The sequence below is a fragment of the Adiantum capillus-veneris genome, chromosome 12 (assembly GCF_014529385.1).
Source record: "Adiantum capillus-veneris isolate H3 chromosome 12, ASM1452938v2, whole genome shotgun sequence".
NCBI lineage: Eukaryota > Viridiplantae > Streptophyta > Polypodiopsida > Polypodiales > Pteridaceae > Adiantum > Adiantum capillus-veneris.
Window position 1 is genome coordinate 127,075,953 of NC_140942.1, and position 72,089 is coordinate 127,148,041.

The 72,089-nt window shown below is 43.4% G+C and overlaps 1 protein-coding gene across 3 annotated transcripts; it reads left to right on the forward strand.

Moving 5' to 3' along the window:
• Positions 1 to 8,419: 8,419 nt before the first annotated feature.
• On the forward strand, positions 8,420 to 55,335 carry LOC147446488 (proline-rich receptor-like protein kinase PERK1). 3 transcript variants are annotated; one of them, XR_015189868.1, is made up of 9 exons: positions 8,420 to 8,706; positions 51,830 to 52,300; positions 52,449 to 52,535; positions 52,781 to 52,859; positions 52,934 to 53,014; positions 53,091 to 53,238; positions 53,315 to 53,476; positions 54,451 to 54,860; positions 55,131 to 55,335. XR_015189868.1 is itself a non-coding variant. In XM_086525693.1 (8 exons), exons 1-8 carry the CDS (start codon positions 8,532 to 8,534, stop codon positions 54,691 to 54,693), a joined length of 1,446 nt encoding a protein of 481 aa, XP_086381819.1. In that variant the 5' UTR covers positions 8,420 to 8,531; the 3' UTR covers positions 54,694 to 55,083. The 3 variants fall into 3 exon arrangements, 2 of the variants coding, with proteins under 2 accessions (XP_086381819.1, XP_086381820.1); XM_086525693.1 differs by lacking the exon at positions 55,131 to 55,335 and having other exon boundaries at positions 54,451 to 55,083; XM_086525694.1 differs by lacking the exon at positions 55,131 to 55,335 and having other exon boundaries at positions 8,422 to 8,706; positions 52,781 to 52,851; positions 52,938 to 53,014; positions 54,451 to 55,083.
• Positions 55,336 to 72,089: the final 16,754 nt, after the last annotated feature.

Below are 72,089 nucleotides of genomic sequence, written 5' to 3' on the forward strand. Positions count from 1 at the left end.
AGTACAAATAAAAAATCCTCCATAAAAACATCATCAATCTCAACTCTATTTTGGCATAAAGTGCAAGTGGAGTGGCTGCTAAGCCATGTATTGATGCACTTAAGGTGAGAGGCATGCTTGCATTTGGGAAGAAGATGAAGGATATTGTGGATGTCAAAGTGAGAGAGGTACACAATACACTGTGACACACACACACACACACACACACACACACACACATAGGGATAGAGAGTCATTAAATAAATAGGAGAGACAATTGTAATAGAGGAACGCCAACCAAGGGAGAGAATTGAAAGCCTTCCACAAGGCCTTCAACGGAGCAAAGGAGAGCGCATTTGCTAACACGTGCAATCCTCTCACTTTGCAATTATAGAATAGTAATGATATTAACTTTGTAGGAGATTAGGGCACTACAGAGATAGTTAGTTATGGTTAGTGGGTGCAATTGTTCTTGAACACTTGGAGGTGGACATTGGCCTAGGTGGCATCCTTGACTTCGATCCAAGGGTATATTTTGGTAGCACAAAGCACGGCACGATGAAGAAGGCATGGTGCATAATCTAATGTTGATATGGATGTAGCCGTCTAAAATGAGAGTAGAGGAGTGGGCTCATCTCATGATGCATGTCAGCCCAAGGAGATGTTGGGGCAGACACACATTTCTGCCAGGATCCAATAGCTCATAGATGACACACTTGATCAAAAAGCCTTTGTACATGTGTTAGAGAGAGAGAGAGAGAGACAGAGAGAGTTGAAAGCCTTCAACAGAGCGGAGCAGAGCGCATTTGTTAACATGTAGCGATCCTCTCAGTTTGCCATTCTAGAATAGTACAGACATAGATTGCTATGTGCTTTTCTTTCCACCACTAGAAAAGGCCCCTACAAGGAAAGGCCTATTGAAAGCTTGATTTTTACATAGTGTATTCAAGTGGAAGGGAGAAATCCAAAGGATAGGATCTAATATTGAGTGAAAATTTGAAATTGAAATACTAAACCCCCACCCCTTCAACTCTTCATCATTTCACCTTATGAGGAGAAAGATCATATCAAGACTCGCATGCCAAGTAAACGACCACTATCCTTATCAACCAACCAATCTTTGTTTAGCTTTTTGAAATACCAAAACTAGCAAAGAAGTTTATTAAACAAGGGAAAGTTTTTACGGTGGCCTCAAGAAGGCAATATTTTTAGTTGTAATAAATTGTGTATGTGTGTGTGTGTGACATCAAAGTTTGAGAAAAATCATTTTGAAAAACATACAAAATTCCTTTTGGGTAGATTCAAAGAAGAAATTTTACAAAATAATCGGTATTTTTTGGAATTTACTCTATTTTTATATAAAAAAATTCGAACATTGGTGTGTGCGCATGCGTGTGTGTGTGTGTGAGTGAATGTGTGTGTGTGTGTGTGTGAGAGAGAGAGAGAGAGAGAGAGAGAGAGAGAGAGAGAGAGAGAGGGGGGGGGGGGAGGTAGTATTGGAAACAAGTGAAAGGGTCACGACAACTTTCAAAAACAATAAGAAAGTGATAAAATTGTTAGGTTGAATTAAACTAGCGTCAGTGTTTGGAGAAGGATTGCCTTAGTTTAGTCTTGACCCGATTGAAAATTGAGACTAGCTAACTATAATCCATGGTAAATGGAAGAAAAACCGATAAAATATGTGAGAAAGTCGTCCAAAAATTTTGCAAATCTCAAAAATTTTGCTAGTATTTTTGGTTTTCTTCTTTTGTGTGGAGGAAACTAGATCAGTAGCCACTTAATAAAAGAGACTTTCTCGAACGTTAACACTGCCTGGAATCAAGCTATAAAATGCAAGAAATGTAAAACCATGTAGTTGTGAAATGGAAGGTGAAAAAAAAAGAACTAATCAAGATATGTGTGTGTATATAGAATTTATTAGAATTATGCAAAGTGAAGATTCACTTTAGTATTCTAAAACAATAGAATTAAAAAAAAAACATGTGTGTGTTTGTAAAATTTAATAAAATTATGCAAGGTGAAGCTTTAGCATTCTAAATAATAGAATTCAAAAAAAGTAAAGACATGTGAGATGTGAAATGAAAGGTAAGTCTCCATCATGCACTAAAAACAATGGAAGTCTCAGTAACCTAATAGAACACTAAGGGTTTCTTTTAGAAAGCCAAAAAATTGGGGTCCAATGTATTTTAATCGGCTAAAATTGTAAAATCTCAGTTATATTTTGAGCCTTGCTTTTAAAAAAATCGAGAAATTTACACAAGGTTTAGTGTTATTATCGGCAAAAGCTTCAAATTTTGACCTAAAAATCAAAAGAATTTCTAGTTTACCCTTATTTTCATCGGTTAGAGAGAGGGAGAGGATCTTCTTTATACATTTTTAATGCCTCACATTAACACCAATATAGAGACACATTTTAAAAACACTAAAATGAAGAAAAAATCATATTGTATATAATGAAATGGTGATGAAAAGACTAAAGTGCAAACAAAGGGTACATTACAATTAATGTGATGGTGAGGGATTTGCACGTTTTCTCTACCAACTCCTCTATATGGCCTTCTTATACCAAAAATAAAACGGCATGTCTTTCACATCAAGAAAACAAAAGAAAGTTATAAAAAGATTATAAACATAAAATAGAAGTCAATAACTTTGTTCTCTCTCTCTCTCTCTCTCTCTCTCACACACACACACACACACAAGGAATTACACAAAACGTGGCCCTTCCCTCACAATGTCACATAGACACACATGCACACGACAAAGAAGAGATGATTGATGACCACACGAGATTGAAGGAATAGTAATTTTCTAAAACACTTAACCTCAAAAGATCTTAAAAGAAATGCCTTTGTCGCTTTTGTTCAAAAGGTAACCAAATCATAATACCACCGTCTAAACCTTATCATTAATTTGAGCCAAAGAGATATTAATTGTAAAATCTTAAGAGATATTAATCGTAAAATCTAAAGTGCTTTTACATACCACGAGAGAGCACTCATACTCATATCAAAAGGATCATGATTTTGAGTTAAGAGAAAACCTGACATCACAAGCGTGGGAGCAATCGTGGACCGTTGGATAAAACTTGTCGACTAGTGCCATATGGCAAGTTGATGATGGCAAACTTTTGGGCCTAGATAAGTATTTAGTAAAGCATAAAATTCTTGCTAGCAATTGTGGCCTATTGGCTAAAGCTTGCCAATTAATGCCATGTAGTAAGTTAATGATGAAAATCATTTTTTCTTCTGAGACACTAACCAAGCAATGTCTTTTACTTATGTAGGCCGATGTGATGAATATTTGATATTTTTTCTCTTATTTCTATGAACAGGGATATCGAGAAGTGGTCACACACACCTTGTCTCATCCTCTTATGTAGGCCATTGTGACTTTTCACCCTTTTTCTTCTTTTGTCTTGTAAGAGAATCATTAACTAAGCATTGTAATTTGTATCATGTAGTGGAGAGAGAGAGAGAGAGAGAGAGAGAGAGAGAGTTGGCATTTTCTTTCATAGTTGGCCTACCAAAGGCCTTGATATCCATATGTGTGAAGGTCTTTCAATTCTAATTGTTAGACACGTATCCCTCAAAAGAGCTTTAAAGTTTTTCTCTCATGTCGTTTCAAATGCTATTTCCCAAAGTTGCATTTATTTGTTTGGAAATTGGCATGTTGAAAAAGAAAAAGACTTATAGAACAAAAGATTAAAGAGTGTATCATAGGAGTTTGATCCATGATGTGAAGTATTGAATCAATAATTTTTTAATATTCTGGTCTGTAAAGAATCCTTCTATTAAGGACTTAACAAGCTGACACTAACGCGCAAATGGCGGCACTGTCTGTTGTGTGTGTGTGTGTGTGTGTGTGTGTGTGTGTGAGAGAGAGAGAGAGAGAGAGAGAGAGAGATCTCTTGACTGCTTTGGCAATGCAGATGAAAAAGAGATAGAGATCACTATTTTTATTAGTAAACCTAAACAAATAAGCCTAAAACAATGCCTAAAAAACGTGTACACAATTTGATAGGCACCACACCTATATCACTACCTGCAAGCAGGCAACGCCAACAAAGACTCATTTCATTAAATTGTTTTATTAATTTTTATGCTTTTTAAATTTATCTTTGTAAACACATGAAAATTAAATTTATTTTTTTCATGAAGGCATTGAAATGTTCTTTTGTTTTAGTTTTTCAATGTATCTTTTTTTTTTTTCAAATGATAATGTGCATTGTGCAATCTACATAAGGAGTCTTTAGTAAAGGGTTGGTTTTTTTGTGCAATTGTGGACCATTGGATAAAGCTTGTTGATTAGTGCCACAAGGTAAAAAACTTTCTTTCTTAATATTTCTTATAGGTCTTTGCGAGAGGTGTTGACATTTGTGTACCTCGGTATTGACATTTGTGTACCTCTCTCTTTAAAGAGGCCATTGAATATTGGGTTCACATACAATCTTTCTAACCCTCTTGCACGTTTTTTTAGCTTTCTAAAAGAAGCCTAGGAGGAGAGTTCGGTTAGGCATGCTTTAAATGTTTCAGTGATGATTGAGACTTACCTTAAATGTTATTTTAGTTTTAAAACAGCAAATGTATCTTTTTATTTCACCTTTCATTTTACATGCCAACATGTCTTGACTTGTCTTGCATGCTATTGTTTTAGAATGTTAAAGTGAAGCTTCACGTTGCATAATTCTAGTAAATTCTATAGATACACACATAGACATATACACACATATTAATGAGTTCTATTTATTTCACTTTTCATTTCACTTTTCTTGCATTCTATAAATTAATTCTAGTCAATATTTGTGAAACTCTCTTTTATAAAGGTAGAATTTTCTCCTCACAAAGAAGCTAACTGAAAATACTAGCTTAAATTTGTAAAATTTTGAACTATTTTCTCACATATTTCATTGTTTTTCTTCCCTTTACAATGGTTTGCAACCTGCTAGTCTCGATTTTTAATCGGCTCAAGGCTAAGCTGAGACAATCCTTTTTCAAACACTAATTCCAGTTAAACTCAACTTAATGACTTTCTCACTTTCTTATATTTTTAGAAAGCCATCGTGACCCTTTCATTTGTTTTTCCAAGTGGTTTTTCAAACACTATCTTTTATGTGTTTAAAATATATTGTAGTCTAAATAGTTTATTGTTACATTTTTTCCAAGAAACATAATATTATTTAATTGTGATAACAAATGTTTTGAAATGTTTTTGGGAATATATTGTAGTCTAAATAGTTTATTGTTACACTTTTTTCAAGAGACGTAATATTTAATTGTGATAACAAATATTTTGAAAAAATTAATATCAATTTCTTGTTTCATCTCTCAAAGAAACTTTTTATTATTAAATTCTTTTCATAGCTTTAAAGAATTTCACCTTGTTATTTAAGTGGTGCCTCTTCTAATATATAAACCATTTGTGATTATGTATGCATAAAGAATAATATAATTAATGTTTTTATTTTAAAAAAATTTAAATTGTTTTCAAATGATAATGTGCAATGTGCACCTTTCACCTTATTATTTAAGTGGGGCCTTTTCTAATATATAAACCATGTATAATGGATAACATAATTTTATATTAAAGCACAATAACATCCATGTGATTGCAGGTACTCAATTAAGATTACTTCCATAAATCTCAACCTCCCCTTAACTTAGTAGGCCTTAGTGCCTACTCACCTTGTTTTATAAAGAGGGGTATTGAGGGGTATTTCTCATCCTCTTATGTAGATTGTTTTCACTTTTCACCTTGTTCCAAAAGTAATGTCATGTTCATTGGCCTCTTTCTCTCTTCCCTCTCTTTTCTTGTAGTCTATAAAGTAGACACGCTAATAACTATGAGACTCCTTTCACGTAGGCAAGAAGTAAAACTATATGATCCACACTCCTTGATATAACAAAGATTTAAGACATCTGCATACACAATTTTTGTCACCTTAATCATAGATCGATAAGGAAAGGGAATAATTGTCTATTTGTGGTTTGCGTACCCCTTCCATCTTTGATAATAAAAACTTATCTCTAACAATTCTCGTCTTAATTCATTGGACACTAATTTTCAAGATCAAAGTTTGGCATTATAGCTATCTGATTTTTGGTCTCTCTTGGGACAACACTAAAATGTTGTACAAGTCCATTTTAGAAAGCCAAAACATCAGGGTGTAACTTTCAGAAGTACACCCATGTGTAGGACTAGCTAGCCCTCCCAAACCCACCTACATGTCAACATATTTTTGACAAGTTTGTTATACTCAAGGAGCTCATTGGTATAAGTTCTCCAATCTCTCAACGTGTAAGATCCAAGGAAAAGGTACCAATGGTTGAGGAAAACTATTGCAAAATTCTTGATAGCACATACTAGCTATCATGCAAGGGATAAAGTGGAAGCTAGAGAAAAAGAGAGAAGTGCACATCAAAGGACATTAGTGTGTTAGTTGAGGACATTGCAACATAAAAGAGAAACGCTAGCGGACATATGGCACAATCAACTCAATGTCATCCATACCACACTATCCCTATCCTTCATTGCCATCATATAGAGGTTGCTTACATAGCTACAACTTTTCAAGTATAGATGGCAATACCCACTTTGTGGGCACTTAAAGAGAGACTCGATAGCTAGAGAAAGAGAGAGAGAGAGGGGAAGAAGTAACTAAACATTATTTTAATACAAAGAACATATTATTTTAACTAACCACCCCCATTGGTTGTCATGGCTACCTATTTGCTTATTGTGTGCAAAATGGCTTCACAAATTATGGAAACAGAAGAAGTTGTTGTAGAGGTTGAAGGTAGTCTTATATAATGACATGGAAGCAAATGTTCAAAGTTGACCTTGATACTTGAAATGCTTCTCAAAAGAGCTCCTTATCTAGCAAAAGAATCTTCCAAACAAGGTTGATGAATGCGTAAACTTATTCTTCATCACGCGACATGATAATTCTAGAAGTAAGGGGCCCATAGGCTATTGTGATTGCTATGTTGGTATAGACTTCCTCGACAAAAAAACTTTATAGAGATGGGCAATGGCATTGAAAAGTCTTTCCATAGAGCAACAAAGATATTCAATCTATAGTATCACAGTGGAAAGGACTCTTCCAAGATGCAGCTAAGACACACGATAAGAAATGAGCTCCCCATGGATGTCGTTATATTCAATGACATAAAACTAGAAGAGATAATGGAATATTCAAAGAGATAAAAATTAGCATATCATAGGCCTACATAAGCAGTTTGAGCGAATGAGGGCAATGACAATTTAGCCACAATAGTAAAAGCTTTCAATGAATGAAGATTCTCAAACTGTGTTCCTAAAGAACTTTTTTCTACACTAGAAGAGACAAGGTGAAGTATTTACAGAGGCCTTCAAAAGGCAAAAAGGTGACTATATGAGGGGTCATGAGAGTTAGAAATCCATTTTAAAAAGGTAAAAGCTCATAGTGATCTCCACCAAAGAGAGAGAGAGAGAGAGAGAGAGAGAGAGAGAGAGAGAGAGAGAGAGAGAGAGAGAGAGAGAGAGGAGGGAGGTCACTGTTTAAAAGAAACCTTTTATTTAGTTCTTAACGTAAAGTTGTGGAATTTAGTTTACTTCGTAAGCAGTGTTCGAAAAAACCCGGGGCTTAGTGTATTTTTAACCGGCTAGATTTGCAAAATCCTAGCTAGATTATTTGTTATGGCTCTTGACAAACACTTACAAGTTTTAATGTAAAAATTGACAAATCTGTAATATTTTGAGCTAAAAACCAGCAAACTTTCAAGTGGATGCTAAGGCCTTTAGAGGCCAATAATGGAACATTCAAAGAGATAAAAATTAGCATATCATAGGCCTACATAAGCAGTTTGAGCGAACGAGGGCAATGACAATTTAACCACAATAGTAAAAGCTTTCAATGAATGAAGATTCTGAACGAGTGTTCCTAAATAACATTTTCCGACACTAGAAGAGATAATGGAACATTCAAAGAGATAAAATTTAGCATATCATAGGCCTACATAGCGAACGAGGGCAATGACAATTCAACCACATTAATTAAAGCTTTCAATGAATGAAGATTCTCAACCAGACCAGCGTTCCTAAAGAACATTTTTCTACACAACTATAATAAATCTGTTTATTAAAATTTCCGTGTTTTTCCAACAATCTACAGGTTGTATTCTTAAAAATTATAGTTACATTATGGAAAATTTACAGTGTTTACAAAGTGACAATTTCATTTTAGAGGTAGAAAGCCAGCACCCTGCGTTGTAATTGATTACACATTTCCTACGACCATTGATCCTATACAACGGTAGCCGCGCATTACGGTGGGCAACAATAATTCTTTGTAGGATTGAATAGCCACTTGGTCCAACAGTTGCTCTGACCCAGGCACCAGCCACGAGTGCCTTTTTGCAGGCCAAAAGACAATGCATTAAAAGAGTTCAAGCAAAATGTTTGACCAATGCTGCTTTCCTTTTGCAGGATTCAGCTGCTTCAACTCGACAATGTTTAAAAAATTGAGACAGTGCCACTTGTGTTGTTTGCGGGGCTGAAGGTCGGGACTCGTCATGTCCTCTCCTCCAACGGCACCTCCTCCTCCTTCTTCTTCAATTCCCACCTTCGGACTCGTCGGCATTGCTGCTGCAGGCGTAGTCGCTGTCACTGTCGTCCTTACCTTGCTCATCTGCCTCTGCTGCTGTAGCGGCAAAAAGAAGCGCCGCCCCTCTCCTCCACGATACGCAGGCATGCCGTCCACTTCATTTGTCTATTTTTTTGTTTCGATCTTGCTGGTTGTGCTTGTCTGTTTGAAGATCGAGAACTTAGGATCTATTGCTGTATGGTATGAGTTCTAAAGGGAGCACTTGTGCATGAGTTTGCATGGGCAGTTTCAGAAGTGTATTCTTTGATTCAAAGAAGTCCAGGTGCCCTATACAATACATCCATACACTGTTTGCCTGTTCTGCAAGTGCACGTGTTTGTTTGACTTAAGAATAAATTATATAGCCTGGAAAGAAGACCATGTTGATTGCACATTCCATGAGCTTATGACCATAGTGTCTATGAGAGTTTTAATTTGGAGAAGTGCAAGGGGGACAACTAAGTTGGCACTGAAGCCAACTCATGGGGATTTTTTTACATCAGACATAGGTCATTATCAGTGACAATGCTATAGTTGTATGGATACTGATTTGTCTCGTGTACCCAAGAGGTTAAGGTTTCATAGAAAGGTTGCTTTGTGCATAAATAGAGAGATGCATATGCAGTTACTCAAGCACCTGAGGCATTCCATTTTCTTGCGAAGGGTTGCCAATTTCAGAGGAGATATTTGATGCATTAATGTTGATCTAATTTTCGAAAGAAATTTTAGATTTACTAGCTTTAAAGATGCATGATCATGTTGGCTTCCTGTTCATGCAACCAGATTGGGACTATAGGAGGTGCTCTCTTTGATAGTGTATGCCCTGTTAGCTACCTTCTTTAGTCTAATTTCTTTCTATTTAAGGCAGAGTGTGTCTAAGTCTACCTTGCACCGTGAGAGCCATGTCAAAAAATCAGTATACATACATATATACATATACCTTGTATTCATGTATGCTCATGTGATTTTGGGGATCGGAGGGGAGTGGGAGCATACATTTTTACCTAGTTCTATACTCAGTAATGGACACTGATGATGGTAATGGGGATGCTCCAATATTTAATTACACAATTGATGATGGAGCTCATGGTTACATTGTCTTGGATGAATACCCTTTAGTGTATAACTTGCACTTTCCCCTAAAGGTGGTTTTGGGGTAGTTCTAGGTTCATCTAGGTACAAGCTATGTGCATATAGGCATACTCATATGTAAATATTTACATCCAGATGTGTGTGTGTACATACATGTAGGTGTATAGTTTTTCTAGTTTTTGTCCTAAAACAAATAAGATGACGAGTATTTAGTCTCGCTATATCATCCTTTTCTTGTGTGCTTTTATTTTGTATTTTGTGCGAGTGTTCTAGCTAGTTTGTAAGTTTAGACGTTTTTGACCTTATGAAGGTGTATATTCATATAAGATGTCCCATAACATTGAGAAGAAAAAGAGAGGTAGAGGAAAGTCTGACGAGAGAAAAGCTTCAGAAGCTCTGAGATAGAAGAAGTTCAAAGGGGTACGTCCCTATATTTTGCCTTTTTCTCTGCATAATCTTTTAGAGGAGTCATGCATGGACACCCGGTAAACATCAAGTATTAAATCGACTCGAGGCTTCCTAGCTGGCGACTGCTTGGATGTTGTTTCCTTTGGTCGTAGTGGGCATTGTGGTAAAGTATAGCCAGTCTGGAAACTCCAAGACACCTTCCTCCGAATATTAAGATTTCTCGTTGTTGCGGTGTTAGTCGGCTTTGGACAAGTGCTTGGTTTCGGTCTTCCCTTGGAGTAGATTTTTCGATCCTCGCCATGTCTTAGGAGCATAAGGCTTGGCTGATAAGGCATTTCACTACTGCATAGCAAGGTCTTTGAGTAAATCTATAGCATGAGAATTCTTGGATTCTTTAGTGTAGCTGCCTAGGGAATATATCTTGTCAAATTGTTAAAGGAATTGAAGAGCCTTCTTTCTATCGAAAGAGAAAGAATTCGATTGTTAACCCTCCATCCTTGGAAGTCCTAAACCGAGTGGGGAGTGGGGGTTGTTGATAATCTGGATGATATATCCATAGTAGTTTTGCCAATACGAGAACTTTGATGGTTTTGAGGCGGGGGGGGGGGGTGTAGGAGGGAATGAAGGTGTGTACTAGTGAAGGAGGTACAAATGTAGATCTTGCTACCATTTTGTGAAAAACACCTCCAAGTGAAATAGAGGACTCCCTTGAATTATGAGTATAAATCGTGGAACTGCCCGGCGGGTTTTATGGCAGGATTGTGGGAGTGGCTTCACATGATTCAAAAACTGCCAAAAATTTTGTGAGTGTGGTAAATTGTCTTGCGGTTGCTTGGTAAGTAAGTCTTGGAACTCATTGACGAAATGATGCATATTCTCCAAAATCCATATTTGTCTAGTTGAGAGTTTGTGTTAGAAGAAGGATCGATTTGATTGCCTAAAAAGCAACAATTGAAACTGATAGCATTGTGTCGGCCGACACCACATGCCAAGGAGAGAATCACTGAAACAATCTTCTGAACAAGTGGAAAATAAATGAGAAAACTTCACACTCAAACTCTGAGACGACACGGAAGAGGCGCCCTTCAACTAGACGACCCTAGCTATATTTCTTAATCATATAAGTGAACTATTGTAGTTACAATTGTTGTGTGTGAGCCCACTCACATTATTTGAGTGCATATGGCACCCTGGCATGTCTTTATAGGCACTTCGCCTTGGAAGCACTCAAAATCACTCCGCTATTTACAACTATTTTCTGGAAGCACATAAAGCATTGGTATTTCAGTAATTGGTGCCCAAAAGCACCCCATTGTAAAAATATGCCATGTCAGCATGCGTCAAATCTGCCACACCAGCAGCCGGATGGAAGCCTTGTAATGCACCATGGAATCGAGGTCATACGGACGCCTTGTCACGAGACGGGCACCACGTGCCAACAGAAAAAGAACAGACTGAACAAACTATTAGCACTTCAATAACAATTGAACTGAAAGAGATGCACGACACACGAGACGGGGAGTGGCTGAGTTTACAAACTGGTGACATGGCTGTTGTACACACACTCCCGCCTTGGCTGAATTGCCGACTGCTGACATGTTGTAGTGCACCGTATGGACATGCCCGCGTTTTGTGGTGCAAATCACGGAATCCGTACAGCTGACGTGGCAGATTTGCGTACGGAACTGTTGGCAAATTTTTGGGGCTGCTTTTTGGCTACACAATTTGCTAGAGAGAGAGAGAGAGAGAGAGAGAGAGAGAGAGAGAGAGAGAGAGAGAGAGAGAGAGAGAGAGAGAGAGAGAGAGCCCTTTTGCTTTATTTTTAAAAAGGCTTTTCAGTTTTCAGCTTTTAGGGGCTCTGCTTTTGGCATCCCTTGTAATCTCTTTATAAGTGTGGGCAGGCTTCCTATTTCTCAGAGCATCTGGACGCATTCTTCTTCTTCTAAGAGTTCTTTTAGCTCCTCTGACTCTAGTGAAGAAGACAGAAAAGGCAAAAAGCGAAGCAAAAAGCAAAGCTTCAGAAAGGGCAAGAAAAAGGCAAAGAAGTCTAAATCTCGCCCAGTGGTTGACAATTCTACAAAGGACTCGTCTTCAGATAGTTCGGACTCTGACGACATCAGCTTTTATGCAAAGAAGAAGAATTTTTATAAAGCCAACCGGTATGACTTTCTCGAAGATGAAAGCAAGAAAGTCTGAGAGTTTAAGGAAGGTGAAGAGTCAATTAAATTTGACACGTTTTTTGGTTATAGAGATGTGTCACCAGCGTGTGACTACTATCTATCCTTTTTGTTGATTTCTTTCTTATTATCTATTTACTTTCACTTTTTGGAAACACCCCTCGGGAAATCTAACTGCCCTGCATTGCATAGCTAGTGTGGAACTGTCCAGAGGGAGTCTAGGCCTGAGGGCAAGAGAGCACTAAGGTTGGACAAGGACTATGGTTAGCCAAGTGGGGTCATTGACTAGCCAAAGTGGAATCCTTTGCTATAGAGGCTACATTTCAGTTCTGGATGTGGCCGCAATGTACAAAGAGGGTCGGATGACCTAGAAAGATACAATCGCAGCATCTCATAAAATTTAGGGAACTGCTATTTTGGGACCTGAAAATGTGTTGACGTCATTACCTCTGGAATGACAAAGGGAACATTTTCTTGCTCTGTTGCAAAGTCAACTGACGCACCAGTTGAGATATTTTTAGCCGGGAATGCCCAAAGTCGGAAAATGTGCCATGTGGCACTCTGTGAGCATTCTGCTACTCCTGGCCAGAGAGGGGGCGCCTAAAATGAAAGAGGAGGCTGATTTTCAGAATTAGTCACAGGTTAAGAGCTATGGAGTGCTTGCTTTCCCTCCTATGTACAGTGCGGTGCAAGGAGCGATGCCCTGCACGCTACGCACCGCTCTCTCTCCCCTTTGGCAGTATGTTATGCCCCACTAGTGGGCTCGTCATTTGACCAATGTACAGTTGTGTGGGTTCATGCGCGATTGCCGAGGCAAGAGCCTCTTGTATAGGTACTGGATTAGCTAGCCGCTAATCCCCCCGCAGGTACAGGTGAATTCGGAGAGGTTTCACGCCAGAAATCTCGTCCGATTCAAAGGGCAAGTAGCCCTACAGGTGCAGGAGCTCGAGGACTTGCTACGGATGCGACCGGCACGCGAAACGGAGCCCGAAACAGTGAATTACAGCCTACTGTGTATTTTTGCGGGTTTAGGGTTTTGGCCCTAAACGGACCCTAATACCCCCAGGAGGTTCGGGGACGCAAGGGGACCGCTGTACAGGCGATCTGGCGCATTTTCAGGGCTGAAAACAGAGAATTCAGCGTGCTGCAGATTCTCGCCAGGTTTTGCAAAGTGCCCGTATGCGTCGGGAAAGTCTTTTAATGCGTGGGAATACTGACCGTGAAGGGTTCTAGTACAGCTATGCTGCCGAAATCAGGCCAGAACAGTCAAAATTCAGCCAAGGTTGTGCGGGGCAGCTTGGAAAGAACCACATTGTTTATTCCCTCTTTTAAACAATAAAGAAATACCGAAAGGGGCGCCTAAGTTAGGAGCCAATCTGGTGTCGGTCTTCTCATACAGGTGCATTCTAGCATCTGTATCCCATTCCCCTCTCTTGTGTCACTATAGCGCAGGTATAATAGACGACTAATAATGGGTGAAAGCTAAATCAAGGTTTGAAGTAAAGTCTACCGCCCTTTTTGGATTGAACAGGCCGGTTTCATGGTTCCATCGACGGGATTAAATCACTTTTTCCCATAGAAGTGAGCCTTGGTCAGTTTTGGGCTTGAAGACACAGGGGATCATAGACCAGACACAGTGAATTGCAATTATGGCTGACAGACCAGATGATGTGACTGAAGAGGTTTCCTCTTCACAGGGTGAACAGACACATGAAGTGGGTGAGTCCTCAAGACCACCACAGATGGATGATGATATATTCAAGACCCAGTTGGCTACTGCTGTGGCTATGTTCACACAAGTAATGCAGAACCCGAGGTTTTTAGCCTTTCTGCAACCTCCTGTTCCGTCTCAGCAAGTTGGGTCACTGGATCATATTCAAAAGCCTGGTAAGGCTCGAGCACAGGTGATTCATACCGCACAGTCAATGGAAACACCTGTACACTTGACGGAGAACATGCAGTCTCCACAACCTGTGCCTAAGGTGCAAGAACAGGTGGCTGAGATGCCAGTCTTTCAGGCTGTACCAGTTCAGTCCGCCACCTTTCAGCAGCCTATAGCTGGTTCTAATGGGCAGGGAAGCAACCTACAGGCTATGCAACAAGTGTTCCCACCACCTTCAGTGCACCCTGGCTATTTTGGAGGTGGATCGGTATTCCAGAGCATGGTTGGTCATGCACCTGAAAATCAGTTTTACACGCCAGGAACAGTGTTCGGGGGTGCTCAAACAATGATGCCAAACCCCATGTATGGTGTCACGGGCATGCTACCAGGTTTTCAAAGCACTCAGGGCCAATTTGGGATGCCACAAGCAAATTTTGGTATGGCTGGAATTACAAATCAGCAGCCAAATATGGCATTTCCAGCTCAAGTTAATAGCGGCCAAGGAACACAAATGAACCCTAACAGTGTTCCCATGTTTCAATCACTTCCATATGACAATTTAACGCCGCTGGAGAGGCCAACTCCGTACAAAGAAGGTGGCAAAGGTGTGTCTTTCACGACCTTTACAGGGTTTGATGACAGGAAGAAGGCTCTCTCATTCCTCGAGCAGTTTGACAAGGCCTTTGCAGGGGGAAACTTTACAGAGGCTTCAAAGGTCCGCAAGGCAGCCACTTTCTTGACAGGGAATGCGGGACAATGGTGGACAACTTTATTGCTTCAAGGGCAAGCTCCGTCCACATGGATTTACTTCAAGCAGATTTTTGCAGCAGCATGGTTATCTGATGATTTTGAAGCAGATGTCATGACAGAATGGCACCAGCTTAATGGTGCTACTTGCAAGAATCTGGATGATTACAATCGGAAGTTTTGGAAAGCTCTACTTCCAGTAACTTCCTATAGGTTTGTGCCATTGACAGAACAGATTGAAAAATACTGTTGTGGCCTACCTAAAGGATTGAGAAAGTACTGTACGAAGACAAAAGTCACTACTTTGACGCAACTCATCGAGGTAGCAAACACTGGCAATGGTTTGCTCAAGGGAGAAGATTGTGAATTTAACAATGGCGTCAAGGCAGGATCAGGCAAGAAAAATTCAGCCAAGAAGCACGTTCCCAATGAGGCTCCTAAAGGGACTCAGGAGTCAGCCAACGCAGGAAAAGATAAAGCTACGGCTGAATCAGAAAAGGGACCAGCAAAGAAATGGAAGACGTTTTCCTCGCAAGTCAGAAGAGCAAAAGAAGGTCCTGAGGACAGAGAACAAATGCTTTATATGTGAGCAGCCTGGCCACATTGCTTACAACTGTCCTACAAAGAAAAGGCCAGCTGGTTCTGAAGACAAGGAGGACAGGAAAGGAAAGAAGCCCATGGCTGGTCTAGTGCCAGATATGGTGGACGACAAGCCAAATTCAGATGCAAGTGAGCTTTGCAGAGCATGGGGAAAGGTCAGGGATCAAACAGTGCTTATCTTCTTTGATCCAGGTGCCAAAGCCAACTTTATTTCCCCAGAATTGGCTTCAAAGTTGGGAATCAGACCTGAAGAGATGGGGTATACAGCAGAGGCAGGTTTGGCATGTCCTGGCCATACAGAGGTTGTGACACCCATCATTGGAAAATTGCGCCTACATATCCAGTCCTATGTAGATGCTGAAGAATTTTACATCATGCCACTGGACGGATGTGATGTGTTGTTAGGTATTCCTTGGCTGTTTCGTGTACAGGGAATCATGGATGCCTACAACAAAAAGATCACTGTACAGAGCAGGGGAAAGACTCACATTCTGGATGTAAAGCTTAAAGGGGAGTCTATTCCTAATGTATTAGCTTCTGCTATTACTTCTGTAATGAAAAAGCATCTTTCTGCGTACTTGGTTTTTGCACGTGAAGTGTCAGATTGTGATGAATCAAATTTATCTGTGCTAGGTAAAGAAAGGTCAATGTTTTACAACAGTATAGTGACTGCTTTTCCGATTCATTACCGTCTCAATTACCGCCAGAGAGACCCGAGGACCATGCGATAGATTTGGTGCCAGGCAGTAGCCTCCGTACAGGGTTAGTGCGGCTCAACAGAAAGAGATAATGGGCCAAGTATAGGAGCTGTTAGAAAGGGCTGATTCAGCCCAGTTCATCTCCATTCTGTTCTCCAGTGTTGTTGGTGCAGAAAAAGGATGGCTCATGGCGTATGTGCATAGACTACCGTGCACTGAACAAGAATACCATCAAGAATAGGTTCCCTATACCTAGAATTGATGATATTATGGACAAATTAGAAGGAGCAGCTATGTTTAGCAGGATAGATCTAAAGAGTGGGTACCATCAGATCCGCATTAGATCAGAGGATGTGCACAAGACTGCTTTTAGAACGACGTTTGGCCTTTACGAATTTTTAGTGATGCCCTTTGGTCTCACAAATACTCCTGCTACGTTCAATAGGATGATGGACAGAATTTTCCGTCCACACTAGCAGTTTGTTGGTACATTCTTTGATGACATGATAGTCTACTCAAAGAATGAAGAGGAGCATAGGCATCACTTGGCCATTGTGTTCAAAGAGTTATGCAGTCATAGGTTGCTCATCAATGCAAAGAAAAGTGAATTTTTTCTGGAAGAGATTCATTTTCTCGGACACATTGTCTCAAAGGATGGTGTCAGAATGGATCCTGCAAAAGTTGAAGCGATCAAGTCATGGCCAAATTTGAAGACGGTGCACGATGTCCGAAGTTTCTTGGGACTATGCTCCTATTACAGAAGGTTTATCCGAAATTTCGCTGAGATTGCTTCACCTTTACATGCTCTTCAAAAGAAGGCAGTCACCTTTAGATGGACACAGAAAGAGATTTCAGCTTTTAATCTCTTAAAGGAAAAGATGACTTCAGATCCAGTCATTGTGTTGCCAGATCTTAGGAAGTCATTTGTGGTCCAGTGTGATGCCTGCGGTAGTAGCATTGGTGCAGTGCTAATGCAAGATGGCAAGGTAGTAGCCTATGAGAGCAGAATTTTGTAAGGGCCAGAGATGACCATGCAGGTCTATGAGAAAGAGTTACTGGCTGTGATTCATGCGCTCTTAAGTTGGAAACACTACCTGCTAGGTGCAGATTTCGTTGTCCAAATGGACCATCAGACCTTGCGATACTTCTTGACACAGACAAAGTTGTATGAGAAGCATATGCGATGGGCAAATATCTTGTCCATGTTCCACTTTTAGATTGTGCATGTGGAAGGCAAGAAGAACGTTGTGGCTGATGCCTTGTCTAGGAAGCCACAAATTTCAGCTGTGTCAATTCCTTATCATCATGAACTTGATGATATGAGAGAACAGTATGCAAATGATGAAGATTTTGCAAGGGTCTTCGAGCAGTTAATGCAAGGACAACGTCATGAACACTATCTTCTCAAAGATGGGTTCATGATGATGCATGGCAGATTGTGTGTCACAAAGCCATTGCGACGCAAAGTTATGGAAGAGAGTCATGTCCCACCGTATGAAGGGCATCGTGGTATCGATGCTACAGTTAAAGCGGTTGAGACATTCTTCTATTGGCCTACATTGAGAAGAGATGTGGATGCCTTTGTGCGAGAATGCCTAATATGCCAAAAGGTCAAGTTTGACAGGCAAAAGGCACCAGGGTTATTGCAACCACTACCTATTCCAGATAAACCATGGGAAAGTATTGCTATGGATTTTATCTTTGATCTTCCGAGAACACAGACAGGAAACGATGGTATTTGGACCATCATTTGCAGATTCAGCAAACAGGCTCATTTTATTCCTGTCAGGAAGAAGATAAAGCCAGATCAGATGGCACGCTTGTTTATGAGCAATATTTTCAAGTATCATGGCATGCCACAGTCGATTGTTAGCGACCGTGATCCACGCATGACAAGTTTGTTCTGGAGAGGCTTGTTTGAGAATATGGGCACAACGCTCAAATTCTCTTCGTCATTTCATCCTCAAACAGATGGGCAATCAGAAGACGCAAATTCTACTGTCCTAGATCTGCTGAAGTGTTATGTGTCAAAGCATAAAGGAAAGTGGGAGCAGTATTTGCCATTGGTGGAGTATGCATACAATAATACAGTGCATTCATCAACTGGCAAGGCACCTTTTGAGATAGTTGAAGGTGGCAAGAAAGTTCCTCCCATACTGCATACAAAGGACAAGATATTTGAAGCAGATAAGTATGTTCAGGACATGGATGAAATGTACAAGAAGGTCAAAGTGGCCTTGGAAAAGACTCAGGCAAAGCAAAAGAAAGCAGTTGATCGTCACTGTCGTGAAGTGGTAACTTGGTGATTGGGTGCTTTTACGCTTTGAAAAGGCAAGGTTAAAGAAGATGAAGGGCAAGGAAAGACTGTTTCCAAAGCTCAGCATGCGTTACTATGGGCCTTTTCAAGTGTGCGACATAATCAGTGATGTTGCATATAGGCTGAAATTGCCTGATAGTTGGAAGATTCACAATGCGTTTCATGTGAGTCTTCTCAGACCCTATGTGGGTGATGTGCCAGAAGATATGCCAACTGAAGATCAGCCGGAAGTCGAGGAACTTGACGAGATCTTGGTCCCCGAACAGATTTTGGCACACAAAGAAAGGAAAGTGAAAGGCAAGGTTGCTAGGCGTTACTTAATAAAGTTCAGAAACTATCCACCAATGGATGCTAAGTGGATGGAAGAAGGTGAACTTGCAGAGTCACCAACTGTGTTATCACTTTACCTTGAAGCCTTCGGTTTGCAACCTACCTTGACCCCTTGAGTTTCAAAGCTACATGGATTGTCAGTGTGACAATGGCTTCTGAAACAAATGATGTACATGGTATTTAAAGTGAGCTCAAATGAAATACCTGTTACATGAATGTTGGAGCTGTACAGATTGTCAGTTTGGCAATTGCTCTTATGGAATGTCCAAAAGTTTGGTTAGTGCTATAGAAGTGAGTATTTCTTGTCAGTTTGTCAAGGATACAGTAATTGCTTCTATTAAAGAGTACATGTGTAACTGCATTCTTAAACTGTCGGTTTGGGTATGCTCGAAAGTGTTACGGGATCCAACGTGTACTATAAGACAGTGGCAAAATGTGCAGCTACCATTTTGTCATTGGAAAGTTAGTGACTCAAAGCAATGGCAGAGTGCGAAGCTACCACTATGTCATTGGGACAGCGTTCACACGCAGGCAATACATGAGTCGACGAGGTGTTGAATACACCAGGGTTGACAATGAGCATGTATGTGTCGTACATGTGTCGACAGGTGTTGAATACATCAGTGTTGACCGTGAGTATGTACGACATAGATGCAAACGAGGACGTTTGAGATTTCAAGAGGGGGGTATGTCACCAGCGTGTGACTACTATCTATCCTTTTTGTTGATTTCTTTCTTATTATCTATTTACTTTCACTTTTTGGAAACACCTCTCGGGAAATCTAACTGCCCTGCATTGCATAGCTAGTGTGGAACTGTCCAGAGGGAGTCCAGGCCTGAGGGCAAGAAAGCACTAAGGTTGGACAAGGACTATGGTTAGCCAAGTGGGGTCATTGACTAGCCAAAGTGGAATCCTTTGCTACAGAGGCTACATTTCAGTTCTGGATGTGGCCGCAGTGTACAAAGAGGCTCGGATGACCTAGAAAGATACAATGGCAACATCTCCTAAAATTTAGGGAACTGCTATTTTGGGACCTGAAAATGTGTTGACGTCATTACCTCCGGAATGACAAAGGGAACATTTTCTTGCTCTGTTGCAAAGTCAACTGACGCACCAGTTGAGATATTTTTAGCCGGGAACGCCCAAAGTCGGAAAATGTGCCATGTGGCACTCTGTGAGCATTCTGCTACTCCTGGCCAGAGAGGGGGCGCCTAAAATGAGAGAGGAGGCTGATTTTCAGAATTAGTCACAGGTTAAGAGCTATGGAGTGCTTGCTTTCCCTCCTATGTACAGTGCGGTGCCAGGAGTGATGCCCTGCACGCTACGCACCGCCCTCTCTCCCCTTTGGCAGTATGTTATGCCCCACTAGTGGGCTCGTCATTTGACCAATGTACAGTTGTGTGGGTTCATGCGCGATTGCCGAGGCAAGAGCCTCTTGTACAGGTACTGGATTAGCTAGCGGCTAATCCCCCCGCAGGTACAGGTGAATTCGGAGAGGTTTCACACCAGAAATCTCGTCCGATTCAAAGGGCAAGTAGCCCTACAGGTGCGGGAGCTCGAGGACTTGCTACGGATGCGACCAGCACGCGAAACGGAGCCCGAAACAGTGAATTACAGCCTGCTGTGTATTTTTGGGGGTTTAGGGTTTTGGCCCTAAACGGACCCTAATACCCCCAGGAGGTTCGGGGACGCAAGGGGACCGCTGTACAGGCGATCTGGCGCATTTTCAGGGCTGAAAACAGAGAATTCAGCGTGCTGCAGATTCTCGCCAGGTTTTGCAAAGTGCCCGTATGCATCGGGAAAGTCTTTTAATGCGTGGGAATACTGACCGTGAAGGGTTCTAGTACATCTATGCTGTCGAAATCAAGCCAGAACAGTCAAAATTCAGCCAAGGTTGTGCGGGGCAGCTTGGAAAGAACCACAGCGTTTATTCCCTCTTTTAAACAATAAAGAAATACCGAAAGGGGCGCCTAAGTTAGGGGCCAATCTGGTGTCGGTCTTCTCATACAGGTGCATTCTAGCATCTGTATCCCATTCCCCTCTCTTGTGTCACTATAGCGCAGGTATAATAGACGACTAATAATGGGTGAAAGCTAAATCAAGGTTTGAAGTAAAGTCTACCGCCCTTTTTGGATTGAACAGGCTGGTTTCAAGATGCTTCCAAGGCTTTGGCTTTCAGGAGGACGTTACTCATAGCACTTCAAGATTCGGAGGGCTACCTCTTACCTCAAGGGAAATGCTCGAACTTGGTGGTCCACTCTTTTATTAAACAAGACAGCGCCAGTTAAATGGCTGAAATTTAAAAGGCTTTTTATTTCTTCTTGGCTGACTCAAGAGTATGAACAAGACATACTAACTGCTTGGAACCATCTTTGAATGACCAAGAAAGATACTTTGGACGTATATTGCGAGAGATTCTGGAGCTCTTTTCTACCAGCCTCTTCATTTAAGAAGATTTCGTGACAAACCGAACAGACTTCGAAAAATGAAAGTAGAAAGAGGAAGAGCAACCCAGAAAAGAAAGAAAAGGATGCACGACCCAAACTCACTCCTCAAGAGAGAGCTCTTTACATCAAAGAGGGGAAGTGCTTTGGATGCGGAGAAACTGGGCACATCTCCGCGAAGTGCCCTAGAAAGGCACCAAAAGAACAGAATTACAAGGATGAAGTTAGGCCTGAAGGTTCGAGAGCAGTTGAGGAACGTGGACGAAAAGGCAAGATGAAAACAAGAGTGGTTCCAGATTGCGTGGGTACTAACCCAAACACGATGGACGAGAGTACATAACTTTGCCGAGCATGGGGCAAAGTGAAAGACCAAGAATTCAACGTAAAACGTGAACATCCGTACAGGTCTGCCACATCAGCATGTCAATGTAAAATCCGGATATCCGTACAGTTACCACGTCAGCAATGCAATTTGCGAAAGTCCGTACAAGCTGCCACGTCATCAACGCAAATCGCGAGTGTCTGTAGTGGCTGCTACGTCATCAAGTTTTTACACAGTGTGTGTGGGTCCAGCTTTACTTTTGTCTTTGTCACTTGGGCCCCATCGGATTGGTCCTATAAGTCGGTAGGAACTCCTTAGTCACTCGACAAGACTTTGCAGGTTGGTAAAACTTCTTGTGTTGCTTCTTCTAGGGTTTAGGCTTCTCGATCGGGATGTGCAGGTTAGCTCTGTTCTTCAGTGGCTTGACACGTCAGCAATTTGTGACATCCCGCCTTCTTGAAGAAAGTAATCGTCAGCGATTACATCATATCTGCAAAACAAATCAAGCTCAAAAGTTTCCAAGGGTCATTCCAAGGGACAATTAATTTTCTCTAAATCAGAGCTCTTGATTCTTGGGTCGTTGGCTTCCCAAAAGAATCTCATCCAATAAGGAGTCTCATTCTAGATCGGAGATCTAAGGTCGTTGGTTTCCCAAAAGTATCTCATCCAATAGGGAGTCTCACTCCAGATCGGAACTCTTGATATCATGGGACGTTGGTTTCCCAGAAGTATCTCATCCAATAAGGAATCTCATTCCAGATCGGAACTCTTGATGTCCTGGGTCGTTGGTTTCCCAGAAGTATCTCATCCAATAAGGAATATTCAGTGGTTGGCACATCACAATGCAACACAAATGCTCACACATGCATACTACAAGACATAGAAGGACTCACTTCTCAGAGCATCTTGACGCAGAGTTTGAGAGTGAGTACCCACGGACTCTCTTGTTCTTTGGGGCCAATACCTCTTGGCACGGAATTACGCCGGGCCGTGTCGTCTTTGTGAACTGTTTCGAAGTGAATCTTTGTTGTGTCGTGATAGAATCTTGACTTGGGGTGTCCAAGTTTGTTATAGTGGTATTAGAGCGCGGCCGATTTCTCTTCTACCGGGAAATCCGATCCTTTTCTCGCAACACTTACCGATTCCAACAAGAATCGGTTGACTTCTTCTGCATCTGTTGATGCGGGAGGAGATCACGGAGAAGATTTTAATGACTTAACAGAGAAGAATACGGGCCACCTCGGCCGACTCAATACGAACTTCAAGAGACGGAATGTCGACAGCAGGTTGACGAGTGCAGGAAGTAGATGATTAAATTTGCGAAGGACCCTCAGTTTGCAAAATTTCTGTCTCAACAATCCATCACAGAAGTGCACCCTCAGTGGCAGAAAGCCACCGAACCACCAATAAAACCGGCACTCAAGAAACCTCCTCCTTCGAGGATGTTTACAGAACAAGAACTGCAAGAGGTGGTTCAGACTCAGAGTTAGCTTTTGGATGCTACAATCAATCCAAAAAGCAAGTGAAAAAGTGCAAGAAGGGGATTGACTACTTTGGTTATTTGGGCCTTCAATCTTTTTTTGCATCTGCAAGAAAGCAGAAGAAGCGTGTACAACTTGAAGGACTACCCAGTTCTTCTTCTTCTTCTTCTTCCAGTTCTTCTAGCTCTTTTTACTCGAGTGAGGAGGATAGAAAAGGAAAAAAGCGAAGCAAAAAGCAAAGCTTCAGAAAGGGCAAGAAAAAGGCAAAGAAACCCAGATTTCGCCCAGTTTCTGACAGTTCTACAATGGAGTTATCCTCTGATAGTTTAGACTCAGATGACCATATGTTTTATGCAAAGAAGAAGCACTTTTACGGAGCCAACCAATATGACTTCCTCGAAGACAAGAGTAAGAAAGCAAAAGAATTCAAGGAAGGTGGACAGTCAATAAAATTTGAATCCTTTTCTGGGTTCCAAGATGCTCCGAGGGCTTTGGCCTTCATTCAGCAGTTTGACATAGCCTTCTTTGGAGGGCATTACTTAGAGCACTCCAAGATTAGGAGGGCTGCGTCTTTTCTTAAAGGCAAATGCTCGAACATGGTGGTCCACTCTTCTTCTGAGGAAGGAAGCTCGAGTCAAGTGGTTGAAATTCAAAAGGCTCTTTATTTCTTAATGGCTGACTCGGGAGTACGAACGTGATATATGAACCTCTTGGAATCATCTTCGGATGACCAAGGGATATTCTTTGGACGCTTATTGCGAGAGGTTTTGGGACTCTTTTCTACCAATCTCTTCATTTAAGGTCTCTTTTAAGGAACAGATTGAGCGGTTTTGCTGCGGATTCCCGACAGAGATCCAAGACTACTGCCTGGAACAAAAGTCAAATTCTATCCAAAAATTAATGGGTCATGCGAAACGGGGTTTCTCGATGCATTTGGGAAATTTGACTTACCCATTGATGAGATCTTGACTCAGAGAACCCGACAGACCTCCAACAATGAAAGTAGAAAGAGAAAGAGAGAGTTCCCAGGACAAGAAGGATAAGAATACACGACCCGAACCGACTCTTGGAGAAAGAGCCAATTACATCAAAGAAGAGAAGTGTTTTGGTTGCGGGGAACAAGGGCACATCTCCGCAAAGTACCCCAAAAAGGCACATCAAGAACAGATTGAAGACAGGTCAGAGAGTTCGAGAGCAGCAGAGGAACGTGGTAGAAAAGGCAAGATGAAAGCAGGATTGGTACCAGATTGCATGGGTACTGGCCCAAACCTGATTGATGAAAGTATTGAACTTTGCCGAGCTTGGGGCAAAGTGAAAGATCAAGAAGCCCTGATTTTCTTCGATGGAGGAGTCAAGGCCAACTTCATTTCACCTGAATTGGCGGCGTGGCTCGAGATTACACCCGACAGGATGGGACCACAAGTAGAGGCAGTTCTAGCGGCCCCCGGACGGGACATAGCCATTACACTTGGCATTGGTAAACTTTGGTTGCATTGTCAGGGGTATTTAGGGCACGAGGACTTTTACATAATGGCCTTGGAAGGTAGGAGTCCCTTGGTACCATAAGAACAACGCCGTGGTCGATTATCGGGCAAAGAAAGCAACTTTGACGAATGAAAAGGGCCGAAAAATTGTACTTGATGTAAAACTGAAGGGGGAGTTTGTCCCTATTGTATTGGCTTCGGCCATTTCCAAATTAATGAAATCTAGTCTCTTTGTTTGCTCGATCTACTTGAAAGAGTTAAATGATGAACACAGAACAAACATGTCTGAACTTGATAGAGAACGCGAAGATTTTCTCCACACTCATGCCGATTGCTTCTCTGAGGGCCTGCTAGCCCCCATCTCGACTTGAGGATCACACCATTGATTTGATTCTTGGAAGCACACCACCGAAACGGCCACCTTACCTTGTTAGTTGAGCCATAATGAAGAGATTATGAACCAAGTGAAAGACCTTTTGAAAAAGGGTCTTATCCAACCAAGTACTTCAACCTACTGCTCTCCGATGTTGTTGTGTTTAAGAAAGACGGATCTTGGAGAATGTGCATTGATTATAGAGCTCTCAATAAAATCACCATCAAGAACAGATTTCCGATTCCAAGGATCGATGAGATTCTTGACTGACTTCAGGGATCCTCTTGTTTCAGCAAGATTGATTTGAAAAGTGGATATCATCAGATCCATATCGCGCCGGGAGACGTCTACAAGACAGCCTTTCGGACGAGCTTCGGTTTGTATGAATTTTTGGTGATGCCTTTTGGCCTTACCAATACTCCAACGACTTTCAACCGAATGATGGATAGGATTTTCAGAGAGTATAGATCATTTGTCCGCACTTTCTTTGATGACATTATAGTCTTCTCCAAGGATGAAGCAGAACATAGACACAATTTGCTACGAACTTTCAGGCATTGCGGGATCACAAGTTAGTTATCAATGCCAAAAAGAGTGAATTTTTCTTGTCGGAGATACACTTTTTGGGACACATCGTCTTAGTAGCAGAAGTATAGATGGACCCGACCAAGATAGAGACTGTACGTGATTGGCCAGATTTGAAGAATGTTCATGACGTTAGAAGCTTTTTGGGCTTGTGTTCTTACTCTTGGCGGTTCATTCGAAAGTTTGCAGAGGTAGCTTCCCCTTTGCACATTCTGACATAGAAAGGAGTTCCTTTCTCGTGGGGACCCACAAAGGTGACTGCCTTTCAGACACTGAAAGAGAAATTGACTATTGGACCATTATTGACTTTGCCGGACTTGCAAAAGTCATTTGAAGTATATTGTGATGCTTGTGGTCGTAGTCTGGGAGCGGTCTTAATGCAAGAAGGCCATGTGATTGTGTCATGTGACACATCCAACCCTATGTATCCGTGGACAAGCTACTTCAATAACAAGGGTTCAGTCAGTCCAGTCAGTCTAGATTTAGAAGTGATCTGGCACTTTTTTGTGAGTCTATTCGTAGACCGTGAATGTCTGTCCAGACACTTAGTGTAGATGCATATCCTCTGGTTGCACACAGCATGATCATAAGCATTCCCATCAGAATCCATCAGAATCCTTCAAGGGAATTTTCGAGTGCATTTAGCCTATTTTCCCTATTTTTGACATTTTTCACTTATTATTTTTAAGTGACTTTTGTTGGAAAGTAGGTAGGGCAAATTGAGTAAGTTTGTATTTAACCAAACCTAGACTAGCACTAATTGGCAGAAGAGGCAGTAGGAGCACCAGTGCTCAACAGGCAACTTCTCAAGCAAGAACCCCTTGGGGGCGATTCCCTCAAGCAAGACTTCCCCTAGCCTAGCGTTTTTCATCCCTTGGCGTTTTCACCAAGGCTCCGCCGCAAGAAGACCTCAACATAGCATTTTCAGCAATCTTCACTGCCATGCCATCACAGGACATAGCGTTTTCAGCAGACATCCATCGCCAAGCTTTCATCCAGCCTAGCGTTTTCCATACAGGTAGTATCTGCTGCAGATTTCAGCATTTGGCGATTTTCAGCAGGTTGTTTTCAGCCCATTTCCATAGCCAATTCAGCCCCACAGTAACAGCAGATTTTCAGCCCTAAAGACCAGCAAAATCAGTGTTTTCCATAGCGTTTTCAGCCATAGCAGAATTCAGCCAGCAGCGTTTTTGGACAGCAGATAAAGAGTAGCAGATGTTAGCCATAGCGTCGGTCTCGCCATCCCCGTCGTCGACATCGACCTAGCCTAGACTTGCATCAGTCACATGCATTCAGTTTGTACCAATTTGTGCAATCAATAGTAGACCACTCTCACCGACGAGAGTGGGGCCTTCGGAGGAGGGTTTTACAATGTCTCTGGTGTCGTATTCTCTTCTCGCTCTATCTCTCTATCTGTTAGGTGCAGCGGAATGATTGTTTGCGCTTTGCTCAAGATGAGTGCTCCGAACTGTGCTCAAGGTTCCTTTTGTTCTTATGGAAGGTAGAGCCTTCCGTTCTTAATGAGGGAATGCTATGATCACAAACAAAGTGAATGGACACTGTGCCTGCAAGTGTATGAGACTGAGAGATAGAGAGAGAAGAGAGATACGACACCAGAGACGTTGTAAAACCCTCCTCCGAAGGCCCCACTCTCGTCGACGAGAGTGGTCTACTTATGATTGCACAATCTGGTACAAATGAATGCAAGTGGCTGATGCAAGTCTAGGCTATGTCGACTGTGATGACGAAGTCGACACTAAGGGCTGAAATCTGCAATCTTTCTACTACTGTCCAAAAACGCTATGGGCTGAAATCTGCAAATCTTCTATCTGCTGAATTCTGACTCTATGTCGATGGCGACGATGCGACGACGACGACGCGCTGAAAACGCAGATGCTGAAATCTGCGTTTTCCGGGCTGAAGTTGTAAACCTTGCGGAATCTGACCGTGCGGCGAGGAACTGCTGCAGGAAGGTGAGATCTGTGAGGTTCGGGACTTGATCTGCGATGTCTGACTGCTGAAAACTGAAAATGTTGGTCCTAGGGCCGATTCTGTCGATAGATCTGCAAAACGCTGAGGTTGCTGGCAGATGCAAAAACGCTAGGGGCTAGAATTGGTGTTTCTGTCGCCGCCGTGGTCTTGCAAATGCAAAAACGCTAGGCTGATCTGCTGTGGTCTTGTCGCCAGGGATCTGCAAGAGCAAAACGCGGGCTGATCTGCTGTGGTTTTGTCCAAAAACGCTAGCCAAGCTGTTGTGAAGCAAAAACGCTAGAAGTCCTTGGGATCCTGCTGAGAAGGTGCCTGTTGAGCGGTGCTCCTGCTGCCTCTTCTGCCATTGAGTGCTAACTTGGGTTTGCTTATATACAAACTTAGCAAAATTGCCCTACCTAATTTTGTTGGGAAGTCACTTAAATTAATAAGTGAAAAATGTCAAAATTAGGGAAAATAGACTAAAATCATTGGAGAAATCCCCTAACTGATTCTAATGGATTCTGATGGGAATTCTGATGATCATGTTGTGTGCAACCAGAGGATATGCATCTACACTAAGTGACTGGGCATGCACGGTCTATGAATAGACTCACAAAAGTGCTAGATCACTTCTAATCTAGACTGACTGGACTGAACTGAACCCTGATCATGCTGTAGCTTGTCCACGGACACATAGGGTTGGATGTGTCACGTGACATCCCCTCCTTTTCAAAGTGAGGTAGTGGTACCGAATTGTATGGCGTCGAGGGAGATTGCCAATAGCATCCGAAATCTTGGAAGGACTCTTCGCCGGCCCACTCTGATGTGTAGGTCGTGCGGTACTTGAACTTCATAAAGGTCTGCAACGCTTGCTTCTTTGGGCCGCGCCGAAAGCGACACAAAGGCTTTTGTGGCTCCTTCCTTGCTTCAACTTCGTCTAGAGACCTGCTTCTTTTGTCTTCAAGAATCTCCATGGCTGAAAATTCCTGAAACCATTTCCAACACAAAAACATGAACATACCCATTCCATGTAAAGTGAATGGAAAAAATCTTGTCTTCTCTAAAGACTGTGCATGCAATGTAAATGAACCAATAGACTGAATGCCAAACCGTTCACCACATACACGCAAACAATGAGATCGAATCTTTCTCTTAGGATCTAGAGCAATCAACTGTGGCAATTCACAACGGAAATGCCCATGCTTGGTGCTCATACTGTCATGTGCTCTTTCTACAAATGTGTCATGCCAAGGAAGAGACATGGAATATGACTTCCTCGAATGCATACTTTTCAGCTTTTCATGAACAATCCACATACATTCGTGCTCATTCATGAGTGAAACGTGCTCAACGTACAATATGTCATGCCTAGGAAAAGGGATCACATAAAGACGCTGACTAAAATACAGGGAACAATCACAAATGAAACACTTGTACAATGCGTGCGTACTAATCATGCGAACACATAATACTTCCTGTGAGGGTTCTTTGGACCTAGGCTTGAGAGCCAAGATCGGTTCTTCTTGAGGAGGTTCCCTGGACCTAGGCTCGAGGATCCTTCGTGATTGATCGAATCTTCAACGAGATTAGCTTCGCTAGAAAAAGCATTCACTAACTCATCCTTCTTGTGAACAACCACATCTTCTTCATGCAAATCATCATGCTTGTGAGAAATCACAGCTTGATCATGCAAATCATCATGCTTGTCATTTTTCATCCAAATCATCATGCTTATCATTGTCAATCAAATCATCATCATGCTTCACACAATCATGCAAATTCTGTGTATCATGCATTGGAGAAGAAGAGACTGAGAGAGTCTCCTTTTCCCGAATCTCTTGTATCTGTGCCTGAGCTTGAGAAAAGAGTCGCAAGAACTCTTCCCTATGTTGGTCGCTATTTCCTTTGACGGCGGCTGCCATTCTTTCTTGGTGTTTGCGCTCCATTTCTGCTTGTCTTTCGGCTCTTCTTTCTGCGTGTCTATGTTCCATTTCTGCCATTCTTTCTTTGCATTCACGATCAAATTCTGCCATTCTTTCTGCATTTCTTGCTTCACGTTCTAAATTCTGTTTCAGAAACAATTGCTCCAAAGCCTCCATAGGAGTTAGTGTAATCCTTGAGGTAGATGTGGAAAGGGGAGGGTCGGAAAAACCTCCTGGTGGGGAATATTCTTCTTCGCCTCTCTCATGCTCATCACCTCCAAGCGAAGTATCCATTCCGCTTTGAGTGATGACCATTCTGAAGTCGTGGGTTGTTGTGGTCTTGGGTTCTTAAGTTCACGAGGAACTTGGGTTCTTGGGTTCTTGAGGTTCTTGAGGGTCTAGAGGGTCTTGAGGTTTTCTTTCGCTTGCAAACCGCGTTTGAAAAGGATCTTCTCTTCACCCGAGTTCTACTCCTTTCCGCGGGCGCACCCCTTGGCGGCCTTGCGCTCACACCAAGGTTGCTGTTTCCCACCTCATGTCGATTGGCCGGCCGCTGAGTGCACTTTCTGCTCTCAATGAGTGAAAAGAGACACAAGGGGAGGCTTGGGTTCGTGCGACCGCAACAAGCAAAAGAAAATTCTTGTGATTCTTGTGGTTCTTTCCTTGAGTGACACAGAACATTGCTAAAGCTCTGATACCAATGTTAGCTGCAACGGAATGATTGTTTGCGCTTTGCTCAAGATGAGTGCTCCGAACTATGCTCAAGGTTCCTTTTGTTCTTATGGAAGGTAGAGCCTTCCGTTCTTAATGAGAGAATGCTATGATCACAAACAAAGTGAATGGACACTGTGCGTGCAAGTGTATGAGATTGAGAGATAGAGAGAGAAGAGAGATACGACACCAGAGACGTTGTAAAACCCTCCTCCGAAGGCCCCACTCTCGTCGGCGAGAGTGGTCTACTTATGATTGCACAATCTGGTACAAATGAATGCAAGTGACTGATGCAAGTCTAGGCTATGTCGACGATGACGACGGTGATGACGAAGTCGACACTAAGGGCTGAAATCTGCAATCTTTCTACTGCTGTCCAAAAACGCTATGGGCTGAAATCTGCAAATCTTCTATCTGCTGAATTCTGACTCTATGTCAATGACGATGTCGATGGCGACGATGCGACGACGACGCGCTGAAAACGCAGATGCTGAAATCTGCGTTTTCCGGGCTGAAACTGTAAACCTTGAGGAAACTGACTGTGCGGCGAGGAACTGTTGCGGGAAGGTGAGATTTGCGAGGTTCAGGACTTGATCTGCGATGGCTGATTGCTGAAAACGGAAAACGCTGGTCCTAGGGCTGATTCTGTCGCGATAGATCTGCAAAACGCTGAGGTTGCTGGCAGATGCAAAAACGCTAGGGGCTAGAATTGGTGTTTCTGTTGCCCTGGTCTTGGAAATGCAAAAACGCTATGCTGATCTGCTGTGGTCTTGTCGCCAGGGATCTGCAAGAGCAAAACGCTGGCTGATCTGCGGTGGTCTTGTCCAAAAACGCTAGCCAAGCTGTTGTGAAGCAAAAACGCTAGAAGTCCTTGGGGTCCTGCTGAGAAGGTGCCTGTTGAGCGGTGCTCCTGCTGCCTCTTCTGCCATTGAGTGCTAACTTGGGTTTGCTTATATACAAACTTAGCAAAATTGCCCTACCTACTTTTGTTGGGAAGTCACTTAAATTAATAAGTGAAAAATGTCAAAATTAGGGAAAATAGGCTAAAATCACTGGAGAAATCCCCTAACTGATTCTAATGGATTCTGATGGGAATTCTGATGATCATGTTGTGTGCAACCAGAGGATATGCATCTACACTAAGTGATTGGGCATGCACGGTCTATGAATAGACTCACAAAAGTGCTAGATCACTTCTAATCTAGACTGACTGGAGTGAACTGAACCCTGATCATGCTGTAGCTTGTCCACGGACACATAGGGTTGGATGTGTCACGTGACACTATCTCTCAGTCTCATACACTTGCACACACAGTTTCCATCACTTCGTTTGTGATCATAGCACTCTCTTATTATAGACGGAAGGCTCTCCCTTCCATAAGAACAAAAAGGAACCTTGAGCACATTATGGAGCACTCATCTTGAGCAAAGTTCAAACATTCATTCCGCTGCACCTTATAGATGGCCTATGAAAGTCGATTGTTTTCAAGGCCAGAACTGAGAGCACAGATTTATTAGAAAGAGCTTCTGGCAGTGATCCATGGTCTTACTCAGTGGCGACATTACCTACTTGGAGCCGACTTCACAGTCTTCACCGATCTTCAGAGTTTGCGCTGCTACTTGTCATAGAAGCAGCTTTCGGAAAAGCAGATGCGGTGGCTAACATCTTGTCATAGTTTCACTTCCATATTGTCCATGTACAGGGACAAAAGAACTTGGTGGCAGATGCTTTGTCTCCGAAGCCGTTAGTCTTGGCTAGTTCTACAATTCATCATAGAAGCTTCGAGGACATGGTTGATCAGTATGCCACAGAACCGGATTTCTCGGATGTATTCACTCGAATACAGAATGGGGAGGTAGTAGCAAGATATTATTCCATACGGGATGGCTACCTGATGAAGAAAACGATGTTGTTCGTCACAAAGCCGTTGAGAGAAAAGGATCTGATTGAGTGCCATTGTCTACCTTTTACGGGTCAACGCGGCATTGACACCACCTTGAAAGGTGTGGAGCGTTACTTCTTTTGGCCGAGACTCAAAGAAGATGTGGACGACTTTGTACGCAATTGTTTAGTATGCCAGAAGGTCAAGGTTGACAGGCATAAGGCACAAGGATTGTTACAACCTTTACCCATTCCCACCCGCCCCTTGGGAAAGTATTGCTATGGATTTCTTTTTTGATCTCCCGAAGACACAAAGTGGGCATGATGGCATTTGGACTGTTATCGACAGTTTTAGCAAGCAAGCTCACTTCATCCCAGCGAAGAAAACAGTTAAGCCGGATCATTTAGCATGACTGTTCATTGCACAGATTTTCAGACTACATGGCATGCCTGCGACAATAGTCTCTGACAAAGATCCCCGATTCACGAGTTTGTTGTGGAGGGCTATTTGGGAGAACATTGGCACACAGTTGCAGTTGTTGTTATCATTCCACAGGTAGACAATTGGGCAATCTGAGATTGCAAATTCAGTTGTACTGGATTTATTGAAGTCTTACTCAATGGGAATTTTTTTTACCCTTGGTAGAATTTGCCTACAATAACACGATCCACTCTTCGACGGGGAAGGCGCTATTTGAGAGTTATTGAAGGTGCTCCGAAGGTTCCACCCTTCCTTAGCACGAAAGATAAGATTTTTGAAGCTGACCAGTACACAAGGGACTTGGACACTGCTTTTGCCAAGGTTCGGGAGGCTTTAGCAAAATCTCAGAAAAGACACTAGAAGGCAGCAAATCGACACCATCGCGATTTGAAATTAAAGGAAGACGATTGGGAGCTCTTACATTTTGAGAAGGCACGCTTAAGAAAGAAAATGGGAAAGGAGCGGTTTTTTCCAAAGCTTAGCATGAGGTACTATGGCCCTTTCGAGATAAAAGAAAAGATAAATGATGTCTCCTTTAGACTGAAGCTACCCAATACTTGGAAGATTCACAATGCTTTTCATGTGAGTCTCTTGAAGCCTTATAAAGGCGATGTGCCCGATGATGGGGAGCCAGATGAGCAACCTGAAGTGGAGGAAAGCGAGAAGATACTCGTTCCATAACAGATATTGGCACTCAAAGACATAAAGATGAAAGGTAAAGCGATTAGGCGGTTCTTGGTTAAATTCAAGAACTATCCTGCATTGGATGCGAAGTGGATGGAGGAGGACCTAGCAGATACTCCTCAGATTTTGGAACTTTACCTTGAAGCATTTGGTTTAGCATTGTCTACTCCAATAGAATCCCAATTCAGCAAGGGTAAATCTAGTGCAGCGGGTTTGCACAAGAGGGGAGTCACTCCGCTCGTTGACATGGATTACCCCGATTTTGAATAGAGTCATTGATTTCCCCTCTGGGTTTTAGGGATGCTAAAAGGGTTGAGTAGTATTTTGATGTATGACTTTATGACAGGAATTCCCGAAAATGAAAATGATTGATTTGTACTTAACTTGTTTGAGATCATGAACTGAAAGACGAAATGACTGTAGCATTTCGGTCTCATAAATCTCTATAGACATGATTGCAAGAAGGATGAGTTGTCACAAACTGCTGACGTGTCAAGCCACTGAAGAACGGAGCCAACCTTCAGCTCCCGGCCAGGGGCCAAAATCCTAAGAAGAAGCAGTAGCAGAAGAAGTTTTACAAACTTACAAAGCCTTGACAAGTGGCTTATTTTCAAAAAAGAGTTCCCACCAACTTACGGGACCCCGTTTGATGGGACCCAAGTGACATAAAGGCTTAAAAAATAAAGCAAAACACACTCAAAAGACTTTGCACAACAAAATATGATGACGTGGCACCTGTACGGACGTTCCACAATTCGCGGTGGCTTTTTAGGAAAATCTCGAAATTTTAGGAAAGTGTTTTTGGGGTTAGCTTTTTATATTTGATGCTTTTAGGCTTTGTGCCTTTAAATATGATCCTTGGGGGCCCTCTCTTGCACTCTTCATTGCACAGATTGCAGAGGAGGTGCTCCCCGGTTGTTGTACTTCGCGAATTAGCAACAATAAAGAAATACCGAAAGGGGCGCCAACATTTGGGGCCAATGCTTTCTTGGGGTGGAACTTCGCCACTCCCTGTCTTGTGTCATGCATCTTTTTCAGTTCAGTTGTTATTTGAAGTGCTTAAAAGTTGTTCAGTCTGTTCTTTTCTGCTGGCACGTGGTGCCCGTTTTGTGACAGTGGTATCAGAGCATCAGACATGTGCTTTTCTGAAAGCATACCGGTCCTACAAAAGAGCAGACAGAGCAAAGTAGAGACTATTGAAATTTTATTTGAAGTATCTTCGGGTCCCGACCCCGGGACTTATTAGGCATTTCCACCCTGACTTCATCGCGCATCGGGCGCGCTCCCGTCTCCATCGCTCATGGCTTACAGAACATAAGCCAAAAAGATCACTTGTAAGAGAAGGATCCAAGATTTGTTTCGAGTCATTGTTTTTCTCAAAAGCAGTGCCATGCAGATGTTGATGTCTATAGCTACCAAGCCGCACAACCCAAGGACTTGGCAAGCTTTCAAGAAAATTTATGCTCGAAGTTACATGGTTTCTGACATCTTTCTTCGGAGTGCAACTTTTGGCAGAGTGGGGTATCCTGAAATGCTTGCCATGGAAACTCTAGCAGATTAAAACTTGAAATTTCTAGACATCTCTCAGCAGGTGTCTCTTGTTGATAACCTCGGAGGTCCGGTGTGATTGCCATGTCTTGGGACTACCATCATCGCCACAGGAACACTGTCTGTCCAAGAGCTTATGGACCATGGTGCGGTCAGCTACGACCTTGTGGAAGGAACCTAACCCTAATTTTTTTGGTGCAGGTTTCAAGATGGAAAGTCAGTCGACTTTTCGAGCTCGGCTAATGTTGAGATTGCTTTTTAAGTTTGAGTTCTGTTTGAGAACTTGTTTGGTGATCTTGTTTGGAATTTGTTTGAAATGGATGGTTTCTGTTTTGAACCTGTCTTGGTGCCGATTTGAATTGTTTGACTCTAGTTTTAATACTGATTTCAATTTGGTGATTTTACTCCCGGGTGGAGTAGTGAGAAATGATGTTTGAGAATGCTTTTTCATACTCATGGCCCGGACCCTTGTGGTTATTTGCGGGGGGAGTATTGAATGATTGAAAAGTGTTGTTTTTGCTCATGGCCTGGACCCTTGTGGTTTTTTTTGGGGGGGGGGGGGGGTATTGAATGATTGAAAAGTGTTGTTTTTACTCATGGCTCGAACCCTTTTGGTTATTTACGGAGGAAGTATTGTTGTTGTTACTTATGGCCCGGACCCTTGTGGTTTTGTACAGGGGGAGTATTAAGAAGTTTGAGCAGTGGTTACTCTCAACACCTCCAAACGACGCAGGCTACGGTCTGGGGAGCATTTGGTTGTAAAAGGCCTGTATGTCTCATGGCCCGAATCTTTTTAGGTTATTTGTAGGAGGAGTGATGAGGGAGTCGTTGAACAGCTCATGGCCCAGACTTGGATGGTTATTTGTGGGGGCAGTGTTCATCGGTGGCTTTATGTTTCTATGTTTTGTAACATGCATATGTGAGCATTTGTGTTGCATTGTGATGTACCAACCGCTGAATATTCCTAATTGGATAATTTTACCTGGGTAAGTAATTTTAGTGCTTCAAGACACCTGTGGAAGATCGGTGTGGTCTAGGTGTGATGGCTAATTTTACCACGCCAGAATGTCAAGAGTTCCCATTTGGATGAGAGGAGACGCAAACTCCTTAACAAAAGAGCCGAAAGGAGAAGCCAACTCCTTAACAAAAAAAGAGAAAAGTAATTGTCTCCGGAATGACCCTCAGAAATTTTTGAACTAACTTGAGTCGTTTTGCAGATATGTTGTAATCGCAGACGATTACTTTCTTTCAAGAAGGGGGGATGTCACAAACTGCTGACGTGTCAAGCCGTTGAAGAACGGAGCCAACCTTCAGATCCCGACCAAGGGGCCAAAACCCTAAGAAGAAGCACAAAAAAGAAGAAGAAGAAGTTTTACAGACTTATAAAGTCTTGACGAGTGGCTTATTTTTAAAGAAGAGTTCCCACCAACTTATGGGACCCCATCCAATGGGGCCTAAGTGACATAAAGGCATTAAAAATAAAGTAGAACACACTTACAAGACTTTGCACAACAGAATATGATGACGAGGCACCTAGACGGATGCAATTCGCGGCGGATTTTCAGGAAAATCCCAAAATTTTAGGAAAGTGTTTTTTTGGGGTCAACTTTTCATATTTGATGCTTTTAGGCTTTTGGGCCTTTAAATATGAGCCTTGGGGGCTCTCTCTGGCACTCTTCAGCGTGCAGATTGCAAAGGAGGTGCTCCCAGACTGTTGTACTTTGCGAATCAGCAACAATAAAGAAATACCGAAAGGGACGCCAGCATTTGGGGCCAATGCTCTCTTGGGGTGAAACTACGCCACTCCCCGTCTTGTGTCGTGTATCTTTTTCAATTCAGTTGTTATTTGAAGTGCTTAAAGTTGTTCAGTCTGTTCTCTTCTATTGGCACGTGGTGCCCGTCTTGTGACATTAGTTAATCGGGCATCCGTGAGGTAAAAAGGGATCTAGATGCGATTCCTGGTAAACACACCGACAGGCTGACGTGGCAGTGCCGTATGAACCTCTGCAATTTTCGCTGACTGTTGACGTGGTAGAGTCCAACAAAACGCGCTGAGTTGCTGACGTGGCAGTACGTACGGATTTCTAGAAATTACGCTGGCTGAATTTGGCAGCTTTTGGTTACAGTTGCTTTTGAGTTTGAGAACTTTTGAAACTTCAAAGACATAGCAATCACATCGGACCTCCAAGGTTATTAGCTCGAGAAGAGACACCTACTGAGAGATTTCGAGAAATTTCAAGTATAATCTGCTAGGCTTTCCATAGCAAGCATTTCAGGATACCCCACTCTATCGGAAGTTGTATTCCGAAGGAGATGTCAGAAACCATACAACTTTGGGCAAAAATTTTCTTGAAAGCTTGCCAAAGATATCACCTGCTTGTCCAGTACGGGTGACCGTTTCGAAACGTTGCAGAGATTGCCAAAATCTTGGAACGCCGCCCCTAGATGGGCGTTCCTTGCTAACACTGACTTAGACTTTGTCAGGAAGCGCAACATCCTTTACAACATCTTCACTTTCTGGGAGGCGACTGCCCATGCACGCCTCAAAGGAGAGGATCTTGTGGTACTCTTTCTCGATTCTGAGAACTTGAGAAGGCATATGATAGAGTTGATTGGGATTTTCTTGAGGGCACTTTGCGGTGGATGGGGTTTTAGGTGCTTGGATTAGAGGAGAGTCAGCTCTCTACAAGTGGGCTCACAGTCAGGTGCTTCTGGATGGAGGAAGAGGGGACCGCTTGATGCTCAAACGGTCGGTCATATAGGGCTGCCTTCTTGTCCCTTGTTTCTCTTCTATGCTGAGGCGATGAGCAGATTTTTTCCTTCATAGGAGGTCGGTCTGCGAGGACTGTAGCTGCCTATTAGGGGAGAGGAGCTCTTGGACGCTGAGTTTGTAGACGACTCATGCATGTATTTGGAGGGCCAGGAGGCCAACTTGCACAGGTGTGAGCAGGCTCTTCAGGAGTTTTGTTGTGCGTCGGGAGCATTGGTCAATTGGAGAACGGCATGTATTTGGAGAGCGAGGAGGCCAACTTGCATAGGTGTGAGCAGGCTCTTGAGGTGTTCTGTTGTGCGTCGGGAGCATTGATCAACTGGAGAAAGAGAGTGGCTTTGTGAGTTGGCAGTGCTCCCACGCTTGTTTGGTCGCTTGGTGAGGGTTTTAGGTGGATCCCCCCAGGCACACCCATACGATGTTTGGGTTTGTCAGATTGGTTTGGACTTGACCCCAGAGCCGCAGATAGCTTCTCTCCTTCTCTCACATGTGCTCTTGGCTACTATGTGATACAGTATATCTTGCCAAATTTTTTCGATCTGTTGCATTAGACAGTTGGAGAGGTTGATCAGGAACTTTTTGTGGTCCGGGCGTGACACACGTTCAGTTCGGGCCAAAGTTTCCTGGAAGGTCATTACTTTACATGCTCTCAGGGAGGTTGGGGATCATCGACCCAACACGTTAGAGTAGAGCCCTCCTTGGGAAGCTTGTGATCAGAGGTCTTCTTCTAGGGATGGAGCCTTGGAAAGAGGTTGCTACATTGGATTAGTGCCTGAGTCCCTCAGACGGGCAGCCCATGGAGCCCTTTCATATGGTGGATTTTCAGAGAGATGCGCAGAGTAGGCCTGAGCAAGAGGTGGGAGGACCGCTTTGCAGCAAGCCTACTTAGGGCTAGGGAGTGTGGCCTTGAGCAGTATCAGCCCTACATGCATTCAGAAGCGCTTGAGACAGCCACTTGTTTGGAACCACATGGTCTGCACCTAGCGAGGCCACATGGTTGGTAGCAAACCTCATGTTTCTTAAGATCCTATGGCAGAGGGGCCAGCCCCCTCTCTTGGAGATTGTCTATAATTTACATGACTTTCTGAGGAGATCTAGGGAATGCAGCTTCGAGGCATGAGGGAGGCACAAACTTCAAAGCATGTATTAGGATATTGCAGAGGCTATACTAGTGGAGTGGCTCACCCCTCTAGAGCCGACAACTCCCCGTTGGATGGGGGCCTTCACACCTCTTGAGTTGGAGGTTCTTATTGCAGTTAGGGCTTGCTCAGACACAGGCTCTTGCAGGTTCTTTGAGATTCAGGGAGGGGGTCGTATTCACAACGTTGTTGTTGAGGCACCAGAGGTGACTGAGTGTTGCTTTCAGAGGATTTGAGTGGTGGGCATCAGTGGGAGGACTTGTGTCATAGACCCCGACCTGACCAACCGACCTGGAATCAGGACTAGGCTTGGGATTGCCGCCCTCTGACACGGCTACAGCGGGACCCAGGGGAGTGGTTTTGGCAAGACCCCTTTGGTTATGCTAATCGCACGAGGACCACACAGCTCGGCTGGGCCGACACATACTAACAGCAGAGAGAGAGGCCCGTCTAGTGGCAGGGACTCACTAACAGGAGGAGGGGCTCACGTCCGAGTTCTTGGCAGGGTTCTCTGTGGGATAGCAGACAGCTGAGGAGAGTCACTCTCACGTGCACACTGCACTTGCGCCACGTCGACAAGCTTTTGCTATAGTCTAGCGTCAGCCTTAGCTTAGGACCTAGCCTGGCACCGTTGTGAGTCTCTAGAAAGATGTGCATGTCCAGGCCAGTCATAGTTGCATACCCTCACTTGCACAGTTAAGTCACTTAAGCATATAGGCATATGAACAGTCACTTAATTCATTTATTAATAAGTGACTTGACACGACGTATATTAAAGTTAGGTAGGGCAAATGGCTGAAGGACCTATAAAAGAAGCCCTTGGGCACCAGAGCTAAGTAGAGGATCAGAGAAGCAGGTCCTCTCAAGGACCAGCAGTACGAGCGTTTTTGCAGCCTTGCATCAATGTTTTTCAGCCAGCAGCATCAGTGTTTTTTAGCCAGCATTCAGCCCTACCCTCGCTGTCGATTTCAGCCCTTTGCCTCATCACCGATTCAGCCCTCAGCCATTAGCAGCACCAACGATTTTCAGTTTCAGCCATCGCCACTCTCAGCGATAGCAGATCGGCCCACAAGCCTCGTCGTCGTCAACGTCGTCATCGTCGACGTACCAAGAACCCGCAATACCAAGTACCTGCAGTACCCTTCAGTACCTTATGAGTACCCAACATCAGTAGCATCAAGTACCCATTAGCATCTCAGCATTTAGCATCATTGTATCAGCATTTGTGCAAGTAATAAAGCATGTACTTTCTGTGGTATCAGAGCAAGGGGGCCCTTGAGGGTGGTTGGGACTCGACATGCGGTGTTGTCTCTCTCTTTTTCTCTCTCAGACTCTTTCTTCATTGTTTTTAGTTCAGTTTCTCTTTTCAAGTGAAGTAAAGTAACCTTGTGTTTGTGCGGACAACTAGATCCAAGCTAAACCCTTTAACTCTTCCGTTGCACAGATGTCACATGCGCACTTCACTTGCGCTACGTGGACACGCTTCTGCTACAGTCTACCATGAGTCTTAGCTTAGGACCTAGCCTGGGCTTTTGAGCCTCTAGCAAGACGTGCATGTCCAGGCCGCTCATAGTTGCATACCCTCTCTTGCACAGGACAACATTTTAGCAAGTAGATGTTTTGCCACGTGTGAACCGCCTCTTACATCATTTAATTTATTAAAGTGTCCCTTGTGTTTGTGGGAGTACTAGATCCGAGCTAAATCCGTAAACACCTCCGCTGCACCTGACATTGGTATCAGAGCTCTATGTGTGCTTCGGGTTCACAAACTCGAGGGAAGAACACAAAGCACCCAAGCAAAACCTAGAGAACCCAAGCAGAACCAAGAAACCTCTCCCAGTTTTTTTCCCCTCAAAGAATCTTGATAACCCGATCCTGGACTTATTAGCCACTCCCACCCTTAGTCCATCGTGCACGTAGCGTGCTCCTGTCTTCATTGCTATGTCTTTGAATGAAGATCGACATCGGATACACGAAAACCCAGTACGAGGATCTACTTGCCTCTTATGCGGACATGGAAGGGGTTGGAGACAGGATTCCAAACCCTCTTCTGCATTCGCAGTCGCATGTAGTGTTGCTAATTGGACTATTTTCTTATTTTTAATGATTAATTTCTTTTCTAGGATATTTAATTGTGTGCACTAAGAACTGTTAAAAGATTGTAGCTACAGGAATTGCCATCAAGAACGAACAACTTTGATGTGTCATTTGATGGGTGACAGTAAACATCGCGAAGGAGTTTCTGTAAGTTCGGTGGAAAGGGCCGGGTTACGAGTGCCTCTGATACGTCATAGGATGGGTGACGGGTGCATCAGAAAGGGGGCATTCCGTAGGCTAAGGAGGAAATCCGAACTGAGTAAGAAAATACGCGTAAGAACGCAAGCACAAGAATAAAGATGGATTCAATGAAGCTTTTTACGAAAAGCAGGAACATTCTCGGGAGGGCAGATGCTTTCCTGCGAGGAGTCTATGTCTGCATTGCATCTGTGTCGTGTTCTGCACCCGTGGACGCCTGGAATGTGTTCGTGTAGCATTGTTTTCACTAACTGAGTGAGTTTTTAAAGTTTGAACAGGTTCACACTTTATTTTATAAAGTGGCCGGTCACTTTTAAGTGACCAGCCCTTTTATTAACAAAATAAAGCAAGGCTCTCTAAAACATCCAACGCTAATAAGCTACGCAGGCTGAAAATCAGCGATCTCTCTCTCTCCTCTCTCTAGAAAACGCAGATTCAGCGATCTCTCTCTCTCTCTCTCTCCTCTCTCTAGGGGTGCCAGGGTCTTGCTTTTCGGCTCTATTTTCGTCGGGTGCCAGGCCCTATAAAGTAGCAGCCAGCGTTCGAGTTTTATACACGCGCCGGAAGCAGCAGAAGGAGCTAGCGCTGGGATTCTGGAGCAAGTGTTGGTGACGGAAATTGTAAGTGTTTGTGTGACGACTGAGTACGGAGGTCGCTTTTCCGAGCAAGGAGTGACAGGTATAAGGTGTTGGTACGCATTGAGAATTATTGCTTTGTGTGGTTTGTTTTGCAGGAATCTCCCGTCTTACGGGAAAGCCCCTCACGGGAAGTACGGCTTCACGCCTAAGTCCCTTACGGGAAAGTACGGCTTCGCGCCTAAGTCCCTTACGGGAAGGAACGGCTTTGTGCCCAAGCCCTTTACGGGAAAGCACGACCTTCGGGTCTAAGATTACAGAACGGAGGGGTTTCCTCGGGTTCTCGTGCTTGTATAAGAATTCTTCCTGAATAAAGAATACTCTTGACGGGGGGGGGGGGGGACAAGCCCATCTTCTGGTCCCCAATACTGTGTCGATCTTCTACCTTCTCTCACTTTTGCAAAGTATTTTATTTTTTCAGATTTCTAAGTGCTCGTGTACGCTCACGTTTTGTGACAGTGGTATTAGAGCTTGGACTCCTCTCTTTCTTTGCAAAGAAGGACGATTCCGGGAAGAACGGGAAGAACCATGTCGGGCTAAGGGAGAAGCGTTGAAGAGGAGCTTCAACAAGTGCAAGCTCAGCTTGCGGATTTGCAACAAATCTTACTTTTGTCAGATGTCCAAAAGCTCTTGGGCGGAATGAAGAAAACGAATGGAACCGATGTAGCCAGGCATCCAGACCACACTGTTGGCGTGAGACCACTGGAGGAAAGAGATGAAGAACGTGCCGAGGTGCACAAAGGATCTTCGGATCGGAATGAACGGCCTACTCCAAGGAAAGGCCTGGAAAAAGCGCTCTCTTTGCTAGACGAGAGCAAGGACATCTCTATCTCATCTCCATCCTACTCTCCTGATTATACTTCTACTTCTCGATCATCTCGTCAGAAGAAGGAAGCCGCTACTACGACTACCCTACATCAACCTAAAGACAAGCCTCGATTCAAGAAGCATGGTCGCAAGTCTCAACATCGCATGAGAGTCTTCAAATCGGGCGACAAGGACATCAAGTTCGAAACCTACAACGGACGGAGAGACATCTCCAAGCCACTATCCTTCATCCGACAGTTTGAAGTCGCCTTTACCAATGGGCACTTCACAGAAAGATCCAAATTACGCCATGTGGGGATGCACCTCAAGGAAACGGCAAGTAATTGGTGGTTAGCCAAGATTCTGGAAGGTTCTCAGGCCAGAACTTGGGAGAGCTTCAAATCTGAATTTTATGAACAATTTCTTCCACCTGACTTCGAGCAGGACATACGGAAGGAATGGGACTGGCTTGCCCATAAGGAACATGAAAGAGTAACGACCTATGTGGACAAGTATTGGTCGGTTCTTCTGAAGGTCACTCCCTTCATGAAGATTGCCGACGAAGAAAAGAAACGAAAGTTCGAAGCGGGTCTTCAACCGCAGCTTCGAAAGAGTATGAAAGTGTATCCGCATGATACTCTTCAGAGGATGATGGAGTCAACAATCATTGCTGAGGATTTGCACTCAACTGGGACGCCCAGAAAAATGGAGCATAACACTTACCGTGCAAGACAAAGAGGGGTCTACGATGACCAAGGGGGCCAAGGAAGAAAACGTCCTCCATCTAGGAACTATGATCATTCTAAGAAGCCAGAGGGCAATGGCAAGCGAACTAAGTATCTTTCTCCTACTCAACTTCAAACCTTCAGAGAGGAAGGAAGATGCTTCTACTGTGGCGAGAAAGGACATATGAAACCGGATTGCCCGCTAAAGCAGCAACGGCAAGACCAAGCTTCTACGAGGCAAGAGAAAGCAAGGAAGGAACCCGCTCCACCAAGCTCGAACTCAATTCCAGATGTTCAAGGAAACACAGCAACGGAGAAAGGGAAGCGTCAGCTTCTGAAGGGCTGGGGGTCTTTGAACAACCAGCGAGTACTGATTCTTTATGATCCAGGATCCACGGATAACTTCATCTCCCTGGATACTGCGGAACGATTGTGCCTCACACTGGCTCAGCTTGGCACACCGGTTACATCCAAATCGGCATTCGAGGGGTTGACAACCAATGCAACTCCCGTGCAAGGACAGCTCAATCTTCGGATTGGGGAGTACAAGGACCGCGAATCATTTTTGATGGCACCCATCGAGGGATGTGATATCATTTTGGGTATGCCATGGCACTTCCACATGACACCTATTCCCGATTATGTGGAAAAGACCCTCACTTTTGATCACGGGGGTAAGAAAATAAAGATTCATGCTGATGAAGGAGATTGGCAGTTCCCAATTGTAAGCCATATCTCCATTAAGAAAGAAATGAAGAAGTGTGTTTCTGCTTACTTGATTTTTGCATGTGAGAAGGATAAAACTAGTAGGAACTCTCTCTCTAGTCTGGAAATTAAGCGTCTTCAATTTATTGAAAAGTACAAAGATTGTTTCACGGAAACACTTCCTGATGAACTCCCTCCGGTACGCCCGAATGATCACCGCATAGATCTCATACCGGATAGCTCGCCTCCCAATCAACCCCCTTATCGGGTGAGTCTTGCTCAGCAAGAGGAAATTCTGAAGCAAGTGAATGAGCTTCTAGAGAAAGGGTTAGTACGGCCAAGTGCTTCACCCTACTGCTCTCTAGTTCTACCGGTGCAGAAGAAAGATGGCACGTTTCGAATGTGCATAGTCTATAGGTCTTTAAACAAGATCACGGTCAAGAATCGCTTTCCGATCCCTCGGATTGATGATATACTTGATAAGTTGCAGGGTGCAAGTGTCTTTAGTCGCATAGACTTAAAGAGTGGTTATCATCAGATACGGATCGCCCCTGAGGATGTCCATAAGACTGCTTTCCGCACAACCTTTGGACTATATGAATTTTTGGTAATGCCTTTCGGCTTGACCAATGCTCCTGCGACGTTCAATCGCATGATGGACCGCATTTTCAGCCCGTATCGATCTTTTAAGTTTTACGGGAGTATTCTTTGACGACATACTCATCTTCTCTAAGTCAGAAAGGAACATCGGAAGCACTTGGACTTAGTGTTTCAAGAATTGCGAAAGCATGAGTTGCATGTGAATGCAAAGAAGAGCGAGTTCTTCCTCTCAGAGATACACTATCTCGGCCATGTAGTCTCTCACAATCAAGTGAGTATGGATCCTGCCAAGATCCGAGTGGTAGAGGATTGGCCTATTCCCACTACGGTACATGATGTACGTAGCTTCCTGGGATTATGTTCGTATTATCGAAGGTTGGTCCGAGGATTTGCTCATGTAGCAGGACCCCTTCATGATTTGACAAAGAAGGAGATTCCTTTCAGATGGGGATCGAGACAACAAGGAGCTTTTGATCGGCTCAAGTACTTGCTAAGCCATGGACCTATTTTGATAGTGCCTGACTTAAGAAAACCATTTGAGGTTCACTGCGATGCTTCAGGTGATTGCATCGGAGCAGTGTTAAACCAAGAAGGCCATGGAGTGGCCTACGAAAGCAGACGGCTTAAGGATGCAGAGTTGCATGCATCAATCTACGAAAAGGAACTCACGGTTGTGATTCACGCCTTATCCAACTGGAAGCACTATCTTCTAGGAGCGGATTTTGTGATCAAGACTAATCACCAGAGTTTGCGATATTTTCTTACGCAAAGGAAACTATCTGAGAAGCAGATGAGATGGGCAAACTTTTTGTCTATGTTTCACTTCCAAATCCTTCACACGGTTGGGAGTAAGAATGTGGTCGCGGACACATTGTCTAGGCGGCCAAGGGTGAACGCTATCACTTCAGTGTATCACCAAGAATTAGAAGTACTACCGGATTTGTATCCGAATGATCCAGATTTCTCCACCATTTGGGGAAAGCTACATCGTGGACAGAATGAGTTTCCCTATTCCATTCGGGACGGTTATTTCTACCACCATCAGGCCATATGTGTGGCGGAACCATTAAGAAAGAAGATCATGGATGAAGCACACGCTTCGCCTTATGCGGGTCATCGGGGTATCCTCCCTACGACCTTAGCAATGGAAAGATATTTCTTTTGGGCTAGCCTTAAAACAGACATTGATAAGTATGTCAGGGAATGCTTGGTTTGCCAAAAAGTGAAGTATGATCGGCATAAGACGCCTGGGTTGCTACAACCATTGCCTGTGCCTAATGAACCTTGGGAAAGTATTGCCATGGACTTCATCATGGACCTCCCTAGAACTCAGACTTGAAATGACGCGATCTGGACCATTGTGGACAGGTTTAGCAAGCTAGCACACTTTATACCAGTCAAGAAAACGATCAAAGCAGATTATATGGCTAGGGTCTTTCTGGCACAGATCTTTAAGCATCATGGAATGCCTAAGTCTATTGTGAGTGATCGAGATCCTCGCATGACAGGAAATTTTTGGCGTGCCTTGATGGATAATCTTGGTACGAAGCTGAATTTTTCATCTGCCTACCATCCTCAAACAGACGGGCAAAGTGAGATAGCCAATTCCACAGTATTGGATATGTTAAAAGCTTATGTGTTAGACCGGCAATCTGACTGGGAGAAATATTTGCCTCTTGTCGAGTATATGTATAACAATACAATACACTCATCGACGGGGAAAGCACCTTTTGAGATTCTCTATGGTAAGCCTTTGCTTCCACCGATCCTTTTGACTAAGGATAAGATCTTTGCAGCAGATGAATTTGTCTGGGATTTGGACACAGCCTACGGGCAAGTTAGGAGAGCTATTCTATGCTCTCAGGAAAAGCATAAGAAAGCTGCAGACAAGCACAGGAGGAATCTAGACTTAACAGTCGGACAGGTAGTCTTACTCAAGTTTGAGAAGGCAAGACTTAAGAAACAAGCGTCTCATAAGGGGAAGGTGGTAAAACTTTCTACCCGTTATTATGGGACGTTTAAGATCACTGAGCGAGTGAATGATGTCACCTTCCGATTAGAGCTACCGCCTAATTGGAGGATCCATAATGCTTTCCATGTCAGTTTACTCCGGCCGTATGTGGGACCGCCTCCGAGCTAGCCTAGTGCTGAGGAACCTCCTGAGGTTGAGGAAACATAAGAAATACTCCAACCAGAGCAGATAGTAAGTCATCAGGAGCGGCCTCTCAAGTCCGGAAAAATAACACGGAAGTATTTAGTTAAGTTTAAGAACTATTCGAATCTTGATGCTCAGTGGATGACGTAGGAGGATTTAGCAGCTTATCCCAAGATACTGGAGGTATATGTCCAAGCACTACAGTTGAGGTCAATTGTTTAGAAGCCAGAGGGATGTTGCTAATTGGACTATTTTCTTATTTTTAATGATTAATTTCTTTTCTAGGATATTTTATTGTGTGCACTAAGAACTGTTAAAAGATTGTAGCTACAGGAACTGCCATCAAGAACGGACAACTCTGATGTGTCATTTGATGGGTGATGGTAAACATCGCGAAGGAGTTCGGTGGAAAGGGCCGGGTTACGAGTGCCTCTGATACGTCATAGGATGGGTGACGGGTGCATTAGAAAGGGGGCATTCCGTAGGCTAAGGAGGAAATCCGAACTGAGTAAGAAAATACGCGTAAGAACGCAAGCACAAGAATAAAGATGGGTTCAATGAAGCTTTTTACGAAAAGCAGGAACATTCGCGGGAGGGCAGATGCTTTCCCGCGAGGAGTCTGTGTCTGCATTGCATTTGTGCCGTGTTCCCGAGGAAACCCCTCCGTTTTGTAAACTTAGACCCGAAGGTCGTGCTTTCCCGTAAAGGGCTTGGGCACAAGGCCGTTCCTTCCCGTAAGGGACTTAGGCGCGAAGCCGTACTTTCCCGTAAGGGACTTAGGCGTGAAGCCGTACTTCCCGTGAGGGGCTTTCCCGTAAGACGGGAGATTCCTGCAAAACAAACCACACAAAGCAATAATTCTCAATGCGTACCAACACCTTATACCTGTCGCTCCTTGCTCGGAAAAGCGACCTCCGTACTCAGTCGTCACACGAACACTTACAATTTCCGTCACCAACACTTGCTCTAGAATCCCAGCGCTAGCTCCTTCTGCTGCTTCCGGCGCGTGTATAAAACTCGAACGCTGGCTGCTACTTTATAGGGCCCGGCACCCGACGAAAATAGAGCCGAAAAGCAAGACCCTGGCACCCCTAGAGAGAGAGAGAGAGAGAGAGAGAGAGAGAGAGAGAGAGAGAGAGAGAGAGAGAGAGATCGCTCATTTTCAGCCTGCGTAGCTTATTAGCGCTGGATTTTTAGAGAGCCTTGCTTTATTTTATTAATAAAAGGGCTAGTCACTTAAAAGTGACCGGCCACTTTATAAAATAAAGTGTGAACCGGTTCAAACTTCAAAAACTCACTCAATTAGTGAAAACAATGCTACACGAACACATTCCAGGCGTTCTCGTGCTTGTATAAGAATTCTTCCTGAATAAAGAATACTCTTGACGGGGGGGGGGGGGGAGACTAGCCCATCTTCTGGTCCCCAATACTGTGTCGATCTTCTCCCTTCTCTCACTTTTGCAAAGTATTTTATTTTTTCAGATTTCTAAGTGCTCGTGTACGCTCACGTTTTGTGACATGTAGCGTGCATCCACTTTCGTCGCCAAGCAATCCTTCGAATTACCTCTGAGCATCCTTACCTTTCAGCTTCACCTGCAATGTTTTCATAGTAGGACTATTCGAGTGGTAGTACTTGCTTGCAAGGCAGAGTCAGCATCAAGGCTGGTATTTTGCGACAGTAGTAAGCCCACCTAGCAACTCGTACGGTAGGTATTTACATTGCACCAGGCCTACCTCCGCAGTATCCACCGGTTTGGAGGAGTTTTCATGGTTTATGCATCCACAAGCAACAGAAGCATTCAACATCAATACAGAAGGAATCCAAGATAGAAGTTCGGCAATTGTGCCTCACCTTTAACCGGGGGGGGGGGGGGGGGGGTGTTGTCACGTACGCACTTCACTTGCGCTACATGGACATGCTTCTGCTACAGTCTAGCATGGGTCTTAGCTTAGGATCTAGCTTGGCACCCTTGTGAGCCTCTAGCAAGACGTGCATATCCAAGCCGATCATAGTTGTTTGGGTACAGGCGCATGTGCCTTGCCCGATCACCCAGGCTATGGGCGCTCGCCCACTAACACCTTATTCTTGTGTACATATACAAAGAATAAGGGTCAGCTCATAGTAGAGTCTTTCTCCACCCACACACTGTGTACTCTCTTCTTCCCACATGTACACCGAACCGCGCATGCACGCATCCGCATACACGCACTCTTCAATTGGTATCAAAGCTATGACTTAGCGATGGCGGAGAGCACGTGAAACCGCGTGGGGCGGTAGGCTTTGGCTTTCACCCAAAATTCTTTACTTTAGACACACACAGAGTACTTTGCAAAGGTAACCTGTAACAAGCATTAACACTTGAAGTACACACACGGCTCGGAAGCTAGAATGCTCCGAGCAGACGCCGACAATCTGTAGGCCCCAAAATTGGCGCCCCTTTCGGTATTTCTTTATTCTTTAACAGAGGGAATAAAACTTGTGATCTCCTACAAGCTGCCCCGCACAATCTAGGCTAAGAAACACCTATTCTGGCCCGATTTCGGGAGCATAACTGTACTAGGACGCTTCACAGTCAGTATCCCCACGCAATAGGTGACTTTCCCGACGCATACAGACACTTTGCAAAACCTGGCGAGAATCTGCAGCACGCTGAATTCTCTGTTTTCTGCCCCAAAAATGCGCGAGTTCACCTGTACGGCAGTCCCCTCGCGTCCTTGAACCTCCTGGGGGTATTAGGGTCCGTTTAGGGCCGAAACCGTAAACCTGCAAAAATACAAAGCAGGCTGTAATTCCCTGTTTTGGGCTTCGTTTCGCGTGCCGGTCGCATCTGTAGCAAGACCTCGAGCTCCCGCACCTGTAGGGCTACTTGCCCTTTGAATTGGACGAGATTTCTGGCGTGAAACCTCTCCGAATTCACCTGTACCTGCGGGGGGATTAGCCGCTAGCTAATCCAGTACCTGTGCAAGAGGCTCTTGCCTCGGCAATCGCGCATGAACCCACATAACTGTACATTGGTCAAATGAAAAGCCCACTAGTGGGGCATAACATACTGCTCGTAGGGGAGAGAGAGAGCAGTGCGTAGCGTGCAGGGCATCACTCTTGGCACCGCACCGTACATAAGGAGGAAAGGAAGCACTCCATAGCTCTTAACCTGTGAGACAGAGGGCAAATGAGGCTCCTCTCAGCTTAAAATTCAGCGCCAACTCTTCCTTGGTGAGGCAAGTGCACAGAAATGTGCCACTTGGCGCATTTACAAGCATTTTCTCGTTTCGGGTTCGCCGCTTAAAAATCTCTCAACTGGTCGCCTAGTTGACTTCGCGGCAGAGTTGTAAAATGTTCCCCTAGTCATACCGGAGGTAATGACGCGAACACATTTCGTGGCCCAAAATAGCATTTCCCTAAATTTTAGGAGATGATTCCGTTGGGCTCCTTGTGGTCATCTGACCATCTATCCTCATTGGGACCGTATCCAAAAGTGCAATGTGGCCCAATTGTCGGATACTTTCTGTTGGCAGTCACACCTTGACTTTAGGCCTTTATTGAGTTCACTTCCTAGTATCCACCAACTTGCTAAGTGTGACGGGAGGACCTATATGATCTTGCTCTGAGCCTAGACATCCTCTTACCATACGAATTCCAATGCCAACCACTACCCATCTGCGGGTAAAACTACCGTTCGCATTGGACATGCAATGTCCGACCGTTTGCTACTTCAAGAAGAGGGTCTCAAAAATAAAACAAAACCCCTTGGAAAGAAACCAGCAACTAAAGTTAGCAATTGCCACGTCCTCGTGACAGCACGATGGCTTTGAGAGCTTCGAGGCGATAGCTCGCTCGCTCTCGGCGGTGGAGAGATCAAGAAAGCTTGAAAGCTTTGTGAGAATGCAATGGGAGCTTGTGAGCTCAATTGAGAGTGATGTATGCTCTTGTGAAAGCTCATAAGACAGGAAGCAAAGGCGACAGTTTTTTGTGTGTTCTATCATTATAGAGCGTCCGGTGGTTGCTAGTCTCTTTCTCACTCTCGTGTGCATATGTATGTCGAGTATGTGTATTTCTTATGCAGGTGTTGCATGTGCAAAGAGGAAACTGCAAGTTGGTGAGAGAACTTGGATATGTTAGAGGACTTGAAAGTATTTGAGGGTGTTGGTCGATTTGAAATTGCCTACCTGTGGTAGAGTGGGTGCATGCAGTGATTTTGAAAAGGTTTGTGTATGTCCTCATATCGGATATCTTAGCTACTGTTAAAGGTGTTCTGAAGGGGTAAGGGATAGTGATCCACGAGGGCCGTCCTACACTCCAGCCTGCCACAGAGCTTATTTCTCAGGAGTGGAGCAGTGAAATAGAGAGGTGTTAGGAGCTCATTTGCGGCCTGACACTGTGGTTCATTTGGCGAGCCCGATATTTTTGCATGTTCGAGGCTCACCCTATTCCTCCTGCTGAGACTGTTTGCCACATCTGGCTGGAGGTAGTCCATACACTCAGGGGCCAGTTTGAGAGACTTCAAGGCAGCTCTGACCGCATGAGGGAGCGCTGTGAGGCCTTCTTGCGGTTTTGGCGCCCATGGTTCATGGGGCGCCGAAATGGAAGTACTGTCCATGAGTGTGGCTTTTTCCTCCTCCCATTTCCTGTTCTAGCCCTCCTTGTACATATCTTGTTTTTTCAGTTGGAGAGTCTCCCCTTAGGGGCAGATTGTAGCCCTTTGGGCAGTTTTTAACTAATGGAAGGATCTTTTCTTGGGGGGAATCAAAGCTGTGCTGGCTGAGTTCTTCCATTAAAACCTAGGATTGAAGCATCAAAGAAAAACTTCTGCTGAAGTTCAGCTTTTTGTGCAGTGACATACTACTTCTTGAGTTCTTTTTGTCCCTTTTTGAGGTGAGAGGACACACTGGAAAGGTGGCAGAATCTTAGGATGGCCATGTCCCAATAGGGTACAATGAATTTTCCAGGCAAGTGAGTTGTAGGAGATGGTTCTTAATGAGGGGATATAGTTCTCTATTGAAATTAGTAGTAAGGAGACTTTATCGCAGCTAAAGTTGTTAGGAGGTAATAGTGATTTTGGGGATTTGCAAGCAGAAGATCTGAAGTATTGATGGATACTTTCCTTTAGAAATTTGCTGTGTAAGACAATGTCACTAGCAATTTGTCATGTCTAAAATCCTTATTATGGTGATTAAATCAGCAAGTCCCTTAACAAAGCCTGACCGTAACGGGGCTTGTCCTGATTGTGCAAATATTCATCATTTCTTTCTATGCAGATGGCTATTATGGTGCCAACAATTGGAATTCTCCAGCCCAAACAGATGCTCTGGTCAAGCCACGGCCATCACCACCTTTCTTTTCACCTATGCCTTCCCCTCAACTGGGGAGTGATCCTTCAATCCTTAAAGTCAATGGGGTATCTCCTTCCTTTGGAAGCTCAAAGATTTACTTTACATATGATGAGTTGGTAATTGCAACGGGTGGGTTTGCAAAATCAAACCTCCTAGGTGAGGGTGGCTTTGGAAGTGTATATAAAGGGACTCTATCTGGAGGGCAACTTGTCGCAGTTAAGCAGCTCAAAGTAGGGGGAGAGCAAGGCGACAGGGAGTTCCGGGCAGAGATGGAGGTTATCACAAGAGTTCATCATCGCCACCTTGTGTCTTTGGTTGGCTATTGTTTATCAGGAAGCCAAAGGTTGCTTGTGTACGACTATGTTCCCAACGGCAACTTGGATCATCATTTGCATGGTAAACACCACCCTTTTACACCTGCACACACCTCAGTTCTAGTTAAACAGTCTGTCGTATATGCCAAGCTTTAAGGGTTCTTTGCCCATCTGTTTTGGATGTGAGAGATGTTTTATTCATTGATCTCTGCTAGCTTTGATTAATACAGGAAAAGGAAGGGCTATCTTGGACTGGCCAACTCGCATGAAGATTGCAATAGGAGCAGCAAGGGGCTTAGCTTACCTTCATGAAGATTGTAAGCATTATTACTGTTCCTTAGGACTACTTGTACTATAACTTTGCTAAAAATTTAAGGCTTACCTTGCTGTAACTTTCTTTCCATTGTATATGTATGTTAATTAAAGCTCCTGTTGTCATTCGATAAAAAAGTTTTCAAAAAGAGCGTGCATTTAACTTTTGATAGCTGCATGCCCCATTTGTAAGTTAAGATCTTGTTTGACGCTCCAAAATGCCTGTATACTTATAGGTTACTTCTTGTAGGCAACCCCAAAATTATACATCGTGATATCAAATCATCCAATATATTATTGGACAAGAATTTCAATGCACAAGTAAGGAGGTATTAATAATTCTCTTCGCTGGTCAACCAGTACGGCTTTTTTCTTTAACAAGATAACATTGCATCCCTCAAAGTCAGGTCTCAGATTTTGGACTCGCAAAGCTGACATCGGATATAAAGACACATGTGACAACAAGAGTGGTGGGAACCTTTGGGTAAGCCAAGTTCCTGGACACATTACATCTTTACAGACAGTGATCTCAAATTCGTTTTGTGCTTTGCTTATATCAGGTACTTGGCTCCTGAGTATGCCTCAAGTGGAATGCTGACGGAGAAGTCAGATGTCTTTTCATATGGAGTGGTACTTCTGGAGTTGGTGTCCGGTCGAAAGCCTGTGGACCCCACCCAATCATGTGGGGAAGAAAGCCTGGTGGAATGGGTATGTTTTTTGTGTGTTTGTGACTGCAAACAATATATGCACGAGACTCACTATTAAGCAATCAATCTTTGGTCAGGCACGTCCTTTACTTTTGCGAATGAACAGGGAAGATGACCTGGAGCTTATGGCTGATCCCTTTCTGAATGGAGCATATGATCAGAAGGAAATGTTGCGAGTGGTAGCTGCTGCAGCAGCATGTGTGCGGCATTCAGCAGCCAAGCGACCAAGGATGGGGCAGGTGAGTCCATGAGAAACTTTGGTCAGAAATCTCATGTGCTTCTCAAGATGCCCCGCCGCGCCCCTGGGGCATGCGCCAAACCAAAAAAAAAACCCCGAGTATTACCTTGGGTAGATAGAGCATCTTTGCCCAAGGAGGTCTTAGTTTAATAGGTACATTGGTCGCTTTTATGTTAAGATGGGAAGTTTCAAGGTGCCCGGAGAGTCAGCCTTGCTGGGTATGTCTAGGGACTTAGGCAGGTGACACGTCAGGATTTAAATATTTCCATGTACCGCCTTCTTCGCTTGTTGCTTACAAGTGCCAGACATCTGTCATTTCATAAGCTGTACCAAGTCACATAAGGTGGCCTTGGCTTTGGGAAAAGCTTAATTTTAAAAGCTGCTATAAAGGTGGCCTTGGCTTTGGGAAACCTTAATATTAAAATCTGCTTTACTCTTTTTGGGCATGCCACACAATGATAGGTCGATGCCGTGAAACTTTGGCCTAAGAGACTGGGTATTGCTACTCAAAGTAGGACAGTGTCCAGGGACTTTTGAAAGGGAATTTTGCAGCTATCACACAGCTATAGACAAGAGGAGGGTCATTCTAAGTCAGCATGACCGCGAACGTTTCAGCCCTGAAACATGTCAGCCTGAAACGCCGTTTTTCAATGTGAAATGTTTCATGCTTGGCCAACGGCTAAACAAAATGGGGACCCAAAATTCCTATTTGAAATATTATACATACATAAAAAGTGCAAGCATGCATGAAATGGGGACCCCAAATGCCTATATGAAATATCATACATACATACAAAGTGCATGCACGTCTAACATGAGATGGTAGGCTTGACCTGTTTCACAATAGACGTTTCACCCACCGCTGAAATGTTTCGGCACTGCTGAAATGCGTTTTGCTGTTGCACTGAATTTGTAAGTTTTTCATCATCGTTGCTTGTGTTATTTAAATGACAAGGTGCTTTTCATGTCGTGCAGGTTTTGAGGGCACTAGAAGATGATGTAGCTCTTTCAGATCTCAATCAAGGTGTAAAGCCTGGTCACAGTTATGTGTACGGCTTTTCTTTTGCAAGCACAGATTATGACAGCTCATACTACAGTGCAAATACGAGGATGTACAGTCAAGCGACCTTTGGAAGTAGGGATTGTAGCAGTGAATATAGTGGTGGAACAAGCGAGCATGCAATGAATCCATCCACTTCCAGCAGCAGTGAATATTGACACATTTCAAGCAAGAGTATGGCAGCTTTTTACCAAGAGATGAAGAGTTTAACAGCTAGCACGTGCGACGGGTTTTAGCTCATAATTTTCGACAAATCTCGAGGGATGCTTATCAATCCGGAAAACAGGACTGAAAATGCAAGACAAACATGTGTTTTGATAAACAGGTATATGAGCTTTGAGGGCAGATATATGCTAGCAAGGCTGGTTGTTTACTTGAAGGGCCAAGACACCCCCAAGTATTCCTCTTCTTTACAATGAGGCTTTCTGGAGGTTGCTCTAAACTTGGGACCCTTGCAACATAAATAAGCTTCTCTCAAGTGTATCATATGAAGACAATTGAACGCTGTTGTACATATATTTGAGATTGGATTGATTCTTTTTCCTTTCTTTCGGTCTCCATGATTCTTAGCAAAGATCACATTTTGATTGTGCAGATTTCCGATCTACTGGACTGAACCACCACTCTTGAAGAATAATGATTCCATGACTTAACAGGACTGTCATGATCAGGGCTCTCTCTCGCCAAGAGTCGATTGGTTGAACATGGGCTCAGGCAGGGTTCATGAACCTGGATTGTATACCTACCCTCTAGGCCCTTGTTGAGCAGGGATGAGTACAAGCTAGAGAGAATTTGTTGCTGCTTTGTGGACTTCCATAAAGCCTTTGACATGGTGCCAAAGGCAAGACTAATGAGGATGTTAGAGGACATCTGGGTCTCAGAGGAGATGCAGTGGGGCATTTATGCTTATGCAAGATAGTGACAAGCCAGAGGGCTTGCCAACAACCCAGGTATCCTGCTAAATACAGATGTTGTGTTCATTTGGACTCGTCCAAGTGTCTTTCCATACTGGCATTGATCCTTTGGAAGATCTAGTTGATGATGCTTGATTTTCTAGAGGCATGGGTGGCTAGAGCAGAGCATGAGTTTGCATTTGGCATGAAGGTGGTTAGATTATCATCGACGTATGTATATCTCATCAAGGCCCGCGGCTGCCATGGTGGGGAAGGGGCGATGTCTGACTGCTATGAGTCCACGGGCCAAAGCCGATGTTCTTTGGTGATTATTTTAGATCGGTCACATTTGTCCAAGCTAGATGTTTTTGGAGTAAAGATAGGAGGAGTTGGTATTTTGAGGCCCTAGTATTTGATGCACTTCCTCCATCCAATTATAAACTAGACATCCAAAAATGTCCAAACTAGAGGCAAAAGAGTGTTGTGATCTTTGTCCCAGAGTCACTAGAGTATGAGTCAAGGAGAGAAAAGGTGGAATTGTCCCACATGTAGTGGTGCAAGGATGTAGAGCTACTTAAAGCTCATTACATTTAATAAACAAATCCATTCCAAGTTTGCATTACATCTCTCTTGTTTATGGTGAGCTTGTGATGGATTAGCAAACTACTCAAGATCGTGTTTATAAATCCAAGTTAATTTACCTTGGAACCTAATTTGCTTTAGTGATAATCTAGCCTACACACACTTGAATGCACAATATTTTTCTTTTATCAACCCTAGCTAGCACGATCCCATTTCCATCAACTCGCATGAAAGCTCATGGTGTGCTAGTTAGGTTTGTTGTTATGCATTTGTGTGTCAGTGATTAACATCTCCATTAGAGTGATTAAGTATTTTTTAATCCATTGGCATTTTCCATAACTAGTTGCATCTCTCACTAATTAAGCCCTAATCTAACTATGTGTGGGCATGTCCTTGGCACACCAAAGAGGCCACTACCCTCCATGGCTAGGTAGGCTTGATTAGGGAGAGGATTGGTATCCTTTTTGTGTTTGCATTTGGAACTATTTTGTGTAAATTTCTTGCTAATTTTTATCTTCAATTAATTTCATCAAATTTGTTTTCTCCTTGCATCATCCACATTGTTTCGAAGTGCTTCTCACTAGCTTTCCATAGAGCCTCCAAGCTCTAAATTTTGAGCAGAGGAACCCCTCCCAAGTCTCATCCCCAAGTTTGCTAAAATAAGGGGGTTGAGTTTTTTTTTTGTGTGTGGCTACCTTGCATACACTGTGAAGATGACCATAAAATTCTCTATATTTGGATCCTCTCACATGGAATGCTTTGAGGGCTTGTGTCTACCGTACAATAAGTAGAGTGTTCCCATTGATGGTCACGAGTTCAAGACGCATTTTTTAGTGTGAGCAATCCGGGCGGACATGAAGATGTCATGCAAATACAGCCCTACAACGGGGTTGGGTTTGACCGGACTATGCATATGAAACTTTTTTTTTTGGTCGACGATTGCCAGCCTACAGCTGTTGTCGGTCATTTGCAATCCGCCGGCTACTTTTGGTAAAAGAATTGCCGATCAACCGGCCAATCAGCCTTGTAAGGGAGGCATCCCGCACTTAATAAGACCACCTTCCCCCGGCTTGCTACTCCAAGAAAGCTCTAGGGCTTTATCTTCTACACAAGTCGCATTTCCCATGAGCTCCTAGCTCTCAAAGAGCTCCATGTGGCAGGGTAAAGCAACCAAAGGCTCAAGCACTTCAAGGATTGAAGGAACCAAGAGCCGAGCTTCTCCATGAGCTTCAAGTGGGCTCCTTAGAGCATTCAAAAAGGTTTCAAGGTTTCAAAGCTCCAAGGAAGGGCATCGAAGTCAACATTCGAAGCTTGAGCAAAGCATCAACATCTAATTCGAACTTCAAGCATTTTTTGCTTGAGCTTCATTTTTTTTCTTTTTTGTCTCTCTAAATCTTGTAGTTAAAACTAAAATTATTGCACCCAAGAAACCTTGCAATGCATGCCACATTTATCATTAAGAACTTTATAATTGTGCTCGTGTTAGGAGTCAAGACATTGGCCTCCTTTGAGAGTCTCCAAGTGCAAAGGCCGCTCCAAGGCACCATGGGGGAATTCAAGAGTTTCACCTCAAGGAGAGGGAAAATCGACAACAGTAGCATTAGCATCCACGTTAGTTTTTGCATCAGTAATTTTTGCATTGTATTGGTTTTCAATAAAGCTCAAGAGAACTATGGTGACATCGATATCATCAACATGGTGCGGATAGAAGACTCTAAGAATGGAATGAAGAAAAGAGTGGAGAACAGGCGTGTTTGAAGAATCGAAGATGAAGATTGTAGCCTCTCTTCAAGGGGAGGACTTTTTTGTCATCTTTTGTGGATCTAGTGTATTGACATCCTCTTTGGATACTATGTGTCATCCTTAGTGGATAAAGAATCTATGCTCTGTAAAATGCTCATGATGGATACTGAATGTCATTTGATGATCATGTTGTGTGCAACCAGAGGATATGCAACTAATCTAAGTGCTTGGACATGCACGACCTGCTCACAGGCTCACAAAGGTGCCATAACACTTCCTAAGCTGACTTGAACCCTAGACTTCCTAACCAAAGGATATGCAACTAATCTAAGTGCTTGGAGATGCACGACCTGCTCACAGGCTCACAAAGGTGCCATAACACTTCCTAAGCTAACTTGAACCCTAGACTTGCGATAGTTTGTCCACATGCACATAGGATTAGATGTGCACGTGACATCCCCTCCTTTTCAAAGTGAGGTATTGGTACCGCTGTAGAGATACTTAAAGCTCATTTCATGAATAAACAAATCCATTCCAAGTTTGCATTACATCTCTATTGTTTATGGTGAGCTTGTGATGGGTTAGCAAACTATTGAAAATTGTGTTTATGAGTCCAAGTTAATCTATCTTTGAACCTAATTTTCTTGACTGGTAATCTAGCCTACACACACTCACTTGTGTACACGATGTTTGTCTTTCATCCACCTTAGCTAGCACGATCCCATTTGTTGGGGTATAAAGCCCAATGTGGTCGCCCAGGTAAGTGGGTGGGCCGCCAGGTATGTACACATATTCTTTTGTAAAAACCTAATAAGAACTCACTATGCTCTACACATTACAGTAGAGCGAGCTCACCATATCGTCGTGCTCTTCTTCTCGCACTCTCTCTCGCATCGCACTTCCGCTCGTACTCCTTCAACTGGTATCAGAGCTCAGATCGAGGCTCGGGGAAGCATTGCAGGAGGCTAGAGTCACCAACTCAGATTGGAGTGAAATTTGACAGGCGAAGACACGGCCCCAAATCTCGTGGGCAAGCCCAAAGGGCTTGGTGTTGTCAGAATTTCATTCTGAGGTCATCTCGGCCACCGTTCGGCTTCGACAAAGGTCTGCGCAGGCCATTTTCGACTACGTGGTCTCGACGGGTGCAGATCTGACTCTGCAAATTTGGGGTTTTCGGCATACGACTGCAGGTGCTGAGGATATCAACACTCCAGAGTGTTGATTTGTGGCTGTCTACACATCGAAGGACGGCTCACAGTTCTTGGAGGCGTGTCACATACGACACGGGCGCATCTACACACAGACTGTAGGCGACATCCACTAGTTCATCAGGTAGCTTGTGTTTACTGCCTGATATTCCAGATTTCATCCTGACATTGCAGGTACTTCCACATGGGATGTATCGTCAGAGATGATGTATGTCTGTTGAGGGTTTGCTGGCTGTGAGTCACGCAGCAAACAACTGCCACAACCGCCGCAGCGGTTATAGCATACAGTGGGAAATTTGTGGATGTATGACTTTGTGGGAAGTCTATGTACTGTCAGATTTACTACAGCCTTTGTTGAGGGTCGAGTGAGGTTTTATTGAGCTGGGGGATTCTCGAATGTTGAGATCCTTTCGGTGATACAGGTCTTGGAGCGATCCCTCGAGCACCCTTAGATAGGCAGCTAGGATGTATTGACTGTGAGTCAGACAGTTGGGATTGCATCTTTCCTTTACTGCCGTTGAGGCATTGTCGCAGTCTATGCTTATAGGGCAGTGACAGGTCAGTGAGAGACAATACAAGTGCAGGACAGGTTTACCCGCAGCTTACAGTGTCAGAGAGACAATGTTTTTTGAGTTGTTTTTTGGTCTATTTTTAGTACACCAGAGCCATTTTACAAAGGAGACTCTGCCAAAATTTCTGCAAAATCTGAAGCTTTCTTGGTTCATTTGACAGGTTGATATTGGTTCAGAGGTCAGTTTACAGGGGAAACTCTGCCGAATTTTTCCCAGAAAAGTAAACTATTGTGAAGCGTAGCTATGGCTGGATCACAGGATACTGCTCTTTACCATATCAAGAAGCTGGATGGAACCAATTTCCCATTGTGGAAGAAGCAGATTTGGCACGTGTTGGTACAAAAGAAGCAGATAAAACCTATAAAGCTCAAGGGGATAAAACCAGAAGATATGGATGAAGATGAATGGAGCGAAATGGATGAATTGGCACTTTCTACCATTATGCTGACTTTGGCAGAAAGCGTTTACTTCAATGTAGCAGACGAGATGTCGGCTTATCAAGCATGGTTAAAGCTGAGTGATCTTTATGAGAAGCAGAGTGCAGCTTCACAGGTATACTGGCTTAAGAAGCTTGTTGACTTGAAGATGAAAGAAGGGACACCTATGTCCAATCATCTGAATGAATTCAACACAATCTATAGTTAGTTGTCAGCTCAAGGTGTCAAGTTTGATGAACCTGTTAGAGCTATGTTCCTGTTGATCACATTGCCGGAAAGTTGGGACACTTTTCGCACAACTTTGAGTAATTCTGCACCTCCAGATGGTTTGAACATAGCAGGTGTAGAAGGAAGTCTGCTTACTGAAGAAACCAATAGAAAGACAATCGACAAAGGCAAAGGAACAGCCTTAGTTGTCAGGGGAAGGACCAAAGAAAAGTACAAAGGTGGAAAGAGGAATCAGTCTCGTAGCAAGTCCCGCAGTGCTAAAGGCAAGAGTGACATAGAATGCTACCATTGTGGCAAGAAGGGTCACATGAAAAGAGACTGCAGAGAATGGAAAGCAGAAAAAGGCAAAGAGAAAGCTGAAGACCATGGTGAGAAGAACAAGTCCTCAGTGAAGATTCAAGAAATAAATGTGACAAACACTGTTGCAGAGGATGACAGTCTAGTGTCAGGAGACATCTACTTCTTGAAGAATACAATGGACTCAGCTCTTCTTACAGCATCTGATGGAAATGCACTGAGTGACTGGATTTCCATTTAATGCTTACCATACAGACAATGTTCACGGAATTCAAAATCATTAAATGAAAAGCCAGGCAAAGAGATGGTATGGTCAGGCAAAATGCCCTCATACAAGCATCTCAGAGTCTTTGGCTGTGAGGCATATACTCACGTTCCAAAGGAATTTAGGAACAAACTTGAGCCAAAGAGTAGAAAGTGCATCTTTCGAGGCTATGGTAATTCTGGTGAGATGGGGTACAGACTTTGGGATCCCGAATCCAGAAAGGTTGTCCGCAGCAATGATGTTCATTTTAATGAATCCAAATATCATTCTAAACCAGAGAGGGTTGAGGAGATTAGAAGAGTTGTCTTCCAAGAAGATGGACCTGCACGTGCAAGACAAAATGTCAGGGCTCAAGAGAAGCAAGGACAGGATAGAGTGGAACCACAGGTTGTGGCTGAGCCTGAGCCACCTATTGTGCATAGATCTGGACGTGTCACGCAACCTCCTGATAGGTTTGTACGCAACCTCCTGATAGGTTTGTTCCATCTATGAACTATGTCATGTTGACTGATTGCAATGAGCCTTCATGTTACAAGGAAGCAGTGCAAATGAAGGACTCCGGGAATTGGCAATTGGCCATGCAGTCAGAGATGACAGCTCTGCATAAAAACCAGACATGGAAGCTAGTTAAATTACCACGGGGCAAAAATGCTCTACCCTGTAAATGGGTTTACAGGTATAAGATCACCGCTCATGATAGTCAGCCAAAGTACAAAGCAAGGCTTGTTGCCAAGGGCTTTAAGCAAGAACAAGGCATTGACTTTGATGAAGTCTTCTCTCCGGTGGTCAAGATGACTACATTGAGATGCTTTCTTGCATTGGTTGCCATATTAGATTTGGTGTTGCACCAAATGGATGTCAAGACAATGTTCTTGCATGGTGATTTAGATTTGGAAATTTACATGCAGCAGCCAGAAGGGTTTGTTGAGAAAGGCAAGGAAGATTGGGTATGCCAGTTGTTAAAGAGTCTTTATGGCTTAAAACAATCACCGAGGGCATGGTACCATAAATTCCACAAGTTTATGCTTTCTCAAGGCTACAAACGTAGTGAGTTCGATCATTGTCTATATACAAAGAAGGCTAAGGATGGCAGTTGGCTGATCCTTATTTTGTATGTGGATGACATGTTGATTGCTGGCAAGCACTTGGAAGAAATTTCATCTTTGAAGTCAAAGATGGCAAAATCGTTTGACATGAAAGACATGGGTGAGGCAAGTCATATACTTGGTATGCGCATTGAGAGAGACAGATCAAAGAAGTTGATTTGGTTATCTCAAATAGAGTATATTGACAAGGTTTTGCAACGTTTCAATATGGAGAAGGGAAAGGCATTGAGTGTTCCATTGCCACCATATGTGAAACTTAGCAAACAAGATTGTCCCGTGTCTGAGGAAGAACAGGCTGAAATGGATAAGATTCCATATGCGTCTGTAGTGGGTAGTTTGATGTATGCAATGATTGCTACTCGCCCAAACATTGCATTTGCAGTGGGAGTAGTAAGTCGATACATGTCAAACCCAGGCAAGAAACATTGGGAGGCAATGAAAGGAATATTGAGATACCTGAAAGCTACAAAGAGTATGTGTATATGCTATGGGAGTCAGGAGCTAAGTGTAAAGGGTTTTACAGACTCAGATTATGCAGGTGACTTAGACAACCGAAGGTCTACGTCAGGGTATGTCTTTACATTGGCTGGTGGAGCAGTATCATGGCGTTCTAGATTACAAGATTGTGTTACTCAGTCTACTACAGAGGCTGAATATGTTGCAGCATCAGAGGCATGCAAAGAATCAATTTGGCTTAATTGACTAGTAACAGATTTGGGAATCAAAGAAGAGATGCCTGTGTTATATTGTGATAGTCAAAGTGCTATACAATTGGCTCGCAATCCAGTTTATCACTCAAAGACAAAGCATGTGGATGTGAAGTATCATTTCATCAGGGAAATGCTCGAGGATAAGCAACTTCAGCTTGTCAAAGTTCACACCACAGAAAATCCTGCTGATCTACTTACAAAAGGACTTCCCTCAGAGAGCTTTGCGCATTTTCGCAAGCAGTTAGGTGTAGGGTAGTACATCACTTCTCTACATCTCTTGTATATTAGCTTGTATAGTAGCTTCTCTCACACTTAAAGTACCACATTGGACTTTAAGTGGGAGGTTGTTGGGGTATAAAGCCCAATGTTGTCGCCCAGGTAAGTGGGCGGGCCGCCAGGTATGTACACATATTCTTTTGTAAAAACCTAATAAGAACTCACTATGCTCTACACATTACAGTAGAGCGAGTTCACCATATCGTCGTGCTCTTCTTCTCGCACTCTCTCTCGCGTCGCACTTCCGCTCGTACTCCTTCACCATTCCCATCAAAGAATATCATTGATAGTATAAGACTATCCTATAGGAAGCCTAGGAGAACTTTACAAGCTCTTTAAATGGTATGGAACTTTAGTTATGGGATTTGCTCAAGGAGCTTAGAAAGAAGCTCAAGTCTTAAGTCTACAAAGTGCCTTTTTGTGGGCTAAAGAGAGAATGGTGAAATTGGGTTAGTGAGGTTAGTAAGGTCGGTAGTGGGCAGTTGGCCATGTCTGGATAGGCCAAAGTGATGCTTTATTCTATAACCTCTCACAAAAAGTCCAACACTCATGAAAAGTCCAATGTGTTGTGGTTGGACATGGGGGACTCCTTACTAACCTCAATATCCCAATTTAACCACTTTCTCCATAGCCAATGAAAATACACTTTTGTAGACTTTGACTCTAGCTTCTTTCTAAGATCCTTGGGTACATGAACAAATACCTCACAATCAAAGACTTGAAAATGATTATATGATGACTTTCGTCTACTCTGTGTTGCTTCTAGAATGCCACCATCTAGTGTTTTATGCGGTGATTGATGGAACAAATGACATGCGGATTTAAGAGCTTCAATTCAAAAGTCATTTGACCACTTATAACGTGCTGTAAATTTTCTCTTTAATTGTGCAAGTTAATCACTTGGCAATCCCGTTTTGGAAAACTGTATGGGTAGCAACAAGCTCTCTCCTAATGCCATTTGTATCATGGAAACTCTGAGAGTCATTGGAGACATACTCTCCATGAGCATCAGTCTGTATACACTTTTGCGAGTTACATCATTAATGAACGTGATAAAATGTGTAGTAACACATGATTTGGTAGGCATAGGCCCACACACAATTGAGTGCATGAAATTTAACTTCTGAGGATTTTTGTGTTTGAAAGACTAGAATGACATTATCTACCATGCTTACCATATGCAAGATGCTCAAACAAATCAAAATCTGAAACGTTGAGAACAAACACATAACCCACATGTAATAAATATTTTATTCCATTCTACGACTGGGTATGCCACAAAGAGGTATTTGGTTGCTCGGTTATACTTACAACATGATCTTGGATTGCAGTCAGAAGGGTTGAGTACCAGACTTGGCTCCTTAGTCAAGGTCAAAGATTCTCTTTGAATCTTCCAAGTGCCATTACTAAAGCATGTAAGATAGTTACAATCATCTGATTGTCCCAAAAAATCAAACTCTTAGTGAGATTAAGCACGTGTTTCACATTCTTGATCATTGACAGAGAAATATTGGCAAGACTCAAATGTATGTCTTTTGCATCGACTATATCATAAGCAAAATTGTTTTCCCAAACGTACACATCCATGTATGCTATCATCATAGGTAGAGAACTATTCTTTATGGGGAGTAACATGAAAGGATGCACCAGAATCCAAGATCTAGTCTTGGGTGAATGAGGCATCTCCGCTCATTAAGAAACATGCAAGTAGATAAGTGAAAAATAGACATCTCCATCATCATTAATAACAACATTGATTTCCTCTATCTTAACCTTGCAATTGTTCTCTTTCTTGCCATCTTCATGCTTTTCATTTCTCTTCTCTTCTTTTCGGCTATAGCAATTTGTGATGTGACCCTTCTTACATTGAAATCATTCAATGTTTTTCTATCTCGAGACTTATTGTGATTTCCATGAAGTTTTCTAAACTCATGAGACGTTCTCCTAAACTATTTTCTATCTTGATCAACACTGAGGATGACTGTTTGCTTTGATTCACAAACTTATCCCTAGTCTTGTCAACAAGCAAGTTGTCAACTTTATAATCAAACTTTAGGGCACCATTCATAGGTGCATAATTATTGAAAGAGGAAGATATGTATTCCATGATAAAAATGAAGAGCATAACAAATAGATGACTTTCACTTCCTCATCCATTAACTTTTGAGCATAAAAGTGATTGAAATTGATGAACTCATTCGAATAAGTGAGAAGCACCATCCTTCTTTCATCCTGGAAGTGAAGAGATAATAGTCATAAACATTAGAGAACCACATGTATAACAAAATAGGTAAATCTGTACTCACTTAACATCTGTCAAGACAACATGCCTAATGAGTACCTAAGCCCATCTACTGCAAAATAAGATGTCTAACTCAACACCTAGCGCATGGCTCCCAAAAAACCTCACCCCGAACCTTGTTGGAAATACGATTGCAATAATGCAAGCAAAGATGGATAAGATGAAGGATAAGCTCAAGAATGCACAACACATGCATTAGTACAAATGAGTGTGGTAATAGAAAGATAAGACTTGCCCTAAAGTGAAGAAATATATTCAAGCTGTTCGTATAGGTGAGGGTACTCCTAGCAAGTGTGTTCACACACATACACTACCTTAATATGGTAACAGTTTTCTTTAGGAGTGATAAGGTAAACATCAGTCCTACCACTCATGTACAGGAAAATTTCTTACCCTATTTGATCATTCCACAATGGTTAGTAGGCCCAAAAGCTTTGTAAAAATCTTTAAACTTCTTACGAGGTAGAGCCTTTCTAAAAAGGTTGGGAGGATTGTCCTGTGTATGCACATAAGGCAAGTTGACCTCTTCCATAGAGTAGCTTTCCCTTAGCTATTGATAATCTCCATCGATGCACTTTGAGCGAGCATGAAATATTTGTTAAGTATGGAGCCTAATTCACCCCTTGTAACTTTTAGCCTTAAAAACGTTGTTAACCTCGCGGCTCACGGACACCCTATCACCTATGGCAGACGTCGTATTATTTATTTGGTAGAGTCAGGGACCATGCTTGTCGGTCCAATAGGAAAAGGGTAAAGTGATCGCCGATGAGAGGCGCACCCTAACTGGAACATTCAAGGGTTAGTTGGCTAAGCATGGGTGCCCAAGTGTGAATGGGCGAGCTCATATAAAAGTCACCTAAATCTAAAAATCACTTATCCTCTCATTTGTGCAATTGAAGAGTGCTCTTGCTCCATCTCCATCTTCTTCTTCTTCGTCTCCTTGTGTGTGTGTGTATGCATGAGAGAGAGGGAGAGAGTGCGATCGAGCATTGCAATGACGGCACGGTGGCGGCGAGGCGATTGAGCGTGGCACAGCGGTAGCTCCTTCTTCTTCGCGGCGAGGAATCCTCCACAAAGGCGAGCGTAGGGTGGTGAGTGACACACCCTTGCTCACTTGAGCTTGCTAGATTAGTCTAGTTGTGTGCTTGCAGCCATTTGTGGCTCGCAGACAGTGTACGACAAGTCCCTTGCATTGACACGTGTGATAGACGCGCACATTTTTGGCGCCACTACCGGGGAAATGCCTTGCATTAAGCTCGAGTAGCACTCTATGCTGCTTTGTGGTGCATTATGTAAGGTAGGAAAGGTAGAGAAGGAAGGTGTGTGTGTTGAGAAGGAGTTTGTTTTGCTGCAGTGTATTGTTTTGTTAATAAGGTGTTGAAAGGTATTGTGTTTTCTCTGTGATAAGGTGTTAGAATTAAGGTAGTAGATCCATAATGTTAGTTTTGTGTAAAGTACAAGAATTAGATCTGTTAGCTAATGAGTTGTTGTAATATTGTGTTAGTGTATAAGAGTAGCTATATTAGTTGTAAGTAGGTAGATTAGATGTGTGTGTGCTCACACGCACAGCGCGGCGACAACCTTATCCCAAAAAAAAGACAAAAAATAAAATTTTAAAGGTAGGACCGGGGTCGAGAACAGTCCCCAGACCCAAGCCCAAGCCCACGCTTAGGCTCAGGCCTTAGCCACCCTTTAAAATTACTTATTTTAACCTCATGTCTAAGTGAAAATCAACCTTTTTGAGGACCATCGGAGCTTCGGATAACCGAACGTTGTGTTGTAAAGCACACCACGAACCTTTGAGCGATACACTCATTTCAAGCTATTACACGCTCTAATCCAAAAATTGATCATTAAAAAATATTTAAAAACGAGTAAAAATGGGGTGCAAAACGCCCAAAAAATGAGGCGGTTAACCTTCGAGGGTATTCGTCGATGCTTGTAGGGTGCCAAAGGCACATGTATCTGCGCTCTGATCGTGTGCTAGAGGTTGAGCAACTGGCGAGCATTTTGACTTACGCGAGTTCTCATTATTCCCCTACCTTAAGCTCTAGGCCCTCAGTGGGAACCCAAGGTAGTACCACTCAGGACCCACATATAGCGTCTAGTGACTCTTCCTCTGACTACGACGTCATGGAGGGTTACCCAATGACTAATCCTGATAGCTCAAGCCAAGACATGCATGCCATGGGCCCACGGTCCGGGCCGAGCGTGCTTAGCCACTTGAAGGAAACCTTTAGTAGAGCCACTCGCTCCGGACATGGAGCTAACGATGTAAATGAGGGGGATAGGGAAGTAAATTCTCTATTCATGATTAACGTAGACCCTATGACCTTAGAGAATGTGCACTTGAATACTCCATTCACTGCACCCCCTGACTCTTCAGAGCTATTCCCCTCTGAGGTTATATTACCTAATGGTAGAAGCCTTGCCGAAGTACAAGAAGTTGAGCAGTATATCATCACGGCTAGGGAAAAGGAAATTGAGAGCTTACGCAAGGCGGAGCAACAAAGAGAGTTGAAAGTGAAAGCTCCTATGTCAATATCCTTGATAGGAGAGCAATCGAGTGCTTTTGAATTAGCAACCACTAAGGGTCAACCTATAGAGAGCCACATTGCATCTAGTTCAAAAGACACCCCTAGCACCTCAATCCTAGATGGAGCATTCCTAAATGAGAACTGGGAATACGAACTACAAATGGAAACTCTAACCGACCTATACATAGTTCACACCTATCACGTGGGTTGGTTAGATGTCCTACAATCCACAACGGGTGCTACTAGTGTGGAGGATCAACAACAAAGAGTTTGTGAGGTCATCCATAGGGTTATTGAGCTAGAGAGACAGAACAAGGGGATCCACATGCCTTCAACGGGTCTCATGAGATTCTTGGATACAGGGAAGACTAAACAACCAACCTTATCGCAAATGGAGACTCCCTCGGTAAGTCCGATTGATCCTCCATATGTTGTTTTGCCAGGGGTCTCAGTGCAATCTGAGCCCACAAGTGATAGCTTTACTTTTGTAAGTCTAGCTCATCTTTCCCTTGATGACACCACGGCTACCATGCCTACCCCAATGATGGGCATGCCAAGAAACACGCCATGGACCTCATTTGTTAGTAAAGCACCACTACATGGTAGCTCAATGCCTGCAACAGTACTTACAAGTGTGTACCAATCGTATACACCTATGGGTCCTTGTACTCATGTAGTTCCTACCCCTCCCATTGTTTCAAGAACCTATGCTCCACAACCACAACACCCAAGTTCTTATTTCCATGGGATCATATCGGCTAGTATTAGCATGTTATATCCGAAGTTTGCTATGCCTAGGGCCACACATATGAACTTTGGGCCGCCACATGGCACAACACCGTACCGAACGTGGAACCCAAGGGCTTCCTATGCGCCAAGCCCAATGCCAATACCTACTCCACATGTAGTCTCTGGAGCGCCTTCACCCACGGTGCCTGCTCACTTAGGTGACTTGGCAACATTTTTTCAAGCTATTGGTTGATCTATTGCTGAGAATATACGTAACATGCATGATAGAGAACCTAGAAGTAAGGCAGTACAAATAGCCAAGCTCACACAAAAATTTAGTGGAGACGGAGATGTGAGAAAGCATATCGAAATGTTTGAACAAATGTGCAATTCTCTAGGAGAACACAATGAAATGCATAAGAGTAATGCTTTAAGCCTAACCTTAAGTGGGAGGGCAGGGGATTGGTATAGAACCCTAGGGGTGGAAGAAAAAACAATTTACCCTACTCTTAGGAGATTGTTCTTGAAAGAATACATACGAGAGGGAGTGCTTTGGGGTGTAGCCTCTCAACTCGAGAAAACCCAACGAGAGGAAGGAGAGTTGGTGCGAGACTTTAGTAGTCGCTTAAAGCATTTGAATTCTCGTTGTAATCCAAATGAGCGCTTCAATAATAATCAATTGCTTGATTGATTCACTAGGAGATTACGACATGAGGATATCTACAATGGCCTAGTCATTAGAGGTACTTGGGAAGCATCCACCACCAATGCGATCCAATTGGAGGATAATTTAATGATTCAAGGAGAAAGAGTGTCTGTTGAGCCTAAATCTATTAGCTAGCAAGCATCGGGGCATCAGCCAATGACCCTAAAGCCTATTGCTAATGAGCCAAAGATATTTGAGATGACTTTAGTAGATCTCACCAAGGCCATTCAAGAGAGTCTTAGAGACAATCGTGCTCCACAAAACAATCATATGTATCCAAGCAGGGAGCAACAATGATGCTCAGTATGCTATGGACTGCATAATACCAGTGAATGCCCTACTTTTAGAGTACAATTCAATGGGAACTGCAATGCCTATGGGAGGTATGGTCATCAAGCTAAGGATTGCATAGTATTTAAGTGCGCGATGGCCAATAGACCAATCTTAGCATGGACAGAAACACCTCGAGTGCCTGCATTGATGTCGGTCCCACCTCCTGAACAAACGTCACAACACATGGTCCCTCGGGCCCAAAATGTTGTTCAAACAACACCCTTACCACCTCCAATGCTAGGACCGCAACACCACACCCGAGAATCAATTCTGTGAATCAAGTGGGTTGTGAGTCATCTATTGCTTGTTTGGAAGGTTGTGGGATTGATGTGCTTGAAGAAAGTCCACATTACTACATGGAGGACTATTGGGGACAAGTCAAACCTGTCTATCAAGTAGCTACTTTTGCTGCAAAAGGCCAAAACATCAATTACACTGCTAAGAGACCACCTCTTCAATGCTATGAGTGTGGAGGTCCACATCATGTGGCCGAGTGTCCTATTAGGCTACAAAAGAACGCCACACTAATGCAAACCAATCAAGTGAGCACGTCTACAATGCCGATACTCATGTGTAATCGATGTGGCATAGATCATTTGATTGTCCAATGTCGGAATAATCCAAATGCATCGAAGATCACGCCATTAAACTTGATTGAGGTTATCGAGAAGTCATCACAAAGTATACATGTGGTACCAGTAAACGTACTCACAGGATCGATGCTCCAAAAACAAAATTATATTCTTGAGGAAAGAGACACGGCATCAATTGCCCAATCTTAGAAAAAGAAGAAAACACAAAGGAAGAGATTTTGCAAAAAGCAGTGAAGTCAGACCCCAGTTCAAAGACCAACATAGGGATCGGTGACGACCCCGTATATATGAACGACGTTGAAGAGGATTATGATTCAAGTTAAACCATGGAGACCAAAATGACCACTAAGATAGAAACCAACAAGGGAGATCTTCATGAGCCACAATGGCCAGGATCCAAGAAGAAGATAGGAACTTATCCAAACCCTACAGAGGAGTTTGAGCGAGTCAAGCAATTAGGTAGTTTGGTAGAAGATACCCAAAGGGATCTAGAACCAAGACCTAGGCAAATCCAGATTACAGACACAATGTTCCTACGCAAAAACAACCTCACCAAGTCCATAGACCCTTAGCCATACCGAGTGTCATCCAAGAAGAAAGTGACTTAAGTTCATGGGAAAGTGAGCGTACTCACTTCTTGATGGAAAGAATGTTTATAGAGGGACTACCTGACCCTATTGACGAAATGGAGATCCCATCTTCCCCACGTCAAGGGACTGAAGCCCAAAAGGTGTGCATTGAAACATTGCCAAATTGATGGATTTCATGCATTCAGAAGTTAGAACCACCATCATGTCCAAACTATATAAAGAACCTGAGCTAGTCTCAGCTCTCGAGCTTTCCTCAATGGAGAAATGAAGGTTGGACTACCACAATTTGCACAGATGGATGGAGCTAGGGAGATGCCAATAGAGGAGGAAGACTTAGATCTACAACCCAACCTAGATGAGAACCTTATTGTAGAAACCTGTTAACAAGTTGGGACAATACCTTGAGGGCGATGAATCCAATGCAAACATACCAATCACTACCAAGGGATTAACTGTGAAGGGAATCCTTGATGGTGGCACGGGGGTTAGCATTGTGACTAAAAATTGCTGGGAAACTATGGGAAGACCTCACCTTGGAACCACAACCATAGTAGTAAAGATGGCCAATGGGTCTATTGTTAAACCTATTGGGATGCTTGAAGATCTCAAGATCAAGGTATTTGGACATAAAATACGAATTAATTTCATTGTTATGGATTTCTCCAAGCACACTATGGCATCGGAGATGACCTTAGGACGTCCTTTCATGAGGGAAGCAAAAATGGTGCATGATTGGTCTAAAAAACATGTCTTCTTGCAGTTCCAAGATTCTGTTATTCGAGTAGATCTGGTAACTGGTAAAGCACATCCTCTAGGAAACAGGTTTATAATTGATTATAGATCTGAGACCACAATTCACTCGGCCCCATTGCAATATTGTTACACGTGTAAAGCGGACACTGATGTTGGGGAAGATTCTCCTTATATGGATGTACTACCTGGGATGACTGAGTCGGAAAATGTGGATTGGGTCCACCTAGCAGCAACCATAGACACTTGGGGAAACAGGGGGACGACTTGTGTAACACTTGAGGGAGATGAAATGCCACCACTCGTACCCTTAAATATGCTAGAAGTAATGCATATAGCTTCTGATAAGACTCATCCTCATATAACAAAGAAAACATACAAGTGGGTCTCTCAATCTTTTTTAGAGACCATGGTTGATGCTTAAAAATAGAAGCCTTGTAAGAAACGTCCCACTCGCTCCAAGAAATGTAAGAAAATGTCGCGTTGGATTCCTAAACGACTATCAGAAGCCCAAGGCTACTATCAAGGAAATGATCAAATTTGGGTGCCAAAATGTAGATTGTGTTCTTACCTATCATCTGACCCATGTGAGTCGAACCCTGTGATGACAAAGTCGATGAAATCGTGGGAAAGGAAAAATCACAGAACCCTATACATCGGATCCAGAGCTCGTATGGGTTCCCAAGCGAGAAAGGCT

Coding starts and splice junctions, on each gene's coding strand:
- LOC147446488 (XM_086525693.1), top strand. CDS start 8,532: ATGTCCTCTCCTCCAACGGCACCTCCTCCTCCTTCTTCTTCAATTCCC. Junction 52,860..52,933: donor TTCAATGCACAAGTAAGGAG/GTATTAATAATT, acceptor CATCCCTCAAAG/TCAGGTCTCAGATTTTGGAC. Junction 53,239..53,314: donor AAGAAAGCCTGGTGGAATGG/GTATGTTTTTTG, acceptor ATCTTTGGTCAG/GCACGTCCTTTACTTTTGCG.